This window comes from Daphnia magna, linkage group LG1 (assembly GCF_020631705.1).
Source record: "Daphnia magna isolate NIES linkage group LG1, ASM2063170v1.1, whole genome shotgun sequence".
Lineage (NCBI taxonomy): Eukaryota > Metazoa > Arthropoda > Branchiopoda > Diplostraca > Daphniidae > Daphnia > Daphnia magna.
In genome coordinates this window covers 11223462-11292669 of record NC_059182.1, presented here as the reverse complement: position 1 = coordinate 11292669, position 69208 = coordinate 11223462, and the positions used below count along the sequence as shown (strand labels likewise).

General features: G+C 40.4%; 8 protein-coding genes and 1 pseudogene across 10 annotated transcripts in view; 4 read left to right on the top strand and 5 right to left on the bottom strand.

Moving 5' to 3' along the window:
• Positions 1–23312: 23312 nt before the first annotated feature.
• Positions 23313–26153, bottom strand: LOC123471575. Of its 2 annotated transcripts, XM_045173197.1 has the most exons (6): positions 25718–26153; positions 25452–25636; positions 24882–25387; positions 24632–24821; positions 23982–24557; positions 23313–23922 (listed from the first exon to the last, which is right to left on the bottom strand). In XM_045173197.1, exons 3-6 carry the CDS (start codon positions 25301–25303, stop codon positions 23404–23406), a joined length of 1707 nt encoding a protein of 568 aa, XP_045029132.1. In that variant the 5' UTR covers positions 25304–25387; positions 25452–25636; positions 25718–26153; the 3' UTR covers positions 23313–23403. The 2 variants fall into 2 exon arrangements, with proteins under 2 accessions (XP_045029132.1, XP_045029127.1); XM_045173192.1 differs by lacking the exon at positions 25718–26153 and having other exon boundaries at positions 25452–25682.
• Positions 26154–30990: 4837 nt separating this feature from the next.
• LOC116930748 lies at positions 30991–32935 on the top strand. Its single transcript, XM_032938158.2, has 5 exons — positions 30991–31096; positions 31165–31263; positions 31327–31953; positions 32015–32530; positions 32591–32935. Exons 3-4 carry the CDS (start codon positions 31327–31329, stop codon positions 32519–32521), a joined length of 1134 nt encoding a protein of 377 aa, XP_032794049.2. The 5' UTR covers positions 30991–31096; positions 31165–31263; the 3' UTR covers positions 32522–32530; positions 32591–32935.
• Positions 32668–34631, top strand: LOC123473911. Its single transcript, XM_045175549.1, has 6 exons — positions 32668–32778; positions 32838–32941; positions 33003–33179; positions 33239–33323; positions 33389–34010; positions 34092–34631. The coding sequence occupies exons 1-6, from the start codon at positions 32668–32670 to the stop codon at positions 34364–34366; spliced, it is 1374 nt and encodes a 457-aa protein (XP_045031484.1). The 3' UTR covers positions 34367–34631.
• Positions 34632–37662: 3031 nt separating this feature from the next.
• Positions 37663–39539, bottom strand: LOC116930747. The gene is made up of 5 exons (XM_045175528.1): positions 39482–39539; positions 39268–39300; positions 39128–39199; positions 39011–39066; positions 37663–37935 (listed from the first exon to the last, which is right to left on the bottom strand). The coding sequence occupies exons 1-5, from the start codon at positions 39537–39539 to the stop codon at positions 37723–37725; spliced, it is 432 nt and encodes a 143-aa protein (XP_045031463.1). The 3' UTR covers positions 37663–37722.
• Positions 39540–40127: 588 nt separating this feature from the next.
• On the bottom strand, positions 40128–41136 carry LOC123473889 (annotated as a pseudogene).
• A 19220-nt stretch (positions 41137–60356) lies between these two features.
• LOC116936205 lies at positions 60357–62995 on the bottom strand. 2 transcript variants are annotated; one of them, XM_032943374.2, is made up of 3 exons: positions 61540–62994; positions 61078–61481; positions 60357–61008 (listed from the first exon to the last, which is right to left on the bottom strand). In XM_032943374.2, the coding sequence occupies exons 1-3, from the start codon at positions 62904–62906 to the stop codon at positions 60425–60427; spliced, it is 2355 nt and encodes a 784-aa protein (XP_032799265.1). In that variant the 5' UTR covers positions 62907–62994; the 3' UTR covers positions 60357–60424. The 2 variants fall into 2 exon arrangements, with proteins under 2 accessions (XP_032799265.1, XP_032799264.1); XM_032943373.2 differs by having other exon boundaries at positions 60357–61481; positions 61540–62995.
• Positions 62996–64115: 1120 nt separating this feature from the next.
• LOC116917479 lies at positions 64116–66721 on the bottom strand. The gene is made up of 6 exons (XM_045175388.1): positions 66655–66721; positions 66233–66363; positions 65603–65675; positions 64596–65257; positions 64445–64534; positions 64116–64367 (listed from the first exon to the last, which is right to left on the bottom strand). Exons 1-6 carry the CDS (start codon positions 66719–66721, stop codon positions 64116–64118), a joined length of 1275 nt encoding a protein of 424 aa, XP_045031323.1.
• Positions 66722–66996: 275 nt separating this feature from the next.
• Positions 66997–69106, top strand: LOC116934907. The gene is made up of 3 exons (XM_032942331.2): positions 66997–68320; positions 68382–68784; positions 68858–69106. Exons 1-3 carry the CDS (start codon positions 67377–67379, stop codon positions 69104–69106), a joined length of 1596 nt encoding a protein of 531 aa, XP_032798222.2. The 5' UTR covers positions 66997–67376.
• The window catches only part of LOC123475207, an 849-nt gene continuing 719 nt past the window's right edge, over positions 69079–69208 (top strand). Inside the window, exon 1 of the mRNA XM_045177552.1 lies at positions 69079–69208. This exon is cut by the window's right edge and continues 719 nt beyond it. Coding sequence (XP_045033487.1) covers positions 69137–69208 — 72 coding nt within the window. The 5' untranslated portion in view covers positions 69079–69136.

Here is a 69208-nt window from a genome sequence, read left to right as displayed (position 1 = left end):
GTTTCTGAAGAGTGTTAAACACAGTCATTTGGGTTGAAAAGAACACAATGAATATGTGGTTGTTTGAGAAATGCAAAAAGGAGCGGTCTCTTAAAAGTGTTGGAACGCAGCCAGTGGAGCTGTTGAAAACCCAAAGAATAGGTGGTTATTTGAGGGATCCAAAAGGGAACAGTCTTTCATTGGTGTTTGAATGCAGTCAAATGAGCTGGGAACAACACAATAATTTGGTGGTTATTTGAGGGATGCAAAAGGGAACAATCTCTTAATATTGTTGGAACACAGTCAAAGGAGCTGTTCAGAACACAAAGGTATAGTGGTTGTTTGAGGGCTGTAAAAGGGACAGTCTCTCAAAAGTGTTGGAACGCAGTCAATGCAGCTGTTCAAAACACAAAGAATAGGTGGTTGTTTGAGGGATGCAAAAGGGGGCGGTCTCTTAAGGGTGTTAGAAAGCACTCAATGGAGCTAATGAAAACAAAACCAATTCGTGCTTGTTTGAGGGATGCAAAAGGGAACAGTCTCTCAAGTGTTTTGGAACGCAGTAAATGGATCTGTTGAGAACACAAACAATAGTTAGTTTAAGGGATACAAAAGGGAACGGTCTCTCAAAGGTGTTGGAATGCAGCCAGTGGAGCTGTTGAAAATACAATGAATTGGTACTTGTTAAGAACCGCAAAAGGAAACGGTCTCTTAATTAGTTGTAAGTACTCAAAGAATTGGTGGTTGTTTGAGGGTTGCAAAAATGAACGGTTTCTCAATGGCCAGTGAAATACCAACAGAATCCGCTGAGGATGTCATGGACCTTAAGTGATAGAAGACGTGGTCCTTTTAAACGACTAAAGGCGCTAATCTTCTAAACAGAACCAAGTGAAGAAAATTTAGTCCTGCAAAAAAAAAAAAAAAAAACTTGAATGATATTTTTATCCATAGTGTGCCTTTTCTAAACTATAGATGTTAGATTATTAAATCTGATTGTTTCACTGGATTTCAAGTTTATTAACCGACTTTTTCCGAAGCTGCGTGTCCGAAGTCGAGCGTTCTACCGTAATCTAATTTCAAAGACATATATTGCCAAAAAGAGAGAATTGCTGTTGCAGCTCTCGCAAGCTCGTTACATCTGCACAAAAGCAGATTTCTGGTCGACAAGAAGAAATTCCTTTCTCGACTGTCCTTGTGACTTATTGATGGTAATAGCAAAAGCTAAAAGCACACGGAATTGGTTTTTTATGAGCTTGAACGGAAGATCGCAGTCACTGGGTGACATATTCATTCGTGGGATGAAGACATTGTGGCCTTTATTTTTCCTGCTGCTATGGTTGCATGAATGAGGTTGCCCGTTAGACTTTTCATTATCAAACGCGTTCCATTGCACAGCCCTTGACGCGAATCGATGTTTTTAAGAAGTATGATTATTGCACCCACTTTTAGTTCCAAAATGTGCGGTGGTATCCCCTGATACCTTTAAGGTGTCAAGAAACTCGGTTGGGAAGTTTGAAATTTCCTCTGGGTCTTCCGAATCAATTGAGTTTATGCTGGCATACCTTCGTCGGTGTCCTGGCATCTGTCTTATGATGAAATTGTTGATCTTTAAGCAGTCGTCGTTTTTAGGACACAAAATAGCCCGATTGCTAATGTGTTCTTCTGTTTCTGAATGCAGTAGATTTTCGGGGTTACCAAACACATGATACACCAATGACTCTTCTGAATGTTCATTAAGAAGAAAGTCCTGAGGTATCTCTATCGCATCTGGTCCCAGACCTGCAGTTCTTGAATGAGCTGAATTTCCAAGTTTAATGAGCCAGTTAGCAAATTCGAGACTATCGTCCGCGGTTCGCATATTCCGAGTCAAACTGAACTTAAAAATTTCACTCCAAGTCCCGCTGCTTTTAATGGTAGATTTAACAATTTTTACCCTCTTACCGTGTTTAATGACAGGAAGGCACTGACAAATATCTCCTCCCAACAACAGAACTTTGCCACCGAAAGCGACTGACTTTTTCGTAACAAATTAAAAATTAAATTTTTTTTAAGTTTATCGATGGCATCTAGTGAATGTACTGTCATCACAGTGAACTCGTCAATGATAATCAGACTGGCTTTCCTTATGTTGTTTGCTTCAATACGGTGCTAATCTATTTTTGATCTTGGTGTTGCCGTAATGGGAGGATAGATTTTTAAGCGAGAATGGAAAGAAGTACTCCCGTTACATAGCAGAATTGAAGCGATTCCAGTTGAAGCCACAGCAATCACCGATTTTCCTTGTTCTTCAAGCACACTAATGAGTGTATTGTAGAGGAATGTTTTTCCAGTTCCACCTGGTCCATCCAAAAATACTGATTGTTTGTAGAAGAACAAACGTTATCATTGACTGACGTCATGACACGGTCAGAGATTGCTTGCTGTTCCACGTTCAGCTGAGCAACCATTAGTTCTCCTCTTCTCCTCTTTTGAGCACGCATTTTGTCCGAGCTTTCATCTTTTCCATCTTCAATCAGCCGATGAATCATTTGAAAATCAAGAACTTCTATTTGAAATTCTTCAAAATTGTGACCACTCTCCCTGAACATATCTTGAATAAATTTCAGATTTATATCACAAATTTATAACCATTGCACCACCGTTGACATGCGAAGAAATGGGAAAATATGGGGCCGTATGGTGTGGCTCAGGTAAACCCCCCTTCACTGTCCCCTCTCCCATGGGTACGCGCAATCCCCCCGCCCGACCCCCTTCTGGCCGGCTTGTGCAGCGCGTCAGTTCCGTAAAACTTGAAACTTTGTACGCGTTTTACGGACACTCCTGCTCATTTGCACACCCTAAACCCTATATTTAAAATGATCAGCGTAAAAAGATCTACAACCCTGTATTAATCGTTTTTGGATTAGAGAAAACTTGTCTTGCTAGGGAAGAGCCGTCGGAGGCTCTTCCCTAGAAAACTTGTCTTGCTAGGGAAGAGCCTCCGACTCTTTGTAGTTGTCTCAACGCTGTCAAAAAGCATGGTTCCCTGACAGCCTTCCAACTCGTTGTGTTACGGGAGATGGTGGCCATTTTAAAGCCATTTGTGACCGCTTCAAACCATTTCCAAGCTGATTTTGAAACTATTGGAAATGTGATTCCTGCTTATATCGGACTGAGGAACAACCTCACTCTGACTATCAAGAATCGAAATGGAATAGAAGTGGTGAATCCGGCAAGTCAACTGGCGTCAATCGTAAAGAAAACCAAGGACTTCGTGCAAGCTCTGCGTGAATCTTTAGAACGTCGCTTTTCCCCTGTGCTATGCGACGTCAATTATGTTCTGGGTAATATTAAATATTTTAAATCCCTAGCTTCAATATCACTTGTATCTATCTCGTTTTCATATCATAGGCACGATCTTCGATCCAAGATTCAAAAAGGGATGGATCAAGTTCTCGGGATACTCTGAAGCTTCAGTGATGGAGGCGGTCAGAGCGGAAATTAAAATGCGATATCAAGTTCTCCGTACGTTCTAAGAGTGAATCATTACACTATTTCAATTTAGCTATTCTTGATTGATTACAGGTAAATCTATGGATGACCAAGCTGTGCATAATTTAGTGCAACCAGTTCCCTCAGCAAACAATATAGCTGATGTCGTGAACGAGCGTGCTAGTCGACCATCGATCACCAGGAAAAAAAGAGCAAGCCAATCTTTGTATTCATCTGTTATTGAAACTCCTAGACCAGGATCAGTTGGCCCTATAAAATTTATTGATGAGCTTGAAGTGTATTTGAATGAGCCAGGTGTTCCCATGGAGGTTCCTGTGGACCTGCTGACCCCGATAGTGAATTGCGTCCCACAAAGCCTCTTGAATTTTGGAAAGTGAACAGTTGTCGATTTTATATCCTCAGCGAAATTGCCATAGACGCTGTGTCCGTCGCAGCCTCATCCGGTTAAATTGAGCAGGCTTTCAGCACCGCTTCCGACATAATGTCGGCATAGAGAAACGGAATAAAGCCCGATCTGTTTGCTAATTTAATGTTTATTAAATGTAATGCTTCACATACTCCAAATTCGCAAAGCAAGATGATGAAGTAGAATTTCGATATTCTGAAACAGTTTTTCGGTTTAATGATATTTCATTTACACTTTTGCTTTACTTTTGTGAAAGAAATGTCCAGACTGCAGAGGTGCAGTGGCGAATAAACAATTAAGAATAATAAAAAATGAAGTATCTTGTATCTTGTATCTTATCTCATCTTATCTTCTACTATTTTGGAAAAAATCCAATCTGTCTTATCTTATCGGTTTTTTTCGTAGATACTATCTTGTATCTTGTTTCTTTTTCTTTAATTCTGGGTTATCTTATCTTATCTTATCTTTGAAAAGCTTCAAACAAAGTATCTCTATCTTCAGGCTAAAATAAAATATAGTACGCACTGCATGGACCAACACCGTTGCTATATCTCTATTAGCTGCCTTTGCTTTTACCTCACTCTGCCATTGAACTCCCAGCCTTGGCGTACCGTATGGCTTCGCGGCGGGCCATTAATAACCTGTCAGTACGGTAAAAGGAAGGCGATAACTAAGAAAGTTAGCTCTCCAGTGCTGAATTAACCCGTTGACGCGATGGGTGGGGAAAGGAAAGGATGTTGGAATCCTACCTTTTTGGAAACGTAAATCCAGACCCTTTGTAGTAGTACTGGAGCTCCTGCTAATGCACCAATAAACGATTTTTCTTGACATAAGAATACCCAAAATTGGAAATAAAATACATTGTTAATAAAATATGGATAAAGAAAAAAATTGTAAACATATATTTATTTGTAAATAGCATCTACTTTTAAAAATAAAACATAAAAATGTAAAAATTTAAATATCTATGCATCACAAAATTTTACTTTATTGCAACGTTAGAATAAGAACAGTTTCACATTAGTAATGGCGTAGTCCAATAGTTATCTCATTTAAAAAAGAAATGTAATGACTGTTTCCCAAAATTTGATAGACCGTTCCTATCTTCTCTGATTCCACAATAAAATAAAAAGTGGACTGCGTTCTTGAAATTTAAGTCACTGTTCAATTATAACAATTATTTCAGTATAATATAAGTGTACAAAAGGAAACAATTTCTTAGTTTTTACGAAAAAATCCAATTAATAACCTTAAATCTAAATGAATGATGCTATTATCTAAGTTAATGAAAAAGGAACGGTCTCACAAATTTATAGGAACGCAGTCCAATTTAAATTTTTTTAGATGAAGTATAGTTACTGTGTTCCATAAACTTGAGAAAATAACATGATAAATTTATATGAATGAAGTTTAATATATAATTTTCTTCTTCAAATAAAAAGTAATGACTGCGTTTCCAAATTTTGAGAGAATGAATTTGAATACATTCCATTTCCAAAAATTAAACTTATATAAAAAAAGATAAAAAACATATTGTCCCAGCATTAAAAACAGAAGTCCATTTAATGAATTGCTATATAAATTATTAAACAAATTGAAAAGAAACAGTCATTCAAATTTATGCAGTCCAATGTCTATTTTCCTTATTGAAATGATAGTTGGTTACTCCATTCCAGAAATTTGAGAAGATGTTTCAATATTGGCTTGATCCTTAAACATTAATAACTGGACTTTATTCTTTAAATTTATGAGACCATCTCTTATTAGTCATTTAATCAATGAATATGTGCAGAAAAAAGGAAAATGTCTCTTTATTTTCAGGAACGCAATCAACAAATAACTCATATCTGGATTTACCATACTCTTAGTTTTACTATTGGAAAAGGAACAGTCTTAATAGTTATTAGAAACACAGTCCATTTTCCTATTTGATAAAAACAAAATAACTTGACTGCGTTCCAAAAATTTGATGCACAGTATAATAGAAGTTTAAGAGAAATATATTTTAAAATATAATTAGTAGGCTAACATAATACTTACCCAAATTATTATCAGCAGCAAGTTTTAGTGACAATTAATAGTATTGATAAATACTGTTTAAATTTTGCATGTGAAATAAATTGAATTTATTTAAATGGAATCAGGTGTTCAGAAAGCAATCAATCTCCAATTTTATTGAACTTCAGAGTAAATTATCTTTTATCCTGTTTCAAGAGCATTCCAGCGCGTCATCTATTAATTATTTCATGAGGCGTGATATTTAAAAAACTGGACGATAGAGGGAAATGAATTTTGGCGTGAATTTTAGCATCTTTTACCAAGAATATAGAAAATAAAAAAATAAATATAAATCAATAATGGCGTCGCAAAGCTTTGAACCAGTAATTTCTTCTCCCGAGAAACATGTTTCGAACGATGATTTTGATGACGAAAGTATTATTGATAATATATTGTCACAAATACCGTTGACAGAAAATAACAACGAATATATTGTGACCGACTCAATTGGAGAAACCACCATTGAAGTAAACTCAGAGGAAGTTTATAAAACACCTAAAATAAATGAAAACCAAAATAAAACCAAAGAAACCAAGAAAGAATTAAAAGAAGAAATTAAAAATGAAGAAAGAAAACTGGAAAATGAACTAAAAGAAAAAAAAGAAAAATAGATCTAGAAAGTCGAAAAATAGAATATATGTTGAGAGAAATCAAAAAGAAGAAAAATGTAGAGGAGAAAAGAAAAAAGAAAGATGCAGAATCATTACTTTACAGTAAATTTCCTGATAATCAAGCTACTTCCATCCTAAATGAGCTTGAGAAAAGAAATCAAGAAGCGATGAATGCTGTGCAAATGTAAGTATTCTTAGAAAATTTCAATTAAATCAAAATTATTTCCTACGGTCCATCAAAATTGTATATTAGACTTACCTACTTGTATTTACTTACCTTAATTTTAAGGGACCGTTCCTTTCACAAAATATCATTTAGCTGTGTTAACTGTCAAGAAAAAGGACGTTCCCTCAAAAACTAATATTACACAGTCAAAATTTAAACGTCAAACTTAAAAATGTCTTTCTTTTATTTCTTTTATGAAATTCATATTTACAATGAAAATGTAGAGTCAAGAGACTGTTCCTTATTTCTCATTAATTACATGAATTAATTATGTGTTTTTTTAAGGAACGGTCTATTGAAATTGTTGATTTGTTTTATTCGTAGAACTCATTTCACAATTTCAAGAGACCGTTTATTTTTTAATTAGATGTTTTAATACTGAAAATCTAAGAACGGTCTCTTGAAATAATGTATAAAATCAACAATCAAAACCGAAAACCAACAACTTCAACTGACTCTTCCTTTTTTTAAATGTCATTTAGTTCTGTTAGAGTTTAAGAGCAGGGAACGGCCTCTTAAAATTGCATTACCTATTTGGTATTGAAGGAAGAGAAAAATTTCAAGAGACCGTTCCTTGTTTTTCATTAATGACACAACTAAAGATTGTTTTTTGAAACAACGTTCTATAGAAATTGCTGGTTTCTTGGTTTTTGGTGTCAAACTTACATTAGAATTTCAAGAGACCGATACTTTCAAAAATTTTTATTTATTTAAAGAAAATTATAATTAACTAATAAACTATAAAAATAATAATAACTAACTAACTAATTTTGAAAAAAACATTATTTAAAGCATTTCTTAATACGCTAAGCTATCTTAAAAAACTTACCTCTTTCTCGTTTCAAAAATCTATAACTTTAAAATTTTTAAAGGGCCCAAAATCATGCCGCTGCAATGATAGGTTAGTTGGGATGGCCAGGGAACATGCTCATCTACTAAGATACCGGTGAGCTGCTTTAAAACAATCAGAAAAGATGGCAGCATCTGCACGTCAATAAAAGTATGCCTTTGCCCTTTGGTTGAATGTCGTGTATTTATTGATGTTTTCTGAATAAATACATGTTTCGGATTCACTTGACTATTTTCCCTTAAAGTTAAAAGAATATTATTTAAAAAATTATATCATTTAAAAACACATTATATTATTAGAAACAGCAATTTCCAATCAAAACCTTGTCTACTGCATCCAAGAATTAGTCGTCCAAAAGCCTCATCCCGCCATTTACCTTAGCCAGTAGGCGGTAACTTACAGCCAATCATAGGATGCGTGCATTGCAAAACCCTCAAAACTCCCCCCACATTTTTCCTAAGATTTTTATACAGTATAGACTAGTATACGGCGGCCCGTCCCAGGATGGTAATAGGTGAAGTCTAGTATTTAGTCGGACCTGTCCTTAAGCCCCTTAATCCACTTAAAAACCCTTAATCCACTTAAAGCCCCTTAATCCACTTAAAGCTTCTTAATCCATGTTAAGCTGCTGAATCCACGTAAAGCCCCTTAGTCTACTTTCAACTTATTAATCCACTTAAAGGCCCTTTAATCCATGTTAAGCCGCTGAATCCACGTAAAGAAACTTAATCTTCTTACCAACTTAATTATCCACTTGTATCCTCTTAATCTATGGTTAGCCGCTTAATCTACTTACAATTTATTAATCCACTTATTGTCATGTCGTACAGCCCCTTAATCCACGCATTGTCATGTCGTACCACTCATACACGTAACAAACCATGGAGGAAAAACAAATCACGGTTGAGCGCACTTGGGAACTGCCTCCAAGGCCATGCTCCTTACTTGGTCCTTTACTTGCAGTTTTTATGCTTTACCAATGCCCGTCCCCTGCCCGTCGTTTCCAACCTGTCCGTTGTTTCCGCCCTGCCCACGGATCTCGCCCTGCCCGCGGATCTCGCCCTGCCCGTGGATCTCGCCCTGCCCGCGGATCTCGCCAAGTTTTCCCCAGTTCGTCTTTTTACCCGCCCTGTCCGCGGAAATTGAAAAGAAAAAGATTAAGCCTAGCTGGTGGCAGTTCGAACCCTTTTCAAGTAGTCGACCTTTTTCCAGGTAGTCGACCTTTTTCCAAACAGCAAAAGTTACGTGAACCCTTTCGAACCAATGGAAGCAAGCGCACTGGAAAAAAGGGAACACTCTCTTAATGGTGTTGGAACGCAGTCAATTGAGCTGTCAAGAAAAAAATGTCAATAGTAGCGCGCGCACAACGATAGTTCCCCGGAAAAACAAACAGACAGATACACAAACAAATCCCTCCCACAAATACCCTTTGCGCATTAATAGAAGTAGTAGACGATGCTTGTCCTCTGCCCGTCGTTTCAAACCTGTTATTTGTTTCCGCCATTCCCGCTGGTCTCGCCCTGCCCGCCGTTTTCCTACGTCCGTCCTTTTACGCACCCTGTCCGTGCGAATTCAAAAGAAAAATGTTAAGCCTAACCGGCGGCAGTTCGAATCCTTTTCAGGTGGTCGACCTTTTTCCAGATAGTCAACCTTTTTCCAGGCAGACAAAAGTTACGTGAACCCTCTCGAACTGATGGAAGCGCGCGCACTGGAACAAAAGGGAACAATCCCTTAGTGGTGTTGGAACGCAGTCAATTGAGCTGTTAAAAAAAATGCAATGGTGGTTCTTTGAGGGATGAAAAAAGGAAATGGTGTCTAAAGGTTGTTGGAACGTAGTCAATAGACATATTAAGAAAACATGAATTGGTGCTTGTTTGAAGGATGCAAGAGAGAACAATCTCTAAAGGAGTTGTAAGAACTCAATGAATTGGTGGTTGTTTGAGGGATGCAAAAGGGAAAGGTCTCTCAAGTATGTTGGAGTGCAGTAAATGGATCTGTTGAGAACACAAAGAATAGGTGGTTGTTTGAGGGATGCAAAAGGATACAGTCTCAATGGTGTTGGAATGCAGTCAAAGGAGCTGTCCAAATACCATGAATTGGTACTCGTTTAGAACCGCAAAAAGGAATGATCTCTTAATTAGTTGTAAGTACTCAATGAATTGGTGGTTGTATGAGGGATGCAAAAAGGAACAGTCTATGAAAAGTGCTGGAACGCAGTAAATGGAGCTGTTGAGAACAAAATGAATTGGTGCTTGTTTTAAGGGATGCAAAAGGGAACGGTCTCTTAATATTAATGAATAGCAGTCAAAAGAGCTGTCCAGAGCACAATGTAACAGTGGTTGTTTGATGGCTGCAAAAGGGAATGGTCTCTTAAAAATTTTGGAACACAGTCAGGGGAGCTGTTAAGAACAAAATGCAATGGTGGTTGTTTGAGGGGTGCAAAAGGGAACGGTCTCTTAAAAGTGTTGGAACGCAGTCAGTGGAGCTGTTGAGAACAGTATACAATAGTGGTTGTTGGAAGGCTGCAAATGGGAACGGTCTCTTAAAAGTGTTGAAACGCAGTCAGGGGAGCTGTTGAGAACAAAATGCAGTGGTGGTTGTTTGAGGGGTGAAAAAGGGAACGGTCTCTTAAAAGTGTTGAAACGCAGTCAGTGGAGCTGTTGGGAATACCATGAATTGTTGCTTTGTTTAAGGGATGCAAAAGGGAACGGTCTCTTAAAGGTGGTGGAACGCAGTCATTTGAGCTGTTGAGGACAAAGAATAGGTGGTTTTTGAGGGATGCAAAAGGGAACGTTTTCAATGGTGTTGGAATGCAGTCAAAGGAGCTGTCCAAACACAATGAATGGGTGGTTGGTTTGGGGAAGCAAAAGGAAACAGTCTCTCAAAAGTGTTGGAACGCAGTCAGAGGAGCTGTTGAGAACGAAATGAAGTAGTGGTTGTTTGAAAGGGTGCAAAAGGGAACGATCTCTTAAGAGTGTTGGAAAGCACTCAATGGAGCTATTGAAAACACAATAAATTTGGGCTTGTTTGAGGGATTCAAAAGGGAACGGTCCCTGAAAAGTGCTGGAACGCAGACAATGGGGCTGTTGACAACCCAAGGCAATGGTTGTTAATTGAGGGATACAAAAGAGAACAGTCTCTCAATGGTGTTGGAACGCAGTCAATTGAGGTGTTGAGGACAAAGAACTGGTGGTTGTTTGAGGGCTGAAAAAGGAACAGTCTCTCAAAGGGGTTGGAACGCAGTCAATGGTTTTTTTGAAAACTCAAAAAATAGGTTGTTGTTTGAGGGATGCAAAAGGGAACGGTCTCTGAAAGGTGTTGGTATGCAGTCAATGGAGCTGTTTAAAAACCAAAGAATATGTGGTTGTTTGAGGGATACAAAAGTGAACGTTCTCTGAAGGGTGTTGAAACGCAGTCAAAGCTGTCAACAACAAAATGAATTGGTGGTTGTTTAAGGGATGCAAAAGGGAACAGGGTCTGAAGATTGTTGGAACACAGCCAATGCAGCTGGTGAAAACAAAATGAAATGGGGCTTGTTTGAAGGATGCAAAAGGGAACGGTCTCTCAATGGTGTTGGAATGCAGTCAATGGAGCTAATCATAATACAATGAATTGGTGGTTGTTTGAGGGATGCAAAAGGGAACGGTCTCTGAAAGTTGGTGAAAAGCAGTCAAGGGAGCTGTTCGGAATACATTGTAATGTTGGTTGTTTGAGGGAAGCGAAAGGGAACGGTCTCTTAATTTGATTGGAATGTAGTCAAGGGAGCTGTTGAGAACATAAAGAATGTGTGATTGTGGAGTGATGCAAAAGGGAACGGTCCCTCAAAGGTGTTGGAATGCAGTCAAGGAATCTGTGAACAACACAATGAATTGGTGGCTGTTTGAGGGTTGCAAAAGGGAACGGTCTCTGAAGATTGTTGGAACACAGTCAATGGAGCTGGTGAAAACAAAATGAATAGGGTCTTATTTGAGGGATGCAAAAGGGAACGGTCTCTCAAAGGTGTTGGAACGCAGTCAGTGGAGCAGTTGAAAACAAAATGCAGTGGTGGTTGTTTGAGGGGTTCAAAAGGCAATGGTTTCTTAAATTAATTTGAATGCAGTCAATGGAGCTGCAAAAAAAAAAAAGAATATGTGGTTGTTTGAGGGATGCAAAAGGGAACGGCCTCTGAAATTTGTTGGAATGCAGTCAATGGAGCTGATAGAAAGACAATGAATTGGTGGCTTCAGGTGAAGGAAGCAAAAAAACAGTCTATTACAGTTTGTTATTGTATACGAAATTGCTTGAAATTAGTGAATTGTAATAGTTGATGGCGTAGAAAACTGTAAGTATTATGTCGGCCATGTTGGAAAAGACGTGTAAATTAATTTGCGGAATGCAGGGTTGGGATTGGCTACAGCAAAAATCACGTGACTCGCATGCAACCAATGGCAGCGTGCGCCTACACCAAATTCTCGGACAAACAGACAGATACACAAACAAATCCCGCCCACAAATACCACTTTCGCTTTTATAAAGATAGGAGACTAGTATACGGCGGCCCGTCCCAGGACGGATAGTGAGTAACCCTAGTCTTTAGTGTTGGTGTGGAAGGTCGGACCTGTCCTTAAACCCCTTAATCCACTAAAAGTCCCTTAATCCACTTTAAGCCTCTTAATCCATGTAAAACTACTGAATCCACGTAAAGCCCCTTAACCTACTTACAACTTATTAATCCACTTAAATCCACTTATTGTCAAGTCGTACCTCTCATACACGTAACAAACAATAGAGAAAAACAAATCACGGTTGAGGTAAACGGTCGGTTGAACTGCCTCCAAGGCCGTGCACGTGCTCCTTACTTGGTCCTTTACCTGCAGATTTAGTGCTTTACCAATGCCCGTCCCCTGCCCGTCGTTTCCAACCTGTCCGTTGTTTCCGCCCTGCCCACTCATCTCGCCCTGCCCGCGGATCTTTCCCTGCCCGTAGGTCTACACCTGCCCGCCTCTTTCCTTAGTCCATCCTTTTACCCGCCCTGTTTGTTAAGCCATGCCGGCGGCAGTTCGAACCCTTTTCAGGAAGTCGACCTTTTTCGAGGTAGTCGACCTTTTTCTAGATAAAAAAATTCACGTGAACCCCCTCGAACCAATAGTAGCACGCGCACAATGAAAGTTCCCCGGACCAACAAACAGACAGATAAACAAACAAATCCCTCCCACAAATACCCTTTGCGCATTAATAGAAGTAGTAGACGATGCCCGTCACCTGCCCGTCGTCTCAAACCTGTTCTTTGTTTCCTCTCAACCCGCGGGCCTCGCCCCGCCGTTTTCCTCCGTCTCTCCTTTTACCCGCCCTGCTCGCGCAAATTCGAAAGAAAAAGGTTAATCCTAACCGGCGGCAGTTCGAATCCTTTTCAGGTGGTCGAATTTTTTCCAGGTAGAAAAAGTTACGTGAACCCTCTCGAACCAATGGAAGCGCGCGCACTGGAACAAAAGGGAACAATCTCTTAATGGTGTTGAAACGCAGTCAATTGAGCTATCAAGAACCAATGCAATGGTGGTTCTTTGAGGGATGAAAAAAGGAAATGTTGTCTACAGGATGTTGGAACGTAGTCAATGGAGATGTTAAGAAAACATGAATTAGTGCTTGTATGAGGGATGCAAAAATAAACGGTCTCTTAAGGGGTTTTAAGAACTCAATGATTTTGGGGTTGATTGAAGGATGCAAAAGGGAACGCTCTCTGAAAAGTGCTGGAACACAGCCAAAGGGAGTGTGGAAAACCCAATGAATTGGTGGTTGTTTGAGGGATACAAAAGGGAACGGTCTCTCAATGGTGTTGGAACGCAGTCAATTGTTGAGGACCAAGAATTGGTGGTTGTTTGAGGAGTGCAAAAGACAACAGTCTATCAATGGTGTTGGAACGCAGTCAAAGTAGCAGTCCAGAACACAAAGAATAGGTGGTTGTTTGAGGGATACAAAAAGGAACGGTCTCTCAATGGTGTTGGAATGCAGTCAAAGGAGCTGTCGAAACACAATGAATTGGTGGTTGGTTGTAATGTTGGCGATTATCTAATTTGGTTAGATACAAATTATCTACGCCCACTTTTAGATAACGATACTATTATCGATAAAGTATCTAATTATCCCCATCTACTGGCCAAAAAATATACTGCGTACATGATTGTTTCAATATAAAAAAACGGTTAACATAATATTTAAAAATTATATGCAGAAGGGATTGTGAGTTGTGGTAACCACGGTACTACTAACAAGCCTCAAACAGTAAAACAAAAAAATAGCAGTTTTTTCTAATTTGCATCGATAGTCGTCAACAATCGTCCTTTATTATGGCGAGAATTTGTGATAATGTAGTTTGTAGTAGCGCTAAGGTTAACGAGTTGGTCTGTAAACATAAAGTTCGGAGTTCAAATCCAGAAGCGACTGTATTTTTTTCTTGATGATTGGCTCTTGAAAATACATTTTTAACGCATTTGAAAGCTAGCAGACGACGGAAAGATTAGATTTTTGTTTACAATTTGTATCGATACTACCCAAAAGCAATTAATCTTTTTTATGCTGAAAGTTTTCTATAGACTACTGGCGCAGTGGTATAATAAAAGTCTAGTGATACTAAGGTAGTTGGTTCAAACCTAACCGAAGAAATTTTTTCAGCGTTTTTATTGTAGGGAAAAGCTTGCCTAAATTATTTTTGACGGATTTTATAAATCGGTTGCATAACAGACCTATATTTTTTAATTCTAATGTTTCTTATTGTACTTTGAATAAGTAATTAATTTAATTTTAAAAGAATTAGTAATTGCGGTGGCAACCCTGATATCTATCAATATTAAACAAATTTGCTATCCAGCCAAATATAGTGTTACAGACGACGATAATTTTAGATTTTCGTCTGCAATTTGTATCGATACTACCCAACAACAACAACAACAACAGTGGGGGGCGGATGGTTGAGTTGGATAAGGCGTCACTTGGTGATCGGGGCACCTTGAGATCCCAGTTCAACTCTCCTGGTGAGCATAGTTGCTCCCACATCCGGGCACGCACCACTACACGGACAGTTCACACCTCTTCCTAACAAATCGCCTAACAAATCGCCTCACTAGTTCGCATGTAAAATGATGGTACTTCCATCGCCCTCTTCCACACAAAATACACACTACAACATTTACACTGCTCATATGAAAAACAGCCCAATAACTCGCCAAAACTCAATCGCCAGTGCTATTTGTGGCCTTCATCAGAAGACCCGTATCCGTGACGGTATTCCCGCAGCGGAGGCACTCTAAACATAGTCAAAGAAACTTACAGAGTATTGACACAGTGGTAAAATAAAGGCTACCGATCCAGAGATATTGGGTTCAAACCTGAACGAAGAATGTTTTTCAACGACTTTATTGTTGGGAAAAGATTGCTTAAATGATTTTTGACGGGATTTTCTAAATCAATTGCATAACAGACCTATTTTTTTTAATTCTAATGTTTCTTATTGTAATTTGAATTAGTAATTTATTTAATTTTAAAAGAATTAGTCATTGTTGTGGCAACCCTGATATCAATAGTAAACAAATTTACTATCCAGCCAAATATAGTGTTGCAGACGACGATAATTTTATATTTTCGTCTGCATTTTGTATCGATACTAACCAGCAACAGACAATTCTTTTTAACTTACACAACAATTACCAACTTGATTGGCATAGTGGTATAAGACGAAGCTCATAACAACAAGGATCCGTGTTCGATCTCAATAAACAATATAACTCTTTTATTGCACATTAGTCTGGGAAAATGGTGATTTTACAGTGGTAATCGTTGATAATTTGAAGGTTTGACTTTTACTTTTTTCTATTTGATTTTCTATTTGGAAAATTATATCGATTGTCGTTCATATAGTTTACTTTAAATGTAGCATAAACTGAATAATATTGCAGGCAACTATAGCTCTGTGGTATCATACAGTATTTGGGATTTAGAGTATCAAAGTTCAAATCTCACACCATCCACATCTTTTATTTCGTATGGGGTATTAACATTTATTTTTTGTTTTCTTTACGTTTGGACTATTTTGCAATTAGAAATCGTCTTAATTTTTTCGTTTAGCATGAAAAATACAAAAAGTTCGATGTAAAATTCGATAAAAATATAGATAAAACTAGCTTTGTAACATACTGTTTAGTCTTAAGAAAAGCAGACGATGATCAGTTCAGATTTGTATTGTGCAATTTATATCGATATTCGGTAACAAAACAAGATTCCTTCGGTAATGTCCTTCGGGCAATTTTTTTGAAAAAAATTGTCTATGGACATGTAACGTGGGCCAAAGATAAACATATTTTGGATCCAAGGTTTCTAAATTTCAATCAATTTATAGTGTTCATCTGCTGTAGTCTACTGTCTGGAATTAGCAACACGGGAGCTTAAGTGAAAAAATGAAAATGCAATAACGAATTTGATGAATTTTATACAACAAATGTACTGCCGATGCAATAGTTTTATAAAATACACTTCTGGGAATCTAATTATATCAATATTGGCTAGGATAATGTAAGTTTAAGACCTATAAAGCGACTTAAAAAATTTTTCAAAAAATTTGAAAAACAATGACATTTGAAGAAAAAATGTTTTATTTCCGCATGAGTATTGAACAATTAAACTTAATGATGCCAGCGCAACACCTAACCACTACGCTGTTATTGACTTAATGCGACTAGTATGAATAGCAGTGTAATTTTACATCATCTGCAGCAGTATACTGTCCGGAATTAGCAACACGGGGACTTATGTAAAAAAAAATGAGAATGCAATCGTGAATTAGATGAAGATTTTTCCTCAAAAATAGACAACAAATTGAATTGTCTTGTAAAAGCAATTTCAGGGAATGTAACCATATAAATATTACTTAGAATAGTTTAAGTTTAAGACATACTAAGCGACTTAAAAATGTAACAAAATATACGCATAAAAAGGAAAAAACTAAATAAATTTTGTATTTCAAAGAGTATTGATCCATTGATCTTGGTATTGTGAGCCCAACACCTTACCGCTGAGCTATCACACACATACATGTAATTATAGCATCAAAGATTAGGTATCTTGTCGCCGCTGTGTAACTTTCTTCTCCATAGTCTCCGTTCTGGCAGCATGTGTACTACTGCAATATAAAAAAATATATAAAAATCTACTGTTTAAAACATTTTGTTAAAGAAAACACTTACTGTTTAGTGACTGTTATACAGCCTTCTGCACTTACTGCAATGCATTTACAGTTGTAAGGTTACGCAAACAAAAGTGAATTCACTGTCTAGGATTCGGCAATTAGCTAGGTAACAATTACGCAAATTAATTTTTTTTAACTGTAATAGAATCAAATGAAAAAAGCCACTATACCACGTATCAAATTTTGACAGAATTTTGTACAAAATTTGGGGACGATTGGTCATCCAGGGAAGAAACGTATATGGAAATACATAATGGACATTAAACCTTCTGAGATCTACTACTACTACCCTACCCCCTATACCCCACACCCTAAAATTGTTATAGTCCTTCGATATAAATATACATATATACCCTCAGGGATAATTGTTCTTTGCATGACACACTTGTTTATCGTCTCAATAGCTCTGTGGATGAAGACAGCAATAGCATGACAAAGGATCAGAGTTCAAATCCAGCGATGGGTATGGATCTATTATTATTTTTATTGTTTTTGACAATACGCCATGTATTGAGTATCGGGAAAACTACTTGGAAAGTATCGATACAACGATATATCTAAAAATATCGACTATCTAACATTTATCTAAAAATATCGATGCATCGTTAAAAAATTTTGATAGTCGCCAACACTAGTTGGTTGAGGGAAGCAAAAGGAACGTTCTCTGAAAGGAGCTGTCAAGAACCCAATGAATTGGTGGTTGTTTGAGGGATGCAAAAGGGAAAGGTCTCTGAAAGGAGCTGTCAAGAACCCAATGAATTGGTGGTTGTTTGGGGGTTGCAAAAAGGAATAGTCTCTAAAGGGTGTTGGAACGCAGTCAGTTGGAGCTCTCAAGAATACAATCTTGTTTGAGGGGTGCAAAAGGGAACAGTCTCTTAAGGGTGTTGGAACGCAGACAATGGAGCTGTTGAAAACACAATGAATTGATACTTGTTTGAGGGATGTAAAAGGTAACGGTCTCTTAAGAGTGTTGGATTGCACCAAAGGAACTGTTGAAAACACAATGAATTGATACTTGTTTGAGGGATACAAAAGGGAACGGTCTCTTAAGGGTATTGGAAAGCAGTCAATGGAGCTGTTGAGAAACCAAGGAATTGGTGGTTGTTTGAGTCATGCAAAAGCGAACTGCTTCTTAAGGGTGTTGGATTGCAGCCAATGGAGCTGTTGAAAAAACAATGAATTGGTACTTGTTTGAGGGATGCAAAAGGGAACGGTCTCTTAATTAGTTGTAAGTACTCAATGAATTGGTTGTTGTTTGAGGGATGCAGAAGGGAACGGTCTCTGAAAGGTGTTGGAACGCAATTAATGGAGCTATTGAAAACACAAAGAATTGGGGCTTGTTTGAGGGATTCAAAAGGGAAGGGTCCTCTGAAAGTTGTTGGAATGCAGTCAGTGGAGCTGGTGAAAACAAAAAGAATTGGGGCTTTTTTGAGGGATGCCAAATGGAACGGTCTCTGAAGGGTGGTGAAACACAGTCATTGGAACTGTTATGAATACAACGTAATGGTGGTTGTTTTAGGGAAGGAAAAGGGAACGGTCTTTTAAGGGTGTTCGATTGCAGCCAATGGAGCTGTTGAAAACAAAGTGAATTGGTACTTGTTTGAGGGATGCAAAAGGGAAAGGTTTTTAAATGGTGTGGGAATGCAGTCAATGGAGCTGGTTAGAACACAATGAATTGGTGCTTGTTTTAAGGGATGCAAAAGGGAACAGTTTCTGAAGAGTGTTAAACACAGTCATTTGGGTTGAAAAGAACACAATGAATATGTGGTTGTTTGAGAAATGCAAAAAGGAGCGGTCTCTTAAAAGTGTTGGAACGCAGCCAGTGGAGCTGTTGAAAACCCAAAGAATAGGTGGTTATTTGAGGGATCCAAAAGGGAACAGTCTTTCATTGGTGTTTGAATGCAGTCAAATGAGCTGGGAACAACACAATAATTTGGTGGTTATTTGAGGGATGCAAAAGGGAACAATCTCTTAATATTGTTGGAACACAGTCAAAGGAGCTGTTCAGAACACAAAGTTATAGTGGTTGTTTGAGGGCTGTAAAAGGGACAGTCTCTCAAAAGTGTTGGAACGCAGTCAATGCAGCTGTTCAAAACACAAAGAATAGGTGGTTGTTTGAGGGATGCAAAAGGGGGCGGTCTCTTAAGGGTGTTAGAAAGCACTCAATGGAGCTAATGAAAACAAAACCAATTCGTGCTTGTTTGAGGGATGCAAAAGGGAACAGTCTCTCAAGTGTTTTGGAACGCAGTAAATGGATCTGTTGAGAACACAAACAATAGTTAGTTTAAGGGATACAAAAGGGAACGGTCTCTCAAAGGTGTTGGAATGCAGCCAGTGGAGCTGTTGAAAATACAATGAATTGGTACTTGTTAAGAACCGCAAAAGGAAACGGTCTCTTAATTAGTTGTAAGTACTCAAAGAATTGGTGGTTGTTTGAGGGTTGCAAAAATGAACGGTTTCTCAATGGTGTGGGAACGCAGTCAAAGTTTCTGTCCAGAACACAATGAATTGGTGGTTGTTTAAGGGATGCAAAATTGAACGGTCTCTTAAGGTTGTTGCAACTCAGGGAATGGAGGTGTTGAGAAGCAAATAAATTGGTGGTTGTTTGAAAGATGCCAAAGAGAACAGTCTCGGAAGAGTGTTCAAAAGCAGTTGAAAACACAAAAAGGAGCTGTTGAAAACACAATGAATTGTGGCTTGATTGAGGGATTCAAAAGGGAACAGTCCTCTGAAATTGTTGGAATGCAGTCAATGGAGCTGGGGAAAAGAAAAAGAAATGGGGCTTTTTAGATGGATGCAAAAGGGAACGGTCTCTGCAGGGTGGTGAAACACAGTCAAAAAATGTTATGAATACAAAGTAATGATGGTTGTTTCAGGGGAGCAACAGGGAACGGTCTCTAAGGGTGTTGGATTGCAGCCAAAGGAGCTGTTGAAAACACAAAGAATTGGTAATTGTTTGAGGGATGGAGAAGAGAACGGTTTCTTAATTAATTGACAGTACTCCATGAATTGGTGGTTGTTGGAGGGATGCATAAAGAAAGAGGCTCTGAAAGGTTTTGGGGAGCAGGCAATGGAGCTGGTGGGAATACAATGAATTGGTGCTTTGTTTAAAGGATGCAAAAGAGAACGGTCTCTTGATATTGTTGGAACGCAGTCAAAGAAGCTGTCCAGACGCAAAGAATAACAGTGGTTGTTTAAGGGCTGCAAAAAGAAACGGTCTCTTAAAAGTGTTGGAACGCTGTCAGTGGAGCTGTTGAAAACAGTATGCAATGGTGGTTGTTTGAGGGCTGTAAAAGGGAACGGTCTCCTAAAAGTATTGGAACGCTGTCAGTGCAGCTGTTTAGAACAAAATTCAAGGTAGTTGTTAGAGAGGTGGAAAAGGGAATGGGCTCTTAAAAGTGTTGAAACACAGTCAGGGGAGCTGTTTGGAACAGGATCCAATAGCTGTTGTTTAAGGCTGCAGAAGGGAACGGTCTCTTAAAAGTTTTGGAACGCAGTCAGTGGAACTGTTGAAAACAGTAAGCAATAGTGGTTGTTTGAGGGCTGTAAAAAGAAACGGTCTCTTAAAAGTGTTGGAACGCTGTCAGTGGAGCTGTTGAAAACAGTATGCAATGGTGGTTGTTTGAGGGCTGTAAAAGGGAACGGTCTCCTAAAAGTATTGGAACGCTGTCAGTGCAGCTGTTTAGAACAAAATTCAAGGTAGTTGTTAGAGAGGTGGAAAAGGGAATGGGCTCTTAAAAGTGTTGAAACACAGTCAGGGGAGCTGTTTGGAACAGGATCCAATAGCTGTTGTTTAAGGCTGCAGAAGGGAACGGTCTCTTAAAAGTTTTGGAACGCAGTCAGTGGAACTGTTGAAAACAGTAAGCAATAGTGGTTGTTTGAGGGCTGTAAAAGGGAACGGTCTCTTAAAAGTATTGGAACGCTGTCAGTGGAGCTGTTTAGATCAAAATGCAAGGTGGTTGTTAGAGAGGTGCAAAAGGGAACGGGCTCTTAAAAGTGTTGAAACACAGTCAGGGGAGCTGTTGGGAACAGGATCCAATAGCTGTTGTTTAAGGCTGCAAAAGGGAACGGTCTCTTAAAAGTGTTGGAACGCAGTCAGTGGAGCTGTTGAAATTAAATGCAGTGGTGGTTGTTTGAGGGGTGCAAAAGGGAACGGTCTCTAAAAAGTGTTGGAACGCAGTCAGTGGAGCTGTTGAGAACAGTATCCAATAGCTGTGGTTTGAGGGCTACAAAAGGGAACGGACTCTTTAAAGTGATGGAACGCAGTAAGTGGAGGTGTTGGGAACAAAATGCAGTGGTGGTTGTTTCATGGGTGCAAAAAGGAACAGTCTCTCAAGGGTGTCGAAAAGGAGTCAATGCAGCTGTTAGTACTCAAAGAATAGGTGGTTGTTTGAGGGATGCAAAAGGGAACGGTTCCTGAAGATTGTTGGAACGCAGTCAATGGAGCTGGTGAAAACAAAATTAATTGGGCTTGTTTGAGGGATACAGAAGGGAACGGTCTCTCAAAGGTGTTGGAATGCAATCAATGGAGCTAATCAGAATACAATGAATTGGTTGTTGTTTGAGGGATGCAAAAGGCAACGGTCTCTTAAAAGTGTTGGAACGCAGTCAGTGAAGCTTTTGAGAACAGTATGCAATAGTGGTTGTTTGAGGGCTGCAAAAGGGAACGGTCTTTAAATGGTGTTGGAATGCAGTCAATGGAGCTGGTGAGAACACAATCAATTGGTGTTTGTGTAAGGGATGCAAAAGGGAACGGTCTTTAAAGAGTGTTGCAAAGCAGTCAATGGAGCTGGTGAGAGCACAATGAATAGGTAGTTGTTTGAGAGATGCAAAAGGGAACGGTCTCTGAAGGGTGTTCGAAAACAGTCAAAGGAGCTGTTGAAAACACAATGAATTGGGGCTTGTTTGAGGGATTCCAAAGGGAACGGTCTCTGAAATTTGTTGGAAAACAGTCAATGGAGATGTTAAGAAAACAAAGATTATGTGGTTGTTTGAGGGGTGCAAAAGGCAACGGTCTCTCAAGGTTGCTGGAATACAGTCAATGGAGCTGATGAGAAGACATTGAACTGGTGGCTTGAGTTGAAGGAAGCAAATAAACAGTCTATTACAGTTTTTTATTGCATATTTAATTGCTTGAAATTAGTGAATTGTAATAAGTGATGGCGTAGAAAAATCTAAGTATGATGTCGGCCATGTTGGCAAAGACGTGGTCTGTTAGGCGCAGCACATTTTCTCTCCTCTGCACGGTGATGTTGTGAAACGCGTGGCCCCACAACTGCAGGGCTGATTCGGCCGCTGTGACGAGAAGGGGGTCCGAGGTGGCCGAATTTGTTGTAGCTTCGGTCATGGCACTACCCCACAGATACAGGAGCGGTTTGGCGATGTCAAGAATCTTGTACTGAGAGGCCGCCAGAGCCTTCTCCTTGGCTTCCGCCTTGCTTGCTTCTCCTCCTCTCACATCTTTGAGTCTTCGTGCCATAGATGGGTCCAACTTTGGGACCTGTAAGTCAAAGGAACTTTTACCGAAAGATGGGACAAAATTCTCCCTCAGTTGCTTGGCCTCCGCCGGCTTCTGGGTTGACGTCATCCATGATCTCAACTCTTTAGAGCGCTCCGCGTCCAGATGAAAGCTTTGGGGCAGCGTGGGATCTTGATCTCGTGGTGGCGGAATATCTTCGATCTCTGCCCGAGTCTCTTGGTCCGGCAGGATTGGTTCAAGCAGAGCTGGCTCCTGGCGCCGAGCCGTAGACTGGTTGTCTGAACGATTGCTGCCGTGTGATGAGCTGCGGTTCCTGTAGCGGCTTCGAGTGCTCTCTCGGCCCACAGAATTCTCCCGACCACGCGTGACTGAACGGCTACGAGAGCGGCTGCGGCTCCTGCTTCTCTCACGGCGCCTGCCCCGACGGTCTGCATCGTGTCTTTCCTCATCTGTCCGGGCATAGCTGCGTAGTCGACGACGATATACAGCTGTCGAATCGGAATCGGAACTCGATGAGGACGAGGACGAACTTGACGAACTTGGTACTACTGGAGCTGCCATGTTGTCACTTTGAAAGCTGAAAAAGGTCTGCAGGGGCGTTAGTCCCATTAGGCATGATTTGACTTCTTTCTTTTGTTCTTTTTTGTCACACAACACCTAGATCCAGGTCGAGTCACTTGTTTGGTAGGGGAGAGTTGTACTAGTTGACGCGATTTTTTGTTTTTTGGCCACCATACCTTTAAAAATAAACTTTCGAAACTCCCGATTATCTTAAAAGAAAGAGAGGAGAATGAGCTATATGCCTCGAATTTTTAATTTACAGAAACTCACCTTTATTAGGCCAAAAAGTGAATTTGAAAACATCAAAATTAAAAGACGAGATGCCCCGTTGAAGGGGCACTTCGCTCCATGTATGGGGGCATAAAAGCCCATGTTATTCTTATGGACTAACAGTCCAAGGGACGGTACATCAGTAAAACTTATAAATAAATAAAGAAAGTTAAGATTCAAAAGTATATTCTTTGTGGAAATGTTAACGATACATCAGTAAATTGAAAATCACAAATTAAATTGGCCATTCATCAACAAAACTAAGAACAATCGAAACATAAAAACCGCTTACTCTTGGTCACACAGTTTTCGTGGGCCCACAACAAACATTTCACACATTGCACCCATTTTTCACCGGGCCTGCTTTCAGAGAAACTCTCTTGACACATAATACAGAAACAAGAATCAGTTAATCCATTTTGAGCACTGGAAGAGGGTCTGGGTAAATTTTGAGCACTGGAAGAGGGTCTGGGTAAATTTTGCACTGGAATGGTTGGGTTGTTGTTTTCTTGGTTTGCTCTTCTTGACTTTCTGGCAGTTTTTTTCACTGGTGTTGGATTTAACTTTCTTCTGACTTTGCCAAGTTTGTTTTTCTTCGCATCAGTGGCCATCTTCTCCTTCTCCAGCTGGGCCTTAACAGGTGTGTCAGTTAGGATGGCAGTGCTTCGTTTTCGGCCGGTGCTGCTTCCTTTCCTCGGTCCAGCTTTAGGGTAGGGTCTCATAATTTCCACTGGATTTCTATTGGAATCCTCCTCGAGAACACCTCTCAGGTCAAATGTCTATAAAAAAATTGAATTTAATGGCTGCAGCAAATATATTGAAATAAAGTTAGGCCTACCTCTCCGTTTTGAACATCTAGTGAAATATTAACGTTTTCAACTGTCGCCAAAGGATCTTCTTCGAAAATAACCACAATGTTGTCCAAGTCGGGTAGAATTGTAGTTGAAACATTGGCCTCGATGTGGTTCTCTGGAACGGGAGTTTGGTCTTTTTGGACTGGAACGGGAGTTTGGCCTTCTTCGACGATGTTATCGTTGGATGCTGGGATTTCTATGAAGTCATCAATAGGAGGGACTGGTGATGAATTAAAAGGACGATCCGTGACGAAAGATGGAGCAAAGTCGACGTCACCATCGAAGATAAATCTATTAAATGGGACTAGCCCGGCCACTCTAAACCCAGACGTGATGTTTGCTGGTGTTGTTGCAAGCGGGAAGGCTAATCCAACCAGCTCTGCGATGTTGTGTATGCTCATAGGTTTTCCTGGATGGTCCTTCATCCATGAACTGCAATACGAATTGTAGTATCTTTTAAATGGACCAAACACACTTCTGTCAAGGGGTTGAAGCTTATGAGAACAATGCGGAGGGAAAGTTATCATGACCACTCCGTTGTCTTTCGCCAAATTTAATACCTAGATAGATTGAACATACAATAAGATAAGAAATAATTAAAAGGCTAGAATTTGAATAGAAGCAATAGGCTTACCTCGATCGACAGATGAGAGGAGTGGTTGTCGAGAAATAAAACAACTTCGTTCTCTTTCGAAGGCCGAACGTTTTGTATGAAATGTTTCATGAACAAAACAAAATCTTTGTCTGACATCCAGCCAGACTTATTGGCTGATCCAACAGAACCAAGAGGGGCACCATTGAGGAAATATTCCTTAAAATGAACTCTGAAATAAAGAGACAAATATGTTAGCAAAAGACGACATTTCAGTTAAAAGGAATGTTACCGTGGAAAGACAAAATATGGTGGAATAGACGTTCCTGTGGCAGATACTGCAAGGCAGACTGTAACCAGTGTGCCTCTCTCACCTGAAGTTATGGAACCAATTTGTTTTCTTCCTTTTCGAGCAATAATTCCATCAGGTGCATGAACTGTGGTAAAGCCAGACTCGTCAGCATTAAACCAACGAGAAGGTGGAATGCCTCTAGACCTTATGACCTCAACATTGTCAAAGAAGGAATCAACGTTATGCTTGTTGAAGCTGGTAGCTCTGCTTAGAGATGTTGCCTGTGGTTTTCTGATTGAAAGGTCTTGATGTCTTCGCATGAAACCAGATAGCCAGTCTCTTCCAGCTTCCTTCTTGACCGACCAAGAAAGAGGGACAATACATTTTTCTTGGGTAGCGTACTGATAAGCCAATCTTCTCATGTCTGTGGTAGTGATTCCATGATAAATGTCACTGGCCCTTTTGACGTAACTGCTAAGATTGCTTTCTTGTTCGCTGCTGAAAACCTAGAGCGAACAAGAAAGAGTTAACATTGCAACACATACACAGAAAAATTATAAGTAGATTTACCTTACGAGGTTTTTGGTAACCCCCAATGCTTGTAGTTGCTTCAGCTTCATCTTGAATTCCAGCAGCCAAGAAATTTTTGACATATCTCAGTATAGATCTTTTTGGGATGGAGGTTGCTTTGGAAACATCACATACTTTTTGTTTCTCAGCAACAACTTTCTTAACAGCTTTCAAAATGTAACCATCTAGATACATACAACGTTCAGTTTTTCTAATGTAATGCCTAACCATCTTTAACAAAAATTGACAGACTTTTTAAGACTCACCATTTTGACATTAGACGACAGAGATTTTATACCCGCAAACTGCCCCAACGTTGCCAGGCCATTTTGCCTCAAGAATAGGTGTCGTTAATCAAATTGATTTTTCAGTAACTCCTCTAAGGAGAAATAATAAACTCAAATATCAGATTGAAAGAGGAAAGAATTTCCTTCAAGAATATTATTTGTTGAAAGTTTTATTCCATTTCTGAAACCCGTAAATTGAAAAAATCTGTCAAAGCTGATGACACGATTTTAAGGCGCCAAAATTATTGTTTCATTTATTACTGAACCCTTAGGACTTTTTTAATGATTTTTTTTTTAAACGATGGAGATTTTCGGGTTGCGTAAGCGTGAATTTTTCCTATACTTAGGTTTCATTAAAACATATCTCAATATCGATAGTGCCAACATATACACTACCCTAACTGCCCCGTTCTCCCCTAATGTGGAACAGTCTAGCAGAAGCGGAAAGTTCAAGAATCTCAGAAATTCTTAGACCATTTTTTTAAAATTATACAAGCATTTTAAAATTAAAATAAAAAACATGAACTTTGCATAAAAATTAATTCTACACACGATTCAAATTTTTCTAAATGAAAAAAAATATTCAAACACCTTAATGTAACAGTTCAAAGGGGTAGTCCCATAAGAGCCTACGTTAAAGTAGGCCCTCTAGTTACATACCCGGCCAGAGATGCCGATAGTTGACGATTCCAATTTTCGTCCCATTTTCGCAGTCGACGGCTCTGGGAAGTACGCGGACCATGTTTCTATACCATGCTTATTATTGTCTCTACCCTTTCTGCCAAACATAGCACTTGGTGGAAGGTTTTTGCATTATAAATAGGTCAGGCCTATTGCACTCCGAAGTCCGGAGTGCTCTAGTGTCAGAAATGTCTATTGGACTCCGGAGTCCGGAGTCCTCCAGCGACAAATGTGACTATTGCACTCCGGATCCAGGTGACACTACTGTACTTGATCATGCAGACGTTTGTGATCGTTCTTTGATTCTTGCGGTCATTTTCTTTCTTTAAAATTATCCAGACGCGTGGAAATTCCTTAGCTGACTGGCATTTCGAAATTCTGGTGAAGGTCGGTTACGGATGGTCGTGTCGACTTGCTCTCTGATAACTTCAAGGTTGTTGTGTGCGAACTCAACTTAGGAGATAGTGATATTGTCAACCAAAGACTGAAGTTGTTCTGAATTAAGACAGTAGTGAAAATAAAGTTTAATTGTATTTTTGTATTGAGTAATAGTTCCCAAATAGAGTTACGCCAACCATTTGGTTGTCTAACTCCCCAACATGTCCAACCCACCCTTACCCCCGGTCTTTATAAGAAGAATAGATGGAACATCATTTAAGCAGATGAAATCTCAGGAAATAGGCCAAATAACAACTGACCTTGAAAACAAAATGGGCATATTTGCATCAAAAATCAGTATTGCTTCAGGAGGAGACCTGTTCATTCGCCCAAGCTCCCATGAGCAGTGTAATGGTTTACACGCGTGTGGAACGAGTAAACTACCACAAGATTTTTAAATAAAAGGAATCGTCGTCTGACTTTACCGCATGTTTTATTTGTTGTAGTCACAGTGTGGGCTGGAACAGGCCGGGACAGACAGGAACAACTAGCAAGAATGCTAACAGAAGACTGAGAGGGCAAGCTAATTCTAGTTCTATTTATTTGTTCTTGAGGAAGCATTTTTTCCTTGGTTGGCATGGCAGTCGCGGTAGCGTCCTTTCCAACGGTCAACTTGACCTTCTTCTTTGTCCAGCAAGGCGACTTTCTGTGGAAAGTTTTATGACGGTTATTGATGTGGGCAACCAATAGGGGGGTACCCTAACGGTCAATCCCTTGTATTGTTTTGTGACAATAACAAGGGTGACCTCTTTTGAAGTCGAGAACCTTCAGTTCTCTGTCGCCAGAGATATCGATTCTTTACAGCAGCAACAGTCTCTCCTCAAAACAACATCTGCACTAAACGGAATAGAAGTAACTTGCTCCCTACCTAGATCACACGGTACATCAAAAGTGGTAATCCATGGAGTCCCCCTTGGAGACACTGACGAAGAAATAAAGAAAGAGCTAGAGAAAAAATACGAAATAAGTTACGTCAGAAGAATAACGTGAGGAGCTGAAATTATCCCTGCCCCAACCATAATCTTTTAGTTAGCAGTTGAACAACCCCCAAAAGACATATCATTCAACTATATGCACTTCAAATGTCAGCCATATATTCCCCACCCAATGAGATGCACAAATTACAATCGCTTCGGCCACACGAAAAACGTCTGCAAAGACAAACCTAGATGCAGATACTGTAGCCTTAGCCAACCAGAAGAAAAAACCTGCAAACAAGAAAGATGTATAAACTGCAAAGGAAGCCATCCATCTGACTCAATAAATTGCACCATCTTTGCCAAACTAAAAAAAACCTCGAAACAGGCCTTCGAGAGAGGAGTGACCCTACTTGAGGCCAGATCCCTCCTCACCCATAGTGAAGCAGTAAAAATGAATGCGCACAAACAAACCGGACCAAACACAGAAGTCGAGATCCTGAAAAGCCAAGTAGCAGCCCTACAAACAGGGATCAAATGCCTCAAAACAGAACTAGAAGCAACTACTAACAACTAACGAACTAGTAACAACATGGAAGCCGAAGACTATACCACGGTAACGCGGGGAGCTACAAAATCAAGAACCACGCCAGCCACAGCTTCATCCCAAGTATCCAATATTGAAGTCAGGCGCTCATACATTAGCACATCTAACATCGGACCAACGGAAAAGCAGCATCCCGGTCAAACATACAAAATGATAAAAATAATTCAATTTAACGCCCGCAGTCTCACTAAATCTAAACTTACCCAATTCAAGGCACACCTTTACCATCACAAACCTCATATAGCCACGCTTTGCGAGACCTTCTGGAGAGATACCTTCGAAGTCAAATTTAAAGATTACTTCACAATCAAGAAAAACAGACCAGACAAAACCGTAGGTGGAGTAGCAATACTGGTCCACAAGTCCCTACAGCACACACCCATCACACTGACCCAACTCGCGACAAATGAAGCAACAGCAATCTCTGTGATACTAGATCGCAACAACACAGGAAGGGAGCTGACAATAGTATCATTATACATACCCGATGGTTCAAACTGCAACGAAGACGACCTTAACGCCGTCGAAAACATCAGTCAAAACACAATTTTAAGCGGAGACTTCAATGCTCATCATGAGAGGTGGCAAGAGGAATGCAGGACTCCAAACCAAAGCGGACGACTAGTAGCAAAACTCCTAGACCATCACGATCACCTAATGCTAGCAACACCAAAAGACCTAGGAACCAGACAGTGCAATAACTCGCTTTTCCTCTCCAGCATTGACCTAACAATAATGCCACCTTACCTAGCAGCAACTTCGAAAATAACTAAAGGACCAGATTTGGGCAGTTACCACTCTCCGATATACATAGAAATTGGTGCCCATCCAATCCAAAGTCGCAACCGGGCTCCCAGCTGGAACTTCAAACACGCAGACTGGAATAAAGCAATAAGCCAGTGCATTCGCACCAGCGAATTTTATACAACACACGCCCCAGAAACAAAATACCAAATTCTCCAAGCTGCAATGCTACAAGCAACTAAACCCAGCAAAATAAAGATGTTAAAAACAAACCAGCAGAACGAAACACACATCCCAAACCCATGGAGGAACGAAAGATGCAAAAAAGCTGTCGCACAAGCAAGGAGGGCCAAAAATGCGTGTGATCCCAAAACAGGGGGTATTTGCTGTGCCACCAACAAAAGACTCTGGATGCATCTGGAAAACAAAAAAAAAGAATTATAATAGAAGAAAAACAAAAATCGTTCAACAACTTTATAAGCAATCTAAACCCCATGAGCTCTACCTCGAAAACCTGGGCTTTTGTAAAAAAAATGGTTGCAAAGGCACCGGCACCAGACTACAACTCATCGCCTATCTAGGACCCGGTCACGAACAACTTCGTCACATCACAAAAAGAAAAAGCGGAAATATTCGCCAAGCAATACAATTACCAAAAAGGCGACACGTCGGACGATCCTCTCTATGGACAGCTCATTAGCAAAAGTGCAAACTCCACACAACCAAATGCACTGTTCTTACCCATCATAGAAAGGGAAGTGGAATACGCCATGAAGAATCTAAGAAGCAAAGCCACGGGTAGAGATCAAATCCACAATACGATGATCAAAAACCTATCTCCAGATAATTAAAAACATCTACTACTCCTGTTTAACTCATACTCTTCAAATTCTCAGTTATGTTGCCATCATGTCGACTTTTTGTTACATAAAGGTAATCAATTAGGTCGTATTTGGCTATGTTGGGTAAACTTCTCTGTAGTTGGCGAAGATCTTGATCACCAACAATAAAGTATTTCTCGTCAATGCCCCATGGACAGTCATTCACGCCATTGCGTTGAAGCTTTGAGACGTAACTTTTCTTTTGATCAGCAGTTTGGTCTGATGAATAAGCAGAAAACTTAAAAGCAACTTGGTCTAGGCTATCGTCCAACTCGGCCATGCCGAGAATCGCCTGCAGAAAACCAAAACAAAGTTTTGTATTTAAATTTTCAGCCCTTAATAATTTTTTAGTCCAAGTAAACTATACATGAAATTAACGACCGATATCTTACCTAGAGCACTGTGGAATTCTTGTGGAGAAATATTGCAAATTGAACGAGTTACGTATATTTTGTTAAAGACACTTAAATTTCTTATGGCCTTTGCCATGTAAACGGAAAACGACTACAAAACGCATGCGTTGCCAGATTTCTGAAAGTCGGATTTTCACTTTCTAAAAAAGCCCTATACCAAATACTAACCACATTTTTCTCTTTTCTTAATCCGCATTTCGTTCTTTTTAAAAATTGTTGTTTTCTTTCCCAACCCTCACTCGCGCTAACTAAAACAAAAGATAAAAGTCAAAGATACCCAAAAAAAGAATTTTTACATGCCGCTGCAATGATATTCAGTGTCAAGAATAATTGCAGCGGTATTAAAATATTTCCCTCCGTTTGGGTACGTCAGATATTTATGGAGACGGGTGTACACCGGCAGATTTTTTAACAGTGAAACAGCGTAATTTTTTGTATGCCCAGTGCTACCTACTTCTGATTCATGCTGCCTGCCTGTTGGTAGTGATTGGGTTCGTCATTAACCCAATAAGAAGGCAAGTGATATTAAAATTCATTATTTAGCAGCAGTTATCAACTTCTTTTTGGTGTGTTAGGTTCATCAACGAAAAATATTGGCCCTGGCAGATAGATATACCCACAGCATTATGATACAAGTCTGGTTTCATTCATAAATTGTAAAGTCATTCAACAATACAGTAATGAAAGATTATTTATACGTTTACAATTAGTAATGACTAAAGTTCCATCATGTTTAATGTGTTAGGTTCATCGCAGAACAAGATTTTCCCTGTCACATTGAGATACCGACAGCGAGCTGAGTCTAGTGATCGATGCATAAATTGTTTAGTCATTCAACGATACAGTAATGATAGCTTATTTATACATTTACAAATAGTAGACTAATGTTAAATAATATATTTTGCAGATGCCTCGCAATTATATACGCAAAACTGTAAAAGATGAACATCAAGAGGAGAAACTAAAAATTGCAATCTGTGAAGTGTTGTCAGGAAGATCCTCAATAAGAAAAGCAGCTGAAAGATATGGCTTGGCCAAGTCGACAATTGGATCTTACTCAAAACGACACCATGCGTGTGGTTTGCTACCTCCTGTAAATATCAAACGACCACAACACGCAACTCAAATCATTCCTGCAGCATTTGAGACGGAATTATCGGAATACTTGAAGGAATGTTCCCTCATAAGCAACGGCTTATGTATAAAAGACACACTGGGCATTACATATTCATTCGCAGTTGCAAACCAGATCAGCATTCCGGATAATTGGAAGAAACATAAAAGGGCGTCTAAAGATTGGCTATCCAATTTTTTAAAACGAAACAAATCCCTTTCTATTCGAAAACCAGAAGCCACAAGCCAAGCGAGGGCTGCAGGTTGTAATAAACCTGTCGTCATGCAGTTTTTCGATAATTTGTCCGCACTCATGGCAAAACATCATTTCAAGCCTAATGAAATATGGAATTTTGACGAAACTAATGACACCACAGTTAACCATCCTCCAAAAGTGATTGCTGCAAGAGGAACGAAACAAGTAAGTTCAAAAGTTGTCTTATTACGTCTCACATATACTAAACTTGTATTTATATGCAAAGGTGCAGCAGACAGTTTCAGTGGAACGGGGTGTAAATGTCACAATGCTTGCGTTCATAAATGCTGCCGGAGTCTCTGTTCCCCTTGTATTTGTATTCCCTAGAAAAAAAAATTTCCCAACTATGTTTGAAGAAGGGCCACTTGGCTGCCTGGGACTAGCACATGAATCTGGATGGATGACTAGCCAAAATTTTCACGCCTTCGTGAAGTCATGCAAGACAAGGCCGGTGTTGCTAATCATGGACAACCATAGCAGCCATCTGGACTTTCAAACTGTTAACTTCGCAAATAATAATGGAATCGTTCTCTTAACACTAATGCATTATTTGAAACTTAACTTTCTTCTTTTGTACAATCTATTTCAGAGACTTCACGCTCGTGTTTATGTTGCGCCTTTGAAGAAGGATCTTGTAATTCCACCAAAACTATCATTTTGCTGTGTAGAATGCGATGATTGCGGTGAAATGATCGATCCGCATTTACATGATGGAACACATGGACAATTGTAGTGGCGAAAGGTAGTCCTGAATATTGTTTCTCTTTAGTACTCATTATTCAATATCTGGTTCTTTATTTAGAGGCCAGAGTAATGTATACGCTTTGGAATCTGGTACTTCATCCGCTACGTTACATGGTATTCAATCGTATTTGACACATGGTACTCCATCCACTTCAAGATTTCGTGCCCAATCTGCGTTGGCATCCCGTTCTCCAACTGACTCGACATCTCCCACACCGTCTTGTTCTACATCTTGTTCAACATCTCGTACAACATCTCGTACAACATCTCTTACAACATCTGCTTCGGAATCTTCTCCTTGGCAGACATCCGATCCCAATGTTGATGTAGAAAAATGCGAGCTTTGTGGGGACCGTGTCGACTATTTTCTGATTTTGGATCACATAGAGTCATGTAGCTCGTCATCAAGGTACTTTAAAGATTTGGATCTGTTGTACTCTTTACTTTTTACTTTTTAATTGACAATTTAGACCTATCCTTCCACCATCTACATCTGTATCTCAAGCACTGATGGATCTAAACCAGCCCGATGACATTGAAAGTATTCAAGAATGCGAGCTTTCCCCTGAGCCTTGTGTTGAAAACGATGGCTGTTCTTTAACGTTGGACCATGGTGGGTGCATAGAGACCACAGTCGCGTCATGCAGGTATACTGCGGATCATTTCCACTCCTGAATTTTATTCCTATTTTTTTTCCACTAATCAGTTCCATGCTTTCTACTGGACATGAATTGGATGATGCAAAGCCATCCACGTCTGATACCAGCCTGCTAGGTCACATTTATGAAACCGTTAAATTCATCATAACTTTCTTTCCGCTTCCATTAATACTAAGCGTTAATATAAGGTAAACTAGTTAGATATATTTGTATTTATTACAGAGGCTGCCATGCAGAAATTTGAAGGCTTCATAAGCAAAATAAAGATGACCAACGGATCGAATGTGCTGAAACTAAGCCGACCTTACTACGTAAAGGCGGCTGTAAATGCATCGCAGGCAACGCAATTCATGGCATCTCTCCTTTCGAAATTCGTTGTTGTGTTTAAGGGGGAAGAAGGGGTTGACGTTGGTGGAGTCAGAAGAGATTTTTTCTCACATTTATTTCATCGATTTGAAAATCTTTTAATCGATAATCGGGTTTATATGAAAGGTGAGGGTGACACTTTAAGTGAAACGGAGTATGCTGCTGGGATATTTTTTGGCATTTCTATGGTGCAAGAAAAAATATATCACCCCGCCGTTATCGAACTTTTGAAATCGGGTGGACTTAAATTTGTCGAAGGATTAAACGTGTTTGACAACCTGGGCGAATTCCTGAATCGTGACACTTCACTGCTCATCCTATTTAAAAGACATCCACTCACAGCGGACGGAATGATAGCGTTGCTGAGAAGGGATGCAAATTTGGATCCCAACTGTGAAATCATCGAAAAGATGAACTTTCTTTTTATTTGCAAGTTTTTCAAAGAAATTTCCAGTAAGTGCACTAATGGTCAAAATATTTGTATTGTGATATGTGGTCTCATTATTTATATTGTATTCGTTCTTTTTTCCATAGAGGGCCTCATAAGTATCAACACGGCCGGCGAAAATAAACCTATGTGCCTTGAAGACGTCCTGCAATTCCTCACTGGGAAAAGAATAATTGCACCTGGTGACGACTCAGTGATTCAAGTGGAATTCATCAAATCCACCGAAGATGGCTTTCACCGCCCTGCGGTTTCCACTTGTGCTCAAAAAGTGACAGCCACTCTTGCAGAGGAGTATGAAGTCATGAGAGATGTCTGGATTGAGGCAGTGGCTCAGCTCATTATAGGCTTCACTCTTAATTAATAGACTTAAAAATTCAGTGCCCCTTTACTTTTTACCTGAATTTGTTGGGGATCCAAGCTGGATCCAAGTCTTTTATTTGGCTTGTTGTTTGCTATAAGCAACTTTCATGTTTGATGTCGTGTTTTATCTTACAACTCAGTATTGCAATTTTAACACTTGCTGTTTCCTAGTTTTTTAAACATCTGTAATGTTTCAAGGTGATATCTTTATTGAAAACTTTGTTGTTTTGATAATTTTTTTTTTGTTATTGAAACGCGGAAATGTATGACCCTTTTGTTTTTAAATTCAGTTCTTAATTTTTCTAAATAAAAATGAACAAGTTTCCACGACATTTTTGATCGCCAGTTTCATTTTTTCACATCATTTCTACTTTAAGCTATTTCACTTTCTTCAAATTCGAATTGGGATGGAATGACCCATTGGCCGTTGGGTAATTGATCATTTTACTGTGGGGAATGATATTACTGGCCGAGCCTTCAAGTAATGAGCATTTATTTTATATGCCGCATCATTATTTGTAATCGTTGTCATTTTGGGTCACATTTCCGTGTGGACGTTGGCTTGTTAAGGACATTGAGGATGGATCAACGCCGCAGTTGATCCGAACGCCGTTTCTGATGACAACGAACAAAATGACAACGACAAGTAAGAAGTAACTCTTGACCGTGGTGCTCGTGCTGATTTAAAGCGCCCACTAGCAGGAAATTACGATTTCCTACACCACCATTCGACGGCGTGCTTTTACGCCCTACAAAACAGGGAGGATGGGTTTACACTAAACAATGCGGGGTATTTTACATTGATGCCAATTAAAAAATTATTGGAGAAAAATAAATGAACTTCTATCGTGTCGTGTCAGCGTGTCTGGTGCGTTTTCACCCCGACTTCGGGATGAATTAGCGTTAGCGAGTGAATCAACTTGGTCTCCGCGAGACGGTCTCGAAGGGTCGAGACCGTCACCCGTACATCCCAGTGGGACTATCCCGGCCCTCTGATTGGCTCTCTTCACCCTTACATCCTTCTATGTCTTTCTGCTTTCCGCTCCCACATTTTCCTGATGTACACAGTGTGGTTTTCCGTGGGGCTGCCGCTTTGATTTGTTTGTTGATTTCGTGTATTTTTATTATTTACATTTATTGTTTGTTCTTTATTAAGTTTTAAAAATACAATATTTTTACTTACATTAATTGTTTTTTTCATTTTATATAATAGATTGAATTAATTACCGGTGTGATTTCTTAAATTAGTGTAAATTGTCATCCCATGGGCCTTGGGTTGGCGGTTCCAAAACCCGATCTTGTAATGATCGGGACAACTATAAGTCCAAACCTTAAAAAACTTATAGGAATGGATATATCTGGATAAGATCTGTTCATTTCTGCAAAAATATTGCTTAAAAACTACTTATTGGAAGAGTAACCCGATTTGCCATTTTTCCGTAGGTCGGTGCGGTTTAGCGGGTATCTTGTAATCCCCACCCCCGAATAATACTTAATATTTAAATAATTTTTTGCGGGAAAACTATAAGACCAAAATTAATAAATTTTACAGAAATGGATAGCTCTTATCAAGAGCTATCCATTTCTTTAAAATAGTTAAGACAATTTTCATAAGCAAAAAAATTTTGGGCAAGAACTTTTTTGTAGTTTTTGCGCTCTAGAGATATACTCGATCCTATAGACTTAAGTAATAATTTTCATTGTTTTTGAAACTTTTTAGTGTATGAATATTTTTTCATAAATTATAGAGAAATAGATAGCCCTTATCAAGAGCTATCCATTTATATAAAATTTATTAATTTTGGTCCTATAGTTTCCCCGAAAAAAATTATTTAAATTTCCCGTATTACTGGGAGATGAGGGTTAACTTAGACCCGCTAAACTGCACCGACCTACCTGAAAAATGCCGAAGCGGTTTACTTCTCCAATAAGGAAATTTTGAGCAATATTTTTACAGAAATGGATAAATCTTATCAAGATATATCCATTCCTATAATTGTTAAAACTTTTGGACTTATAGTTTTCCCGATTGTCCCAAAATTGGGTGTTGAAACCGTTTTTCTCCAGCCCGCACCAACCCAGTTGCCCATGAGAGTTCATTCACAATAATTCTGATGGAAACACACCGATGTTTAATTCATTCCTGTTTTATGAATTGAAAAGCGATTTAATAAAGGTATAAGTAGTGTAATAGCATAAATTAATAAATTAAAAACAAAAAACGAACAATAACGAAAAAATATTCATACACAAAAAAGTTTAAAAAAAATTAATATTGTTACTTAAGTCTATTGAATCTAGTATATATATCTAGAGCGCAAAAACTACAAACAACGTCTTGTCCAAAATTTGTTTGTTTATGAAAATTATGTTAATTATTTTACAGAAATGGATAGCGCTTACTAAGAGCTATCCATTTCTGCAAAATTTTTTAATTTTTTCCTTATAGTTTTCCAGCAATAAATTATTGAAATATGACGTATTTTTATGAGGGGGGTTCCTTTTACCCGCTAAACCGCACCGACCTACCCGTAAAATTGCGAAGCGGTTTACTTTCCTAATTAGTACACCCTAAGCAAAATTTTTGCAGAATTGGATAGACCTTATCAAGATTTATCCATTCCTATAAGTATTAAAACTTTTGGACATATAGTTTTCCCGATTCTCCCAAAATCGGGTTTTGAACCTTTTTTCTCCGACCCGCACCAACCCAATTGCCCGTGGATGACAATTCACAACAGTTATAATGAAAACACACCAATATTTAATTTATTCCTGTGCTATAAAATTTAAAACCATATAATGAAGATACAAATAGTTTATTAACAAAATAGTAAGTTAGAAACAATAAATATAAACATAAATAATCATAAATAAATAAACATGAAAAACAAACAAATGGAGGCGGCAGCCCGACTACTCCACACACGCCACAGCCCCACAGGCCACACACCACAAGCAGAAGGGGTGGAGGGGCTATAGGGTGAGGAGAGGGAGAGAGCCAATCAGAGGGCCGGGATAGTCCCACTGGGATGTACGGGTGACGGTCTCGACCCTTCGAGACCGTCTCGCGGAGACCAAGTTGGAGTGAATGCGCGAGATGGGGTCACCAGAACTGCCATCTAGCTGTCGGACCGTCCCCAACTCACCATTAAACAAACCTTGAACCTTCTGTTACACGGTTTTTACTGACAAACTTCAAGACTATTATAGTAAAGATTCTAATCTTTTCGTTATGCTCATTATTTATTTTTATCATTCATGAGCCACTAGCAATACCATCACATCAACGGACAATATTTCACATTCAGTGGATTGAATTGGCAACGCAACAAATTTTAAATAAGAACGGTTCAATTAATCAATTGAACTCAATACATAGTTTTTCACTTCTTGGTATTCGATGTGTAAGTTGTCTAGATCGATATTTTCTTTTCTGATGCGCCTCTCCAACTCGAATAACTGTTCAGCCGTCAATGGGCAAGAAAAAGCAGGGACATCCACAGCGGGAATCGTATGAACAGATCGGTCCCAATCATCGGGTTCTCGTGTGACTCTCCCAGGTTCATCCTATGAAAAAAAAGGGGAAAATAAATAATAGGTTATATTACTATTGAAATCGAACGCAATAAATCATACCTGCTCCAACTCGCTTAATGTACAACCACTGTTACGCAGAGCAGTCAAACCGGCAATGAAGATTTGATTCGGAGATTTGTGTCCTTCAGTTCTAATTTTATGATAATTCCATGAACGTTGGAATCTCACTACGGCAGCTTGAATAAGATGTTCCGCCACATAGTGAAGACAAAATATGTCTACATCATCCTCGGGGTCTAGAAGGCCTATCTTTTCCATCCAACTGTTAAACAGGAAATATTAAAAAATGAATTATATTCTTTATCAGTTATACTAACTAGAATTTGGTGTAAAATGCTCCGGTGCAACTCTCGTTGATATCTCGCCATAATCGCTCGATTCGCTGATTGTGGGTTGATTTCCCAGTTACGAACGATCGTCTACCATAACCTCTTCTTTCTAACATAAAGTCACAGACAAGAACATTCCCCCCCCCCTTTGTCTGATCTTACTCTTGATGGTGTTGTTAAAAAAAAAGTGTTAAAAAAAACCGACAACAGTGTCTGATCTGTTGTTGTTGGCTACATTTAGTGTCACTACCCAACGAGAAAAGCCGTCGATTCCTCCATGAATAACAAAGCGCCATCTTGAAAATAATAATACAATGAACATGCAAAATTGTTTTTGAAACTTCAAACACTTACCTAATAAGATTATGGTTACCATCGATGTGCCAAAGCGACAAAGGCGCCCGAACAAAATAACTTCGACGATAGATACGTTTTCTGGACGGAAATCCATGAGTACCAATTACCTCAGAATAAGCTGTCCGGAGTCGTTGACGGGGAACTCGCACACCCCGCTCAGTGACACAACCATGAACACGAACAAATCCTGATTAAAAAAATTAATTGCCAAGAAATCAAATCAAATTTCTCAAGCTGTAATCTTTACCTTAACCTCTGTCTAGCTGCACAATTTCACGAACAAGATTGTTCAACTTCGAATCAGAAATGTCGGTATAGTTTCTGCACGACATCCCATGGCAAGCCATCATTCTCCTTACTTTCTTAACGTGAACCCCCGTCAGTTTTGCAATGAATGACGCCGTGTAGCCAAGTTCTAATGGGATTTGCAATGTAAGATGAAAAATTTTCTATTGTTTGTCTAAGGGAATATATACCTAAATAAATGGTAAGATGCTTTGCGTCCAATGGCATTTGAGTCTGATTGTTGAACAGAAGCAACTGGTGAGCTTACAAAAGGAATCTATATTAAGAAGTATACGTCAGAGACAAAAAAGTATGGAAAAACAATACATACCAGTTCTAAGGACACATATATTCCCCTTGTCATCTAGCCAGAGGTCCTCAACTCAGTACCCCCTAACATACAAAAAAAAAGTTATCCTGGTCACGAGTCATGTATGTGTAACATTCCCCGTTATGAACTATATTTGGTATGATGATTCTAATATCAATTATTGTTATTGAATTTTCAGGTTTGATAAGTTATTTTCAATCAGTGGCCAACATACCACCATTCTGCCGAGTTTCATGGGAAGATTTGGTAGCATCCAGGACGCAGCAAAACATTTTGTAAGTGTAAGATTCCCAGTTACCAAATATATTGATGATTCTAATATCTTGTTATTGACTTCTCAGGTTAGATAAGTGATTTTCACACTTGCCAACACACCCCCATGCTGCTGAGTTCGCATGAGAAGTTTGGGAACATCAAAGACGCAGCCAAACATTTTTTATGTGTAACATTCCCCGTTGAAGAAGTAAAGGGATGCAGATTCCAAAACTGTATGTTTATTATTAAAAACTATTATTGATATAATGCTAACACAATAACAATACTTAATTGCTTATCTTTTCTTCCCAGGTTAAATACTTAGTTTTCATCAAGCCTCAATCATAGTTTGTTAACGATTTCAAAGCAAGATGTGATAATAGTGAACTCCAGATATTATTCCTATGGTTGCTGGCCTCAATTTGCTTTCCAATTAAATTTTCCAGACTGTTGGGAATGCAGCTATTAGCCTATCAATGATTATATATTTTTTCATAAATTTATTAATATCTTTCAGGTCTTATTGCGGAGATGATAAATAAGGATTAAGCAGCATCAGCTATGTAATATAATCATATCATCACTTTATTTCATCAGGTCTGAGTTCAGTATGCTACAATTATGAATTTCAAAATAATCACAAGTTTTTATTTTTACAGTTGCTACAAAGCCATTCATCATCATCATTCCCAGAATAGTCTTCAGTGCACATTCGGTGACACAAGTATTCACAATCTTTACCGTCACACCCGACGAACCTCCATTCGTCCGAAGGCAATTCGTATCCTGTTCTCCGGCAAACGCAATCAAGTTCTACTCTTTCGACTACCCCACGAGACCTCTTTGATCTGCTTAAAGAAGACGGGAATAGAGACAATTTGCCGGCCTTCATACATTCCACTAGGTGATTCCTCAACTTTTTTGGATTGTATAATCTTGTTGCGGGGTCTTCCCCATTTGCTAAGCTTGTCACATAAGCAATGGCAAACCCTCCGCAATCATACCCGTTGTTTTGGCGCTGGCAATTCTTAATAACATAAATCATATCCTTTTCAGGAGTTTTTAAGAGGGAAATATACAGTTGAGGACATGTTCGTTATTCCAGGGAATTCCAGGCATGCTATCGTATACTAATACGTGGTCTGGTTGGCTGAACCCCTTTGCAACCAACATCCAGTGGTTGGACCCGTTATGCACAATCCGCATCCACTTGTCGCCCTCTGCCTGAGGAAATTTAAGTAGGCTTCCCATGGTGCAGCAAAATAAACCACCGATGTTCGGGTGATGCAATTTGAGGATTGACTGGGCCAAGTTTATGTGTCCCGACGTCAGATGATTGGTCTTCGTTAACTCGGTGGCATCGTCCAAAAAGAGCATTTGACGATTAGTAGGCTTTCGACCTTTGAATCAAATTGGGAAAACTTGCAACGGAATCTGCAAAGGTAATAGTTTTTTTTAATCGAAAGAGTTTTTTTTGCCAGAAATAATATGTAATTACCAAATAAGGACTGTCGGAGATGGCGAAATTTGTAGTTAGGCTTTCGCTGGACTGTATCGGCGGAACTTAGGCATTAACGTCATCTTTGTCATTTTGGATGAGAGCCGTTACAGACTGATCAGCGTCCACACGCATTGGGCTGTGGGTAACAGTGGCGCAATTTGTAGTTGGGCTTTCGCTGGACTGTATCGACGGAACTTCGGCATTAACGTCATCTTTGTCATTTTGGATGAGAGCCGTTACAGACTGATCAGCGTCAACACGCATTGGGCTGTGGGTACCAGTGGCAAAATTTGTAGTTGGGCTTTCGCTGGACTGTATCGGCGGAACTTTAGCGTCTACGTCATCTTTTTCAGTTTGAATAAGATCCGTTACAGACTGATTAGCGTCAACACGCATTGGGCTGTAGGTAGCAGCTGCTGACAGATGCTATTCCAATGTAAGGAAACAATTTAATTCTTATACGTTAAACATCAAATAATTAATAGTTCTACTACCTCTTCAGACATGTCAACTGTTGCTGGGCCAACGGAGCGTTCCATTTGAAGAGCCTCTTGCTCTATGTTCAACGCCCTGTCTTCCACTTTCTGGATCTTTTGCTCCTCGTCCAGCCTCTCTTGATTTAGCGAAACTTCGCCTCGTGCATCCTTCACCTTCTTCTTGTAGACAGAGAAATATCCTTTGTCCTGTTTTGGCCTGCCTCTTTTGACAGGGGTAACGGGAAGACGGAGTGATGCCCAAGGTTAAGAAAATACATAAAAAGTATTTTGCGTTATAATACCATTTGTATGTTAAGTTTTTATATTATGTTAAATATTTACCTTGGTCCTTGCTGTAGATGTTTCAGTACCTTCCGCAACAGTCGGAGAATCAATCAATAAGTAGTTCGAAGGATTCTCGGTTTCCTGCTTCTCGTTTTCCATTACTGGAAGGGGTTTTCCTTCCTTCATTAATTTGTGAATGTTAATGAAGAACTGCAATTGAACTTCGGAGTCGGAGGCTGCTAGTCCACTCATCGTGTCGGCCATACTACGGAAAACGTTAGTGGCCATGATATATTGGCTTTTCCCCGTAGCACGCAGCCGGGTCTTTTTCAGACGGTGAACTCCAGATGGCGATGAAACGCTTGCGGAACGGACCGCTTCATTCTTGTAATATAGAATTTTAAAATAAGTTTAAAGTTATCGAGAATTATTTAAGTTTTTCTTTACCTCCAGACATTTATTTAACCAGTGATTAGAAAATGATCCCCCTGGAATTTTGGTGTTTTCTTGAATATGGAAGTAGATAATGTGGCGGCAAGGCAGTGAAAAATCCAGGAAAAACTTGCATGTGCAGCCGGTTAGATCTTGTTTTAATTAGTACGTAGTGTAGCGTGTGTGGTACGTTGATGATTCCTAAAATCAGAATGAATATATTTGATTCATTTTAAAAAATGGTTTACTAACCTCATTAAGTATGAAGTTGTAAGTTGCTTTCATTATTTTCAGTTCCTCTTCGAGGTGGCCCCAAGCAAAAGGCGAGATGGTGTCGGCAAACCTTTTCAGCAACGGATACTTTGCCTTCTTGGAAAATTTTACCTCTCGTATGCACTGTTTCAAACGTCGGTCAGAAAGGCGTATCAAAACGATGTCTATTAAGTTGCGGAGAACTTCCGCCAATCGCTTCGTTTTCTGGAGGACATCCTTGATAGTGTGGTGAAATCTGCATGTAATTCAGGTATTACGTTATCGGTTATGTAAATGAAAAGTGAATAACTTGTTTTACTGTTCAAGACGATTAGAGGTATTGTTACCAAACGTTGGGAGATTTCGACATCCAAGGTTACTCCATTTGTCGGCAATGTTGAACCAGTTACTTTCGAAATACGAGTCAATGTCTCCTGGTCCGGAACCTACGAAGTATGAACGTATTTTAAAATATTTCATTGATTAGCTTTAATTCTGGTTTACCTTGTTTCAACAGATACGCTTTGGCTGCTTCAAAATCACCCAGCATTTCAGCATACAGAGCCGCACGAAACTGTTTAATAATCTCGTGCATCTTATCTTTGTCTACTCGAATTTATGGGTACCGAAATGAGGGCTTAAGTATTGAATTCTTTTAAACTCCAGCTTTTCGTCAAGTATAAATTGATTTCTTTGGTCATTGTTGTAACTACGAATTAACTCACAATGACCATGACGTAAATATACATTTTATGTCTCTAGCTGCTTAATAATCTCTACAATCTCTGAATTACTATCAAAAGTCTGATTTAGGGCAAGTGAACTGAGAAACGACATTCTGAAGTTAGGCACTGAACTCAATTGAGGAATATTCTTTTGCCACCGTTGTTATATAACGGGTACCTACTTCGAAGAGAAATGTTACAAAATCTTGAGAGCGAAAAAAAAAAGGCTTTGTTAACATTGTTTATGATTACTGCCGCGGCGATTGAACCCAAAGCAACCCAACATCAAAGGACAGGGCGCTTCCATATTGTCACGTGGAAATCACGTGGCATACGCGTGAGACACACCCCACACTCATCTCCTTCTTGATAACAAGCAAGGGCGAGTGTACAAGTACATTCGACCTTGCTTTGTCTGAATGTTGCGTTAGCAACACAGGACGTTTACACCTTCTCTAACGCTTCGGGGAAACAAGCAAGGGCGAATGTACTCAAACGTTCGGCCTTGCTTTGTAGTTAATGGGTAAGGGTATCTTCTTCTTTCGTAGAAACAAGCAATGGCGGATGTACTCGTACAACCGGCCTTGCTCAGTAATAAGTCATACGGGTTATCTCGATTGTTCGTAGAAACAGCAAGGGCGAAAGCACTCGATGATTCAACCTTGCTGTTCGCCTACCATAAATAGGCGATGTAGTGTCTCTTGAATGTTATGTTCTTACTTGACGTCCTAAAGTGTGGACGTCCTAATAAACTCGTGTTACACATCACCCCCAAGTGTAACAAATGGTGGAGATGCAGCATTACTAAGGAGACAAGGCAAGGAAGTTTATCTTATAGTATTATTCATTGTCAGAGGCGAAAATCGTTTATGGGCTCTACCACAAGCGGTTTAACCAACGGGTTGTGCCAAATCTTAAATTGTTGGATACGGAGCCACGTTTTCGGCTGACAGTGGGTAGGACTATTTGGTTTCTATTAGCTTTCTCTCAAGGAAATCGTTTATTACTGGGACAAGATTTTGAGGTATTGTAATGCAGCAAGACATTAATCTTTTTTTTTTGCCGGAGGTAAATGAGAAAGTCATATAATCGACGTTGGCCTAGTTGTCCAAGGGATCCGAGCAGACGTTTACACCCTTTGCCTCCATCTACGCGCCCGGTACCGGAACAGCAGCTGGAAGAAAAAACTGTTGAGCCGGACAACACAGAGGACGTAGTGGGAAGTGGGCAGCGGGTAATCCAGGCTGAAAAAAAGTTGGAAAGTACTGCGAAAGATCTTGAAGAATGTTACGTAGAAAAGAGTATTGAGGCAGCTAAAGAAGGTAGCGAAAAAAGCAAAGACGTCGAGTTGGAGAGTACTGCGAAAGATCATAAAGAATCTAACGTAGACAAGAGTATTGAGGCAGCACAAGACAGTAGCGAAAAAAGTGAAGGAGCCGAGTTGGAAATTACTACGAACGATCTTGAAGAATCCGACGTAGAAGGGAGTATTGACGACGCACACGAAAGTAGCGACGAAAGCGTAGAAGAGGAAAACGTGGACAGCACTGACGAGGAGCAGTTATTTGCAGATACCGATAGTGATTCAGGTACTGGCATTATGCCTCCTCAGATAAAGTTTTTGAGTCCCAAGGTCTTTAAGGCAATGCCGGAAGATGACGCCTTCGACTGGCTTGAGCGTTACGAATCAATGGGAGCGTACAATCAATGGAGCGATACGGAGCTAAGGGCAAATTTCTGCATGTATCTTGATGGAGCGGCAAGAAAATGGTACCTGTGCTCCACACTTCCGATGGAGTGGCGTGATTTACCCATACGACCGGGGGTTGGCCTCAACGCAGCTGATCTTCCGGCAGTAACCGGAGTTAGAACACTGTTTTTGAAAGAATTTTAGCAACAAAACTACAAGCTGTTCCAGGAAACACGCTTGCGAAACCGGGTTCAAGGTATCGAAGAAGCGACAACTAACTACTATTACGATGTTATTGATCTTTGTAGTGTGGTGGATCCAACAATGGCGGAAGCCACCAAAGTCGACTACCTTTTGGGGGGATTACGGCTCGCGTTGGTCAAAAAATTGTACCCGTTACAACCCAAAACAGGCGAAGAATTTTTAGAAGCGGCGAAACGGTTTACTGATGCCAAGCTCTTGGCCAATAGACGAAACTGGCCGGACGCGGTGCTCGGGGTGGCGGCGACCAGAGTGGTGGATGTTCCAATTGATTTCATTCGGACCCTTCAAAAACCAGCTCCAACTGCGGCTGATACGGAATTATGAAAAGTAATTAAAGAACTGCAAGGTGCGGTAGAAAGTTTGAAGATTCAAGCAACTCCACCTCCGAAGAGACCAGGAAACGAGAAGACAGTTACGTGGGGAGAGTCGGAGAGAATCTACAGAAACAATAACGGAGTACTCAAATGTTACTCTTGTAACGGAACGGGGCACATGGCCCGGAATTGTTGGGAAAATCCGCAATCTGCTCGTTTCTGACAACGACCCTACTCAGGTCCTCCTGGCCCACAGAGAGGGCCGTTGGGTCCTCCCGCGCCAATCAACATCGTGTCCCAGCTAGCCGAGACGGCTGCAGATTCATCAACACAGGACGAGATAAAGGAGTAACCTATCCTTAGACTAGATTTCAGCAAGCTGATCAGAGAAGAAGTCACTTGTGGAACACGGCAAGTAATGGCAGTCGTCGACACACGGGCGGCACTGACAGTTATATCACCGGAGCTGCTACGTGCATCCCAGTTCGTGATGCGTCCATGGGACGGACCGCGGGTGGTGATGGCTAATGGAGAACAAGCAACGTTGATGGGAGCAGCCACCATTTCGGTAAACCACAAAATGGGAACAGCAACTGGCGAAGCGGTGGTATTTGGGATGAACGGAATTGATTTGATCTTGGGCAATGATTTCCTGATGCAGTATGGCAAAGTGCAAATCGATTATCGAGAGCCGAAGGCCTCAATTACTTTTGGAGATCAGCCTCTTGCAGCCATTACATCGCAGCGGACAGATCAACCAACACGGTCGGTTAAATTGATTACCAACGCTGATATAACAATCCCTTCTTTCTCAGTGGCCAATGTGATGACAGTAGCGCCAGCTTTACAGGCGGAGAATTTTTGTTTCGAACCATCAGGAAAACTTCTACAAACCAAGGGAGTGTCGGTGGGACACGCGTTACTGGCAGCCAAAGGGGATTTCACCCCGTTGGCCAATTTAACGTCGGCTAGCGTGTGGATTCCAAAGGGGACGACATTGGGAGTCATCAGTGGCTACGACGGAGAAGTGCTGAGCTATGGCCTAACGACAAGAGAAGAGGACCCCCCAAGGACCAGACTACCAACAAAGAAAGAAGTGAATCAGCGGAGGACACTCATAGACGACCTAAAAAACAAGTCAATCATGGCATTCCGAAAGACAAACGTGAAAAAATGTTCCAATTGCTAGAAGAGAATTTGGAATGTTTTTCGGCAAACGCTTCGGAAGTAGGCCGCTGCAATATATCCGAACACACATTGAAACGAGATTCCCCGCCAATCCATCAGGCCCGTATGCCAGCGCGTGGAAGGCTAGAACCATCGTGAACCAAAAAGTAAAAAGTTTGGAAGGGGCGGGAATTATCGAAATTTCGGACAGCTCGTGGTCCGCACCGGTGGTGCTAATCAGAAAGAAGGATGGAACATGGAGATTCTGTGTCGATTACAGAAAGCTGAATTCAGTCACGGTACGGGATGTTTATCCTCTACCAAGAATTGCGGATGTGCTGAGTCGATTGGAAGGAGCAGAATTTTTTTCCATCCTCGACTTACAAGCCAGATATCATCGTGACCGATGACTGCCTTCATTACGGCTGATGGGTTGTACCAGTTCAAGGTACTCCCATTTGGTTTATCGAACGGTCCCAGTTCATTCCAGCGGTCCATGGATATTATACTGGCCGGACTTCGATGGACAGCGTGCCTCGTCTACTTGGATGATTTCATAGTGTACTCGTCAACAATTGACCTCCATGTCGAACGACTAAGGTTGGTATTGGAGAGTTTAAAGAAAGCGGGCCTTAAGTTGAAGGTGTCCAAATGTCATTTTGCGGAAACCAGTTTGAAAGTGTTAGGTCAAGTAGTGGATCGGGATCGTCCAGACCCGGACAAATTAGCAGCGGTAAGGGAGTTTTCCCAGGAGGGAGGGACACTTCCCACCGTGCAACGAAGGAAAGACGGTGGCCTTTAAAGTGAAGAAAGTACTGAGTTATCTTGGCCTGTGCTCTTATTATCGTCCACACATCAAAGATTTTTCAATAATTGCACGGCCGTTGATTTTGTTAACCAAAAAGGATGCAGTTTTTGATTGGGGTCCTGACCAGGAGTCCAGCTTCAACACACTGAAGCAAGCGCTGCTTGCAGCCCCAGTCCTGGCTCATCCGAATTATGACCTACCAATGGCAATCATTCCCGATGCCTGTGGCTACGGCATTGGTGCGGTATTGGAACAACGAGTGGAAGGGCAAGAATAACCGTTGGCCTATGCCAGCTGCCTGAAAAGCAGCTCCGAAATAAACTACAGCATCACCGAGAAAGAATGCCTGGCCTTGGTTTGGGCCTTTAAAAAATTTAAAGATTATGTATGGAGATGCAAGATCGTGGTAGTTACAGACCACCAGGCACTGTGTTGGTTGTTAACCAAACGAGATCTCGCTGGACGGCTAGCCCGTTGGAGCTTGTCGATACAGGAGTATGACATCGAAATCCGGTATAGAAGCGGAAAACTCCATGACAACGCAGATTGCCTCTCGGGATGCCCTTTACCCGTGACCGAAGACCAAGAAGAAGATCGCTGTGTGGCCATTGGACTTGTGGGGAGTGGCAGATCGGTGGATTTTGGACCGGAGGAAGAATTTGTTGCGGAGCAGCGTCGGGTCCCGCGGTGGCGTCGTCTGATGGACCAGTTGGAAGCAGGTCGCGCAACGTTAAAAAACTTTTGTCTATTCAATGGGCGACTATGCTTACAGACCATTAAAAACAGTAAACAGTATCGTCGCCTGTGCGTCCCACGTTCCTTTCGGGAACGCGTCGTAAAGGCATACCATGATGACTTGATGTCAGGGCATATGGGAGTTCGACATACCCTAACGAAAATTTCTAATCGATTCTTTTGGGAGCGTTTGGCGATTGATGTTACAAATTATGTGCAATCATGTCCTAATTTTCAGGGTCGAAAAGGAGTGAACAAACGGCCAGCCGGTTTCCTGCAGTGTATTCAGGTGGCACGTCCATTTCGAAAGGTGGGAATCGACCTCTTAGGTTCGTTTCCCATGTCCAACACCGGAAATAAGATGATCATCGTTGCTGTTGACTACTTAACAAAGTGGGTGGAACTACGGGCCATGCCCAACGGAAAGGCGGATATGGTGGCAACATTTTTTGTTGAACAAATTGTGCTGCGTCACGGAGCACCGGAATCCATCATTTCGGATCAATGGAAATGTTTTATAGCTGCGCTTACCCAAGAAGTCATGAAGAATCTTGGAACCAACCACAAGACAACGTCAAGTTACCATCCGAAATAGCGTCCATCCAGTACCTTCCCCTGGGGGAGTTCGTCAGCCAAAGACAGCAAGCAGGCCGGCCCACCTACCCATAAGGATACAGCCGGCTCGTCGAGCTGGTCGACCGGATCGTTACCTCGCTTTGTTACTGCCTTACACAATTTGCGTATTGGCCTTCCTCGGGTCCGTTAAGGTAGATGCGTTGCTTGTCCGAGACACCGTGATTTTCAATGAAAAGCCGGGTGTCGCGTTCGGAGAATCATTCTGGACAGTCGTAACAGACCTTGATATACGACCGGCAGAGGCAGTGGTTCAGACATTGAAAGTGAGGCTGAAGGAGTACTCGGACATGGCCGTTAAATGCCGTGAAACAGAAAATCAACAAGGTGCATCGGCGGCCAAAAAACTTGATGTCAAGTGTCGTTGGTTTGAACGTGAATTAAATCAATCCGAACATCGACTAGCAACTTTTCGGGACGCCATTGGTTCTCCTTCCAAACAACGCCGAGCGGTGATCGATGGCGGTGGATCAGCGTTAAAGTGGCTGTTCGGAGTAGCCACTCAGGCTGATCTCGCTGGATTGAATAAGAAGATCACCGGCCTTACACACCGGGAAAATGAAATAGTTTATTTGATGGACCAGCAGGCAACCGTGGTGAACGAATCACTTTGGGAGATCTGGACAAATACCAAGTTGATCCAGGAGTTGGAAGGACAAACGGCGGAACAAACAAAGAATTACAAAAATTTGCTTGGACGAATGGCAGAGCGTCATGCTTACATGATCGAGTATTTCGATTTTTTCATCAATCTAGACACAGCATTCGAGTCGATGGAAGCGAGCCTGCAGTGGCTTCGAAACTTGGCAGACACTCTTGACGAAGGGTTGGCTCTCTAGGCAAACGGCTGATTAGTGACTTAGATATTTCCACCTGCTCAAATGGCTTCAGTGTTGAAAGCAGTTAATCGACAACTACCCTTGGGTTGGGCAGTATCGAGTGAAGAATTATGGGTAACCTATCGTGAAGCCATGGTGACGATGGTGGCGGTGGAGGGACGTTTTCGTCTCTTTATCAAAATTCCGATCTACGATCACGCACAGTAGTATACCCTGTTTAAAATTTTAAGTTTACCACGAGCAACAGACAATGGCACCCATGGAGTGGCGATCGGGGACCAACCCAATTTTTTGGCGATTTCCACAGACTTGGAGACTTTTATTGAACTTTCGACTGCCGACGTTTGGGGTTGCAAACAATTGGAATGATTAATTTGTAATTTTCATACAGGTTTAGGAAAACGGGAGCATGGAAATCCTGTACGATTTCGTTATTCACCAATGACGCCAACCGTAAGCTAACGCAATGCAGACAACAATTTAAAGAATGGAAAGGATCCGAAGTAGCTTATCTTGGAGGGAATCGCTGGGTGTTCTCAGCCATTACAGCTCATAAGGTGGTGTTCTCATGTCCGATCGGTAGCAGCCAAGGGCCCTCCTCTCAAAATCATTTTTGAGATCCTCTGACCTTGAGTAACCGTAGCTGACCTCGGGAATGGGAACTGAACTGAGTGAACATCTCTCTCGAAGTCACGTCACGTGTCAGAAAATTAGGCGCAAAAAGACGGAAAACAACGTTGCAAATTGTTATTTTAATCACGGCGATCCTTAAACTAAGTCCGATGGTTTTCAAATTTTAAACTGAAGTTCTTCTTATTCTTATTAGTAATTTCTGAACATTCCGTAATTAAATTCTATTAATAAAAAAATATATATTTAATTAAGTGAGAAAAAGGTTCAAAAGCTCGGGTTTTTTTAAACGACGACCCTTAAACATTATTTTAAAAACCGTTCTGGGGTTTTTATTTTAATTATCAAGCAATCGGGGGCGACCGTCTTCACGAGGGGGATCTGTCACGTGGAGATCACGTGACATACGCGTGAGACACACCCCACGCTCATCTTCTTCTTGGAAACAAGCAAGGGCGAATGTACGAGTACATTCGACCTTGCTTTGTCTGAATGTTGCGTTAGCAACACAGGACGTTTACACCTTCTCTAACGCTTCGGGGAAACAAGCAAGGGCGAATGTACTCAAACGTTCGGCCTTGCTTTGTAGTAAATGGGTAAGGGTATCTTCTTCTTTCGTAGAAACAAGCAAGGGCAGATGTACTCGTACAACCGGCCTTGCTCAGTAATAAGTCATACGGGTTATCTCGATTGTTCGTAGAAACAGCAAGGGCGAAAGCACTCGATGATTCAACATGGTGTTCGCCTACCATAAATAGGCGATGTAGTGTCTCTTGAATGTAATGTTCTTACTTGACGTCCTAAAGTGTAGACGTCCTAATACACTCGTGTTACACATTACCCCTAAGTGTAACAAAATTCCGCTCTTTAAGGATCTTTGATCGACGCCACAGCATGTGCCGATTCTTCCCCCTCTTAGAATAATTATTTTTTCATTATCAGAGTCATTTCAGTTTTCATGTTATGACAATGCACAGAGTAAAACTACATGAAAATCCGATTTTTTTTTTACTCACAATTCCCATGAAAATGTCGTTTGAGATTATACCCTCACAAAAATAAAGTTAGATGCATCTGTACGTTAACAGTGGTTTTTTGTTTGTTTCAAGATATGAAGGATGTGAAAAGCAGATAGTTTATCGGAATAAGAGAATTCATTGCATGGTTGGTTAGCGTAAAATCAGCTCCACACGTTGCGTGTGAATCAATCAGCAGAAAAACGGCTCAGCGGAAAAGGTGAGTCACGTTGTTGGTCGATGTTAATTCAAGGTCGTAAACAACCTCTCGAACCCCGTTCTGAGAACTCCGGTTCAACCGTCAGCCAAACAAGGTCAAGGGGGTGACTGAGGGTGACTCACTTTGTTGTTTTAAAATAAACCATATAAACACAACAAACGCGTTTCTGAACTATTCATTCATAATGACACGAAAATTTATAAATTACCCATAAATAATAAACCCTATCTGCTAGCTTACTTTAGTTTAACGCTAGTTAAGTTAGATCAAAACACGGTAACATTAAACAAAACGAGAAATTATTTTGATGTAATTACAAACTCAGGCTTATATTTTAAAAAAGGAAGTTAGTATGCGTTAAGGTTATTATTATATTAAACCGTATTAAACAGCTAGACCAGGGAGAAAAATCGAAACGGAGTCGAATGTGCAATAGCAACATTCGCCGCTAGAGGGCTCCGGACTCCGGAGTGAAATAGCCTCTTATGACAGTAGAGCGCCCCGGACTCCGGAGTGCAATAGATTTTATCTTATAAATAGCCCATTTTTGTGGTCTCTAGTAATGGTGACCTTTCAAGAATACATTTAACAGAATGAATACAGGGACGGTGTTAGATTTTCTTGGAAGGTATGGCCATCAGGCAGACTGGAAGCCACAAGTCTTGTTGTCAATCTTGCCTGTTTGTATACTCCGCTCAAGGAAAAACCAGGTAGTGATCCAGTCAATCATGTCATGTCAAACAGAGAAGTTAAGCTTATGTGTATTTCAAACAAACTTGCCTGCAATTATGTATGAACCAGCTATGTGCACTCGTGGAAACTGTAAAGCAATTCTAAATCCCTTATGTCAAGTTGACTACAGAGGAAAATTGTGGTGTTGTAATTTTTGCTTTCAAAAGAACACAGTATAAGTCACCATATATCCTTATATGACTTTATATGACCATATTTCTAGCAATACTGTTTTCGGAGATAGATGGACCAATGGAATACTTTCGAAATCCGTTTGCACGAGCGCATGACCAGTAGACAGGCTTGTTGTCGCTAACAGTGAACCTGATGGTGTTACGATACACGAACCTCCCATGTTATTGGAAATAATTGCTGGAATTTTCTTGACCGTGTATGCTGGTATTTCTTGACGATCTCTTGAATTCAGCCGGCTTTCTTGTGATTGTTGTACGTGGAGAGAAGTGATTTCTGCAAGCGGCGATTTCCCCGTCGTCAATGATGACTCTTCTGATTCGTAGTCAATGCGGATAACTCGAAATTGTGGTAGCTGGTAGGAAATAATTTCCTGGAAGTAGTTCAAAACCTGGCATTGGCATAACTATTGCGTTTCCTGTTATAGTTTTGCCTCTGTGGGTTACTACTATATCTGCCGTAGGGGAGACTGGAGTATGCCGGGACACCGGGTCAAGAGGGACAGTATAGGGGGAAAATAGTAGATTTTAATAAAATTAAAATTTTTTTAGTATGTTATTTAGATGCATACAATCTACTTTGGCATGAAATTTGGTTGAGTTTTGTCAATAACTGTATCAGTTATTAACAAAACTATAAAAACGGTTTTTTTTTAGTTAATTATGTCTCCGCCATTTAATGTTTGTAGAAAAAAATAATCGCAAATGGCATGTAAGGGGCCGTGCACATACTACGTCACCCGAAGAGGGGGGGAGGGGGTAATGAAAGTGTGACGCGATGTGACATGGGGGGAGGGGGGTCCTTGAAAAAATGACGTCACTTGACAATCGCCACTGCCCTCTGGTGGCCAATAAATTTTTCAAAAAAAAAGTAGTCCAGACACGTTGCTTTTACAATCAGTAGTTAGAATCTGAACGAAATTTTTATTGATCCCATAAAATGGACAAAAACAAATTATTTTCTCCCCTGTTTGGGGGGGGGTCAAGCCAATTGTGACGTAATATAAGGAGGGGGTTTGCAACCATTTGTTACGGAGTGTGACAAAGGGGGGGAGGGGGTTTAAAAAGGGAAAAAAAACGCGTGACATAGTATGTGCACGGCCCCTAAATTTAATATGGAAATGAAGCTTATTCATTTCTTTATTGTTAAAAACAAAAATTATAATTTTCGATCAATTACTGTAGATAATATTAACGTTTTAAAAAAATAGTCTTTATCGGGAAATCGGGACAGCTGTTTTTGACTAAAATGGGACATTAGTGGGCGGGTTTGGCCTTCAAGCCCATCAATGATCACCGAGCTCATGACGCCATTACTGTTCCTTACGATGATCACAAGCAATCGATTATTCAGCATATTAATCGATTACAATAAGCCTAACCCCCACTATCTTGTAATAAGGGTTTTTTATCATATAAGAAAAAATTTTTATTAACACAATAATCAAATTGAAACATTTATTAACTTATAGAGTCTATGCAGTGGGACGCTATTTCAATTTATACAAATTTTTTTAATGAATTTCAAGGCGAAAACGGAGGACGTCCCTCACCACCCACCCTAGTGTCCTCACTTACCCCTCAAAATAGGCTCCTCCCACAAATCTAAGAAAACTTTAAAAGTCTTTTATGGGAAAATGGTTTATTATTAAATTATATAAAAAATATGGGGGGTACATTACCGTATGGAATACATAAAAACAAAATAATAAATTAATTTAATGATTAGTTTGGGAGATATAGGGGGAAAACGAAAACCGTCCCGGCTTACTCCAGTCTCCCCTACTCTGTGGTGACAGGGTTTGGCGGTTTACGAGATGAATTTTCGGTCCACTAAGAGGTTTTTGACAAATTCCGTTTTCTCTTGTAATTTGGGCGAAATTACTGTGACTGGAGCTCCTGTATCGATCAGTGCTGTTGCAGTTACTTTTCCACACTTTACTGCTTCCTTGATTAATCTTGTAGGATTCAGGTTGAACACGTACGTTTCCGGGTGGTCCGATTTTTCTTTCAACGTATCTGGAACTGCGAAATTGATGGGAAGATTTCCCTTTGAAGTCGCTCCTCCGGCCGCATCTTTGACCGAATCCTTGTACTGTTCTGATTCTGGATTTTTGAAGCAGTTACGAGCAATCTGTCCTGACTTCTTGCAATAGAAACATTGCGGTTTCCCGTTTACAGTGCGACCTTTTGGCTTAAAAGGTCTCTTTGATTTCACTTGCTCGTTTTTCTCTTTTGAAATTAACTTCTCGCAAGTCTCTTGAATTAACTCACGTATTGTCTTCATAAAATCTGCTTGCTGGTCTGGATAGACCACAGAAAGGTTTGGCAACTGCTCGTGAGGCTTCTGCAACTCCGCTGTCGTATCTTTCCATCCTCGTGTGTCTGACATGAGTGATGCCTCTGTATAGGATTTTGCTAGCGCCAAAAACTCTTCACATGTTTTTGGTTTTAGCGGATAAATTTTTCTGAAAAGCGTTGGTCGAAGTCCTCGAAAAAGATGTTTCAATCGGTGCGTTTCTGACATGTCGGGTCGAGCAGTCTGCAAAGGTTAAGAATTTCGTACTAGGACCTAATGGTTGGCTCGTCCACTCCTTGGGTTCTACTTCTGAGTCTGGTCTCTTGAAAAAGACCGTAGTTATCTGGCTGAAATTCTTTCAAAAACACCGAACGTAGACCGGCTACTGCAGGCGTAGTCAGGTTTCCTCCAGCAGACGGTTGTGCAGCCGTGTATTTCCAGTCATTCGGGAGTCTTTCGCACAGGAACAAATTTCTTTCAGTATCATCCAAGTACAGTATCCTGCACAAAAAGGTTAACACCGATTTGTTTTGAAAAAGCCATCTGTGGGTAGAAAATATGAATAGTTTACCTTTTTAAGGAGAGGTAGGGCGGTTTTGGCGTAAAATCATTATAAGGGGGGTTGGGTAATGTCAGTCCAGACACCTTTTTTTTTGCCAATTATCAAATTGTTAGTGGGTTGTTGGAAACGTTTCCGTCGGCGACGCGGGAGATCCGCGTTCTAGACTTGGATGAGAGAACTGTTTACAAAATTATTGCGTTCACGAAAAAAGTGTAATTGTTTACGAATGAAATAATCATTAATCGTATATAAACACTTTTTTCAAAATTTTAAATATTATATATCTCATCAAAATTTTATTTAATTATATTCATTAGTTAGATTTTTCTGAATACTATTAACGCAAACAAGCTTTGAACGCGGAACTTTCGCGTCGCCGACGGAAACGTATCCAATAAGCCACTAACAATTTAGTAACATATAGCTAGCATACTGATAAAAATAATTTTGTGTTTCCATATGCTACCCGATTACCCGACCCGATAATGACAATAACGAGTAATGGAAAGACTCTATTTTGTATTGCAAAAATAGTTCTACTTAGCCGGGGGGTAGGGGAGTCTACCGATGATATAGTCTACACTTTTTTCCAGACATTTAATACCTAGGGCAAAAAAAAAGTGTCTGGACTGACATTACCTAACCCCCTTTATGAGGATTTTGCGCCAAAACCGCCCTACCTCTCCTTAAAAAGGTAAACTATTCATATTTTCTACCCACAGATGGCTTTTTCAAAATAAATCGGTGTTTACCTTTTTGTGCAGGATACTGTACATACTGAAATTATTTCGTTTGTCAGCATCGCCCCAACCGTTGTGGGTAGAGATCGTTTCGTAGCGCTCTAACCATTGACGAGCGTCTTCCGTTGGGCTACCCCAAAAAATAGGTGGGCTTGTGAATTTTTTTACAGCTGCCATGGCTGCACCTTGAAGTTGCTGCTGATGTCTTGGAGGTTGAAAAAGGTGTTGTCCTATCACAGGAACAACAGGATGCGTGGGCTGACTTGAATCTGCTTCAGAGTCAGATCCTGAATCTGATTGATTTTCAGGGCTGCTGAAACCGCTTTGTTTTATTGCTACTTCACCTGACGTAACTAAGTTTTCAGTAGAGGTTGAGATTTTTGGATCTTGTGTCTTGCCTGTTGCTGTACTCTCACCACCTGACAATACAGATGACAATTCTGGATGCAATCGTCTACTTGGATCGCAAGGGCAACTAGGTAAGCGTGGATTAGGCTTTTTCTGCATCGACTACAACTTAGAGCAGCACAACGTTCGTTAGCAACGGGTAACGAGCTGCGTCTCCACCATTTGTCACACTCGACTTTAAACACTGTAGTTACTTGACCCAGAAAAAGAATACACGGAATACAACGAGTTACACTTTACTCAACGTCTACGCGTCTAGCGGAAGAAGAGCGCCACTAAAGGACATAATCGTTGGTTTTATACTAGCTTGGAATTTACACCCTCTCCCTAAGGTTACCAGATTTTACTGTACTTTCTAAAGCTATTCTGAAACTTCTACTTAATAAGGAGTATTGCCCGATGACATCACAGGCAGTTTTAACATTCGTAACTACAGCGTCGACTGTAGCGTCTTCTAGGAAGAGATAAGCACAACTACTGTTGTCCCGCCGCGACAATATCGAATAAAAATGGAATTTAGGCCATTAAAAAATATAAAATATTTGTACTAAACAGCAATCAAAATGAGATTTTTTGCCGAACAAAAATAAATTACTTATTCGAAATTGTATTCGAAATTATACAATTCCTAAGTTTACCTGATTTTACTGTACTTTCTAAGGCTATTCTGAAACTTCTACTTAATAAGGAGTATTGCCCGATGCCATCACAGGCAGTTTTAGCATTCGTAACTACAGCGTCGACTGTAGCGTCTTCTAGGAAGAGATAAGCACAACTGCTGTTGACCCGCCGCGACAATATCGAATAAAAATGGAATTTAGGCCATAAAAAAATAGAAAATATTTGTACTAAACAGAAATCAAAATGAGATTTTTTGCCGAACAAAAATAAATTACTTATTCGAAATTGTATTCGAAATTATACAATTTGGAGCTACAACGAATAAGAATAACGAATAGGGGAGAACGGGGTCAAACTAGACAAAAAATTTCTTTCCTCTTTATTTAGATTTCTATGTTCTTTTTCTAATATTTATTTTTAGTTAATGGTGCAGCACCTTCTTGGGTAACTCCACAATTTTTTTGTAATTTTTAAGTCTTAAAATAAACGAGTTATAAGGATTTTAATGAAGTCGGGTTTTTTTTAGTTTTTATTTAAATGGCGGGGCGAAACTGGACAGGGACGGTGTGAGATTGGACACTGCAAGTTTTCCTCAGAAGGAGACATAAAATAAATTTTAAATATATATGGGTAGACTGCTTATTCAATATTTTATTCATTCATATTGAAATATTTGCTATAGAAATGAAAAATAGAGAGTTATGTCATTTTTACGAAATAGGGGGCTGAAATGGACAATTTGTAGGCGGGTAGAGTAAAATGGAAGGGCTTAACAGAGTATCGAGTATCGATTTGTAATCGATATCTTATTTTTAGCAGAATGTAAACAAACGGGCGTATATGGCTTCTCCACAAGCACCTCCCACTCCAATATCGAAGTTGTCCGATATGACCCCAAAACTGTGTGTCCAAAATGACCCAACCCGGTGCTATTTAGTATTTCGTTAATAACTTAACACTGGAAAGGCATTAAAATTTAAATTTTTGATCAATCATTAAAGAAATGAATTGGCTATTTCACATATCATTATTTTATTCATTTGTAGTGTTTTTCACTTTAAGGTATATAATATTATAAGGTATATAATATTATAAGTTGTATTTTGTGTAACTTAATACAATGCATCTGAGAAATTCGTAAAAACGCAATGTGTTCTTTTTACCAGACATTGTTACCAGACACACCGAGATGATCTTCGACGGTTGGAAGATCTTCGACTTCTATTTATATCCATTAGATTTAATTGCACGGGTTCCTTTCCTCTTTTTTTTTATAGCCATTGGTCGTTTTTGTGTTTTTCCGGACTCCAACAAGCATAATTCAGTTATCCCACGGCGGAAGATTCCGGTTGGGAGTTGAATGTCAACGGCTCACACACATCCGTCTGCACCTGGGTAGACCTTTGCGACGTGGCCGATACTCCATTCACCACGGCCAAATCCTTTGTTGACTTCGAGGACAATATCGCCCACCTCCAGATTTGGTTGTTTCACCTTCCACTTCTTTCGAGACGCCAACGATTGCAGATACACCGTCTTCCACATATCCCAAAAGAGATTCAGAACTCGTTGAAGATAACGATAGTGTTCTCGAGGTGAAGCGTCATCAAATGATCCAGCTGGTGGGTACGCTGTCGGCGGTCGATTTAGGAAATCATTCGGGGTTAACGGGCGGAAATCCGCCGGATCGGAACTGGCATAAGTCAGCGGTCGGGTGTTCAACAACCCGGCTACTTCATACAATAACGTACGGAGCAAATCTTCGGTCGGATGACGGAAGCTTCTCCTTTCTTGCTCCAAGGCATTGTATAACGCCTTCTTGGTGGAACGAACCAGCGATTCGTGGGCACCTCCGAAGTGGGGTGTTCGAGGTGGTTGGAAGATCCATTGGATGCTGACTTCTTTCATGAAATCTGGAATCGCCTGGGACGCGTACATTCCTTCCACGGCTTCCCGTAGCTCCCTTTCGGCGCCGATTAAGTTAGTCCCGTTATCGGAATGAATGACCTCAGGCTTCCTGTATAAAGAAATGAATTTTCGCAGGGCCAACAGAAAGTCGCTTGTTGATAACGACGGGACGAGTTCCAGGAACATGGCGCGTGTAACCATGCATGTAAACAGCACACCCCAACGCTTGGTCGTTCGGTTCCGGGCAAGGCCAACTTCGAATGGCCCAAATAAGTCGACGGCAGTACGGGTAAATGGGAGAGAGCCGGAATCAAGCCGGGAATCAGGAAGGTCTCCCATCAATTGTTCGCCAGGTTTGGCTCGGTTGCGTCGACAGATGGTACAGTTGCGACGGACTCTTTTCACCGCTTCTCTTCCACTAGTAAGCCAAAAATGTTGACGGATGTAACAAAGTAAAAAGTCCGTTCCAACGTGTTTGAGATGTTCGTGGAAGGCGCGGACGATCATTTCGGCAAACGGATGACTTCCAGGAAGAAGGGGAGAATGCAACTGGTCGTACGGTAACTTCGCGCGTTCGGCACGTCCTCCAAGTCGCAACACACCATCAGAACCTAAAATAGGGGCCAAAGCCAGCAAGCTAGATGTGGAATGAAGCTGCTTCCCCTTTTTGAATCGGCGCAATTCCTCTTCATAAACTTCGGATTGGCACAACCGGACCAGCTCAAGGTATTTTTCATCCAATTTGGAAAGCGCTGGAACATCTTCGGGTCCAATGTGGATATCATTCCACCGGTCTGCAGATTTCTTCACCACCGCAGTATAGGAACGACTCGGGCGGATTTCCTCTTTTACCGCCATCCACGGAAGATCGGGTGGCCAATGGTCTTCAAACTGAAGTAAAAAATTCAGCCCATTCAACCAGACGGGCGGGATGGGCTGTTCGTCCAGGGAAGAGCGGGTAGCCAAGTCAGCTGGGTTTAACTTTCCCGGAATGAATCGCCATTCTTCCGGTTAGGTGATGGTCTGGATCTCACCTATCCGATTACTAACGAATATTTGGTAATAGGCTGCCGTGGCCCGAATCCAATTTCGGACGGTGCTGCTTAGGGTGTCCCATTTTTAACGAATTTTTGAATTTCGTCTTGGGGAACGAGATCGGGGTGTGTTATGACCCTAGAAAAGAGCTAATTTTTTTTTCTAAAAAAAAAATTAAATTTAGGGGTGCCCCGGAGCAAAAAACCTTAAAAAAAGTCAAAAAACGTCAAAATTCACCATTAATTTTTAAATAACGGCTCTGCATTTTAATGAAAAAATTCGGGGTTTACATGAATCGTACCTATTACACAACCGAATATTTCGGTAAAAAAAAAAATTTAAATAACAAAATTTAAGGGTGCCCCAGGGGCAAAACAAGATTTTATTATACTCTTATACGCTTTTTCACAGATAGAGATTTATATTTTGCACAAGTCTTGTTTTCTTCCATTCAAGTTGATTTCTTGACGATGTTTTTCGATTACTTGAAGAAGATATTGTTGTTGCTCTTCATTATCAACTATGTCTTTGAAATCACTTATCATTTTCACCCCTCTTTCGGCACTATCATTGACAACTTCTAAGCCGCAGACAAATGCTTTGAGATCTCTATAATCTTCAAATAATTCCCAGTCCATTGAAGGAAACTGCATCCATTCAATTTGTTTGTTAGAGCAGCGAAGAAGGTCAAAGATAAGCCAAGACCGTGGTCCAATCAGATCAATTAAGTTGGGAATACTTGTCGAATCAAACTGAGGCATTTTTGGTTTTGTTGGAGAAAATGATGTAGGGCGGGGAGTATTCTTGAGCTTTTTCACCATTAAGGTTTTCCAGAAATGAGACAGGCCTTCATCGAAAAGGGCCAACACAACAAGTTCTTCAGATAAGTACCACAGATGGTTGTGACATGATGCAATAGCGGCTTCGGCGACGTCTTTCTCAACATCGCGATAGCGATACATTTCACAGATGAATTGTAAATCAACTACAGGTGCGCAGGCAGCTAAAATAAATATTAATTGTTGGAAAACAAATATTCGAAAGTTGTATCTGCAGTAATTTTTTCGTATACCGAGCCGCGAACGTAGGAAAGCAATACTATGAAACAGTACTATATAATCCGATAGTTTCTTCAATTGATTAAGTTCCTCCTGACTCATCTTAAATCTTTCCGACATCAATTGCATTTTTAGGGCATAAATCGCAATATGCATGAAACGTGCTCTATGATGAGCTCCTGGTTTTCGCAAATGAAAAATTCTTGGCGGGGGCACTTTCCCTCCTAGATAAACGACGGTGAGTTCAATCAGCTCCCTGTAATCTTCTCTTGGGAAACTGCAGGCCATTAGATGGTTTTCGCCCCATTTTAAAACCTTGCTAGCTTGTTGGAAAGTGTCACTTTCTTCGTCACCGTCCCATTCAAACAGGCAAAGACCTTCCGTGCCACGATCTAAATCATTCCAATCTTGCTGAAACCTAAAGCGTAAAGCATACTATAGCATTACATTTAAACCAAATTACAATTAAAAATTACCGTTTCATAAGTGGCTCAATCGGAGAATTGGCCTCGCCAATTACTGCGGCCCAAACATGTTTTACGTGCAACTCGTATATGTGGTGGCGACATGCCAACCACATAATGGCCCTTCCCAGTTCTTTTTCGAGAAGAGTTGCGCATCCTCGATGAATACCGGTGTTCGAAGCAGTGGTATCAAATACCAGACCAATTACGCTCTCAGTTATTTTCCAAGTAGACAGCAAATCAGAAACGGCATTCTTCTGAGACAAACCCGTCGAATCTGAAATGATAGGGACACCGAGTAACTTTGGAGTGTCTAAATATGGTTTTCCACTAACAAGAATTGATACTCTTTCATTCGATTGTCCTTGCTGTTTCACAATCAGTTTTGAGTCCCAATGGACCACTACAAACGGAGGCTTGTTTTTCATCCAGTCGTTATATATTTCCTTTGCCGCTTCCTCTCGTTTTCTCTTTCTTTGCCGATGTGCAGTTGATTTCGATATTGAAATATCCGAGAGGTTTCCTCCTCCAAGAGTGATAATTTTGCTTGCGATGGCCAATTGACTTCTGATACTGATTTGACATCTATCTGTAACCATTGATGTATCTTTGAGCAAGGTTCGAACAGGTATTTCAATCGATACAGAGGACTGACGAGGAGTAGAAGTTCTAGTTGGTAAAACAAACTCGTCTATTGACTCATCTTCAGAAAAACTGCTGTCGGAGCTCTGCTCAAGCGCTTTTTCAATTTCGGCGTCGTTTGAAATTCTTCTTCGGGCTAATTGTCTTTTCTCCAACTGAATAGATTTCTGATCTGGCCCGGCCATAAATCCAACTTGAGGACACATTCTTTGATTGACGAGAAATTCATAATCATCCTTCCATCCTGGTTGACGCGATGTTTTTAGTTGTAGAAAGGCATCCGGTGCCGAAATATCAAATAGAGTCTCTATATTTTCAATAAATGCTTTCACTCTCTTACTATTCTTTCTTCTTTTTGTTTCTAACTTTTTAATGGCTTTCCAACTATTTACAAGGGTTACCAAACAATCAATACAGTCTCTGTCTTCTTTAATGGGAATATTTGCTTTTTTCCAGATGATTTTCAACTCTTCAAAAATTGATTTGCACATGTCTCTTGTTGACTGTGATCCACTGGGATTTTGCTGACTGAAGTGCAAGTATCTTTTCAGAATAACAGATTTTAATGGCAAGCGAACACGTGTAGCTAAATTTTCAACTTCACTTTTCCCGATTACCCAATGGGTAGAATGTGATCGAATATTTTCACGTTTTTTTGACACTGTTTGTGTTGAAATCTGCTCTCTAACTGTCACACTTACTGTTTTTCCTGAACGCAGTTGATATAATTCGTGCATTTTTGATAAAACACACGGAAACTGAAGTAAGAGACTATTGCGAACGTCTTTACACAGAAAAAAGTCCAAAAAACTAAATGTCAAACGAGTGCGACGTTGTCAACTCATTAAATCACTGACGGGGCACCCTTAAATTTTGTTATTTAAAATTTTTTTTTTACCAAAATATTCGGTTGTGTAATAGGTACGATTCATGTAAACCCCGAATTTTTTCATTAAAATGCAGAGCCGTTATTTAAAAATTAATGGTGAATTTTGACGTTTTTTGACTTTTTTTAAGGTTTTTGTCCTGGGGCACCCCTAAATTTAATTTTTTTTTTAGAAAAAAAAAATTAGCTCTTTTCTAGGGTCATAACACACCCCGATCTCGTTCCCCAAGACGAAATTCAAAAATTCGTTAAAAATGGGACACCCTATTGCTGCTATCTGTCCAGAGCTTCCGTCACCGGATTTTCGGTTCAAGAGTCGAGTGAACGGTCCGGAGGAGTCGAGCGCCCAACAGAGCGGCATTCAGCTCGAGTTTGGGAATGGAAATCGTCTTCTTCGGGCTGAGTTTGTTTGCTGCTCGCCTTGGTAGTCAGAAAGGCAAATCTGAAAAAGGTGAGTCCAAAAAGGCAATTGCCTTTTTGGTCAGGCCAGTTGCGTTTCTGGCAGTTGCCTTTCTCTTTTTTGGGCTCTGAAAAGAACCGAGTGGGCCGAGATCCAAGTGGGCCGAGATCCAGGTGGGCCGAGATCCAGGTGGGCCGAGTTCCAGGTGGGCCGAGATCCAGGTGGGCCGAGATCCGGGTGGGACGAGATACAGGTGGGCCGAGATCCAGGTAGGCCGAGTTCCAGGTGGGCCGAGACTCAGCAGACATCCGTCTCGTGGCAGCTCTCAGTGAAGAATGGTACCTCTCGGCCTACCAGAGGGCGCTTATAAAGGTCCGGACGGCTAGGGCTCCACCCAGGGCCGAGATCCGACTGGGCCGAGATTCAGATAGGTGGGCCGAGATCCAGGTGGGCCGAGATTCAGTCAGGTGGGCCGAGATCCGACTGGGCCGAGATTCAGTCAGGTGGGCCGAGATCTGACTGGGCCGAGATTCAGTCCGGTGGGCCGAGATATTTTAAAGGACACAGTCACACTTCGGTTAGCGAACTCTTTTCTCAATTTGGTTGGTGGCCCTAAAAAGGGCCGTTGTCATATAAGAACCTGAAAAACTGAAAAACAAATTAATCATCTTCTTCGGAATCAATGAATGCAATGTTGGCCGGAAAGTTGTTTAAATTGCACCGTACTATATCTACAATTCGTTCTAAAAGTTGAAATGGAGTAATTTTATGCATGTTATGAACCCTCCATTTCTCGTATTCTCCCCACTCTGCACTCAATCTCTCATCTTTCAATTTCTGAGCGGCACACTGATTTTTATTCGAATTACCATAACTGACTAAGTCTTCGGCAAGCAAAAGCTTCTCCTGTTCCTTAAACAAAAATTCTGAAAGTTTGTATACCGTCATTTTATGTACCTCTCCTCGGATTCTCCATCGGTTGTGCGTACCCTCCGCCTCGTTGTTTGTCCTCTTCGTTCGGTTGTAGACAGACCATTTCGTGGTTTGCCAGTAGGTGTTTTCTCCAATCCAATTTTTTTCTAAATATGACAATTAACCAGATAGAGAAGGTGGAGCCATTGAAACTATTTCTAAAAATACTTGCCGGATTTCAGAATGGTGTAAGTAGCAAAGACAAAGAGTAAGTTGAACGACGCGTCGAATTTCGGGATCCGTCTGGTACGCGACCGACAAATTCTCTTTGTCTTTCAATCTTCTCATTTCCGCTTGGATTTGATGGAAAGAACAGCCCCAATGTTGCACCTCCGGAAAGACTCGTGCAACAGCCTTCCAAAGCGCCTTCTCGTAATCTGAAGTAAATTGTTTAATAGCAGGTGCATGTAATTTTGATTTTATAAATTCCAAAACTGCCACATAGTCAGCCTCCTTTCTTCTAGTCATGGCAACATGTAAAAGAGGGACTGACTTGTTTTCCCCACCCTCCCCCAAAATAGTACCATGAATTGACCATAATTGTTTAAAAGGAAGAGCTATAATATCAAAAGTCCCATCCCCCATCCAAAGCTTAATATTTGCAAGATGTCTAAGTTGAAGTGGAGTAGCAAAAAGTAAATGTCTACATAAAACCCCTACAAGTTCTACTTCTACGGCACCCAAGTAAAAATTTGGCGGAAAGCCTGACAAATCAATAGTAAAGAAAGGATTATCCTTTGCTGGAGCTGGTGGTCTGGCGCTTTCCCGGCATCGGTTGACTTGACGTACGCAGTTCAGAAGATTCGGGAGACTATCCGCGGGAACAGAACCTTTATAATAAGAAAGGAAAAATGATTAAAAGTTAAAACTTGTATAAAAATCTTCAGTTACCTTGAAGTTTGAGGATCCTTTCCTCGCAGATTTTTTTGGCAGGTTTGAACTTGTGAACAAGTCCTTCCTTCTTGGCTTCGTTCCGTACATCAATCACTTCAGCGGTCTTGATATTTGGTGGATGGTTGTGTGGATTTTCTTCAGAATGGGGCAAGAAGGTGAAATCACTCGCTTGTGCTGGCCCATCTCTCTTTAATTGCCTAACCTTGATATGGAAGTTTAAAAATAAACAATAAAAAAATAATTACATCTTCTAAAATGGTAAAGTTTAAGGAATAAATTACCTTTGCAAGACAGCCTATCTTCTTTAACCGCGACGTGCATCTCTAGGTTACAGATTTCGGTCCTTTGCTGTACCTAAATCCAAGACCGTCAAAAAGAATATCACTTTTTTTGTTAGAACATTTGTCATGAAAGGTGTATTTGAGTTTTTGTAGAGGACGATCAGGGGTCCTATTGATGGGAACCTCTACAGCATCATATGTTGGACGATCTCTTGGTGGCGAAACAGTTGGAGAATGATGCCATTCAATCGCTGCTGCGCCTGGAGAAAACACAGCAACAGCACCATCAACACTAGTGCTCGAATTCAAATTTGGATTAAACAAAATCATTTCACTATTAGCGGGCGAAAAATTATTGAATTCGGGTGGGGGGGGAATAAGCAAAGATACATCATTTAAAATTTCGTTATAAGAAGGATAAGGAGGTGGCGGTGGCGTAAGATCCAACTCGAACCCTAAATCAAAAGCTAAATGGCTTGGTGACAACGGGGGAGGTGGCGGGGGGAAAGAAATATCAGCAGAATCTGGAATAAAACCATTAGTACAGGTAGGAATAGCCGGAGACAGATTAGGAAAAACAATTCCTGCATTAATAGGCATCACGGCTTCTGAAACAGAATCATTAGTTACATTTGTCGATATTTTGTTCCGCGATGAAAGATCATCTATGTATTCCTGTAAATTAAAATTATTAGCAGCAACAGGAGTTGCCTCAGTCCCACTCACCTGTAAATCATTAATATGGTTAGTCACATCAATAGCTAAATTGGAAAAATCATTAAACACAGAAGTCGAATGCGACGTTGTCAAAAAAGAATCATGGAAAGCATTGAAAGACGGAACATCGTACACAAGAGTAGGAAAACCATGAAAAGGAGAAGCAGCAGAAGGACTTTTAACTAAAGGTGAAAAAGAACCGCCTGTTTGTGGAACTGGAATACAATCAAAGCACACGAAAGCAGTCTTCAACAATAAAACAGAATTTTCCTTCCAGTCCTTTGTAGAAATTCCGCTACACAAAACACGGTGAAATCTATTCTTACAAGAACTACATTCCACTTTTTGCTGCTTGACACGGATTTCTAAGCGACACTTAAAGCAAGCAAGTAGTGAAGCCATTGCAAAAACAGTAAGAAATAAGCGATTATGAGAGAGAGTATAGAACTTGGCAGGTGAACTGTCAGAGATCGAATGACTTGCTGCAGGAAAGGAACAGAATATATAGTTCCTCCTTCCGACCGGACTCGCTCTTCCGTCCGGACTCGCTCTTCCTCCAACGACGGAGGTAACACCAAGGTCTTTCACCTTGTTTAGACTTCCAGCTGTAAAGGGTGCCGTAGGGTGTTCCGTTTTACAGAAATTTTCGAATTTTGATGACGCTCTTCTATTTTGGGGTGTTCATAGCAATAAAAAAAATTGTTAAAAAAAATGGCGACGATCAAAAAAAAATTAGACCCCTCAGCGGGAAAAAAACGTGAAAAAGCGTGAAAAAACGCATTTTAAATTCTATATCTCATTATACCGATACAATTTTTATAGTGCTCATCAATAATATTAATTAACACTATATTTTCTACTCATATAAAAAATTTGATTAAGATTAAGCTACATTTAGACATCTCAGAAGTTATTTTTGTGAACTGCGCAACCCTGGTTATGTATATTTCTTCCTATCTGACAGTTTAATCCGGCATTACTAGTTTTGCTTTTACTGTGTTTTACTCTTGTGCGAATTAATTGAACTGTGTGGCGTGAAACTAATATAACTACAAAAATGGTGAAAGCAGTTCGTGTAAATAGAAATAAAGAAGACTGGCTACTTGGTAAAGCGTGCGATAAAAGTTTAGCTATTGGCTCACGACTTCCATTGCAACTGAAAGTCATGCGTAGGTTTCTTTCTTTAAGGCTGTTGGATGTTAACAAGCCGACTAAACAAATATTCAGAGTGATTCTTGATGAGCTTAAAGAAATCTGGGGAAGAGCAGCCATTCCCATCAAAGTTGACAGAAACTGTTTACGACAACTCCTCAAAATCCACCAAGATTGGTTTGCCATTACCAAAATTAAGATTGATTCAAGACAGACTGTTAATTCAAAGAAGCATATTGCAAATTTTAAGACACGAATGAATACTTTGTGCGATCTGACACCAAGTGATGTAGAAAACAAACTGAAGGCATCAAGAAAAACGTACTGGAAAGAAGATTTTATGTTCTTAATAGGACAAAGAGAGTATCCACAGCGTGGTCGTATGGCCAATGTTGACCGAAACGAAGCTCAAAGAGCAAATATTCAATCACTGAGAAGTTCACGAACAAATACACCTTCGTTGCCCGCATCAAATGAAACATACGATGAATCAATATCTGTCGGCAGCAATGAATCAGAGGACTTATCGCAGTTTTCCAGTGATGAAGAATATTATGAACCTCGCAGAACCCCACGTCCATCTTCGGTAATATTAGAAATCCCTGCCAAAAATCTTACCAAAGCAACAGGCCAGGTAGCAGATAGCAGAGATCTTAGTTTACGTGACCATTTGACGATCCAATCTGCTTTGGTTGCTGCTGGAGGTGGCAATATCAATGATCTTTCGATGTCCCTCACCACAGTTCACCGACAAAGACAGCAGTTAAGGAAAGAAATATCGGATGGTATCAAAGAAAGTTTTATTCCACCATCGTCCATTCTAATCCACTGGGACTCTAAGCTCATCAAGTATATTAAATTGATCCGAGAGATTACATGTCTTTCTTAATAAAAATTCTTTGTTCACTAGATATCTAACTGGAAAAGTAGACGATCGCGTTGCGATCCTAATAAGTGGAAAACCTGATCTTGAAAACCCTAAATTACTGGGCATTCCAGTGATAGCGAATTCTACTGGGGAAGCTCAACACAACGCCGTCATTGATTTACTTAGAGAGTGGAAGGTTTTTGACAAAGTTGTTGGTTTGGTGTTTGACACTACGGCCAGTAACACCGGTCGCTTGAAGGGAAGTGCCACTAGTATTGAAAAAACACTTGGTCGAGCAGTATTATGGTTTGCATGTAGACATCACGTTTACGAAATACATGTCAAACATGTATCTGATTCGGTAATGGGAAAGCGAAACAGCCCATCAGAAGCGCTGTTCGTCCGGTTTCAAAAGGATTGGAAAGACTTTGATCAAGAACAAAGTGTAAGTTGGTTCCTCCTTACAATAAGTGAATGAAAATGAATAAGTATTGAACACCTTTTCTTTTATCCTTCAGAATCTGGTGCTCTTTGATTGGGAGGTAAATGATGATCTGATAAACGTTGGGCATCAAGTACTTGAATGGGCAACGGGATGTCTTGCGTCCAAAACATTTCCTCGCGAGGACTATCGTGAATTAGTTCAACTTACAGTTTTATTTTTGGGCGGAACTGTCCCTGACTTTCGATTCAGAAAACCAGGTTCGCTACTTTCATTATTTCAACGGAAACGGTCTAATCCATCATATTCTTTACTTGTATTCTGAATAATAGGTGCGCACCACCATGCCCGTTTTATGGCTTATTCGATATATTTTCTCAAAATGCAACTTCTTTCTTATCAATTTGAAATGAGCCACGAGGAATCA

Excerpts from the sequence above, each read along its gene's own strand:
- LOC116930748 (XM_032938158.2), top strand. The coding sequence starts at position 31,327 with ATGCCTCGCAATTATATACGCAAAACTGTAAAAGATGAACATCAAGAG. Across the intron at positions 31,954-32,014 it reads CTGCAAGAGGAACGAAACAA|GTGCAGCAGACAGTTTCAGT; the intron begins GTAAGTTCAAAA and ends TTATATGCAAAG.
- LOC123471575 (XM_045173192.1), bottom strand. The coding sequence starts at position 25,682 with ATGGTTAGGCATTACATTAGAAAAACTGAACGTTGTATGTATCTAGAT. Across the intron at positions 24,822-24,881 it reads CCATATTTTGTCTTTCCACG|AGTTCATTTTAAGGAATATT; the intron begins GTAACATTCCTT and ends TCTTTATTTCAG. Across the intron at positions 23,923-23,981 it reads TAGATGTTCAAAACGGAGAG|ACATTTGACCTGAGAGGTGT; the intron begins GTAGGCCTAACT and ends ATTTTTTTATAG.
- LOC116934907 (XM_032942331.2), top strand. The coding sequence starts at position 67,377 with ATGGTGAAAGCAGTTCGTGTAAATAGAAATAAAGAAGACTGGCTACTT. Across the intron at positions 68,321-68,381 it reads TGGGACTCTAAGCTCATCAA|ATATCTAACTGGAAAAGTAG; the intron begins GTATATTAAATT and ends TTTGTTCACTAG. Across the intron at positions 68,785-68,857 it reads ACTTTGATCAAGAACAAAGT|AATCTGGTGCTCTTTGATTG; the intron begins GTAAGTTGGTTC and ends TTTATCCTTCAG.
- LOC116930747 (XM_045175528.1), bottom strand. The coding sequence starts at position 39,539 with ATGTTTTGCTGCGTCCTGGATGCTACCAAATCTTCCCATGAAACTCGG. Across the intron at positions 39,301-39,481 it reads TGAAACTCGGCAGAATGGTG|ATGACAAGGGGAATATATGT; the intron begins GTATGTTGGCCA and ends ACCTCTGGCTAG. Across the intron at positions 39,067-39,127 it reads GCATCTTACCATTTATTTAG|AACTTGGCTACACGGCGTCA; the intron begins GTATATATTCCC and ends AAATCCCATTAG.
- LOC116936205 (XM_032943373.2), bottom strand. The coding sequence starts at position 62,906 with ATGCACGAATTATATCAACTGCGTTCAGGAAAAACAGTAAGTGTGACA. Across the intron at positions 61,482-61,539 it reads ATTGAGCCACTTATGAAACG|GTTTCAGCAAGATTGGAATG; the intron begins GTAATTTTTAAT and ends TTTACGCTTTAG.
- LOC116917479 (XM_045175388.1), bottom strand. The coding sequence starts at position 66,721 with ATGGCTTCACTACTTGCTTGCTTTAAGTGTCGCTTAGAAATCCGTGTC. Across the intron at positions 66,364-66,654 it reads CAAGCAGCAAAAAGTGGAAT|CTATTGATGTGACTAACCAT; the intron begins GTAGTTCTTGTA and ends TTTCCAATTTAG. Across the intron at positions 65,258-65,602 it reads AGATAGGCTGTCTTGCAAAG|GTTCTGTTCCCGCGGATAGT; the intron begins GTAATTTATTCC and ends CTTATTATAAAG.
- LOC123473911 (XM_045175549.1), top strand. The coding sequence starts at position 32,668 with ATGGTACTCCATCCACTTCAAGATTTCGTGCCCAATCTGCGTTGGCAT. Across the intron at positions 32,779-32,837 it reads TACATCTTGTTCAACATCTC|ACATCCGATCCCAATGTTGA; the intron begins GTACAACATCTC and ends TCTCCTTGGCAG. Across the intron at positions 33,180-33,238 it reads ACCACAGTCGCGTCATGCAG|TTCCATGCTTTCTACTGGAC; the intron begins GTATACTGCGGA and ends TCCACTAATCAG.